The sequence below is a fragment of the Oncorhynchus nerka genome, linkage group LG15, assembly GCF_034236695.1.
Source record: "Oncorhynchus nerka isolate Pitt River linkage group LG15, Oner_Uvic_2.0, whole genome shotgun sequence".
Classification (NCBI taxonomy): Eukaryota; Metazoa; Chordata; class Actinopteri; order Salmoniformes; family Salmonidae; genus Oncorhynchus; species Oncorhynchus nerka.
The window spans coordinates 69,608,688-69,669,635 of NC_088410.1; the positions used below are offsets into that span (position 1 = coordinate 69,608,688).

General features: G+C 44.3%; 1 protein-coding gene across 1 annotated transcript; it reads left to right on the forward strand.

The window, feature by feature from the left end:
* Nucleotides 1-23,434: 23,434 nt before the first annotated feature.
* On the forward strand, nt 23,435-57,724 carry LOC115143238 (solute carrier family 41 member 1-like). The gene is given in 12 exon segments (XM_029683407.2): nt 23,435-23,653; nt 24,831-26,038; nt 43,642-43,749; nt 50,917-50,988; nt 51,327-51,471; nt 53,362-53,508; nt 55,888-56,035; nt 56,669-56,748; nt 56,868-57,002; nt 57,121-57,269; nt 57,451-57,579; nt 57,581-57,724. Coding segments are annotated over 11 exon segments (1,641 nt in total). The 5' UTR covers nt 23,435-23,653; nt 24,831-25,567; the 3' UTR covers nt 57,638-57,724.
* Nucleotides 57,725-60,948: the final 3,224 nt, after the last annotated feature.

Consider the following 60,948-nt stretch of genomic DNA (forward strand, 5'->3'; position numbering starts at 1 on the left):
GCAGCTCCAGTGGGCACACAATCACCAACACTGGACAATTGAGGAGTGGAAAAAGCCCACAGGGCAACCAAATTTATGACATGAGACAGACACTTCTTTACATCATGTGTGTTTCCAATCAAATAGCCTAAATGGCGCCATAGCAAATACACATTTGCATCGTTGTGAAAATGAATTAACATGTTAACAAACACACCATATCCTAAAAGCAGGACAATAGCCTATGGAATGAAATTAGGCTACTCATGACTGCTGTCCCGGAGTTTCACTCATTGGGCTAAACTGTCATGATAATTAGACTTAATCATCCTTTTCTTAGCTGATCATGTGGCGAAGAAGAAAATACGAACCGCATTTTCCAAGACAAAGTGATGCCTGATAAACTTGGGTATAGCTGACATACAGTAGGTGGCGTGACACGTGAGTTCCATGTTTGGGGAAGCTAAGAATTTATTCTACCATTTCTACCATCTGTGTGACAGTTATGATTTTAATATTTGCATTTTCGTGGAAGTTTCATTTCAAATATAAGGTTTTTCTTTCTCAAAATCGTTGTGACGTGGTTAATAAAACAAATCTGAATTAAAATGATAAAAAATCTAAAAGTTCAAATTCAACTAATGCGAGAGCACCAGCCTCTGCCTTATGGACACATTGATAGGTCTAAACCACGAGCCATTGGAAATGAGCGCACGGGACTCAGAGATAGCCTATTGGCCAAATTGGCCAATTCAGCAGTAGGCTGAAAACTTCCATTGTCAACTAAGTAAAAATACATAAAACGGACAAATAAAAACAGTAGAAAATATCCTGATGAAAATTCAGGTTCTTTCAATCACATTCATCTGTCTACTCCGCCTGTCTGCCTCCCTTTCTATTGGTCTTGACTTGAGCTAGTGAAGTGCAACATTGTATCAAATCAATCAACTGGCTAGCGACCTTGCAACATTGTATCAACTATTCTGGACCCTCAGAGTTTCCACACCAGTGAGCTCAGGACAGAGCTGTTTTTACACAAGGGAAAAGTGTTCAGGCATTTTATGATGTTTTAACTGGGTACATGACATTTTGCTCTTTCACAATGAGGCTTGGTGATTATTGAGGGGGAATGTGTTGGAAAGATTTTTCAAATACTGTGAGGAACTATTAGCTTATCATTCACAGTGGATGTAAAAAAAAAAAAAAAAAGAAGAGGAATTTGTTGACTTACTGTATGAGGTGAAGAAAACAATGACTGACAAGCTCAGCTTATTATTAGTGGTGGTCAGATATCAGACAACCCCAAATGGGCTCTTTCTAACATTTGCGCACAGCAGCCCAGGTAGCCTACTTTATGCTTGCTCAGGCATGCACACTGTTGACATTAACAGGACAGAGAATCAAACCAGACACAAAACCCATAGGGCCTAAATAATGCTATGAAATAAACCAAAACGCATTTCTCACAAGTGTAGCAGGTTGTGAGCTCTGCAAACAACATTTCCACTCTGAGAATGAGAATGGTAAATGACTGTGATTAATACATTCATTTACAGAAATACATGCATTTTTTAAAAGAAGCTAATGATCCTCTGAGGCTAAGTCATGCTCTCTGGTGAAGTATTTTAATGATCTTCTGGGGCTAAGTCATGCTCTCTGGGGAAGTATTTTAATGATCCTCTGGGGTTAAGTCATGCTCTCTGGTGAAGTATTTTAATGATCTTCTGGGGCTAAGTCATGCTCTCTGGGGAAGTATTTTAATGATCCTCTGGGGCTAAGTCATGCTCCCTGGGGAAGTATTTTAATGATCCCCTGGGGTTAAGTCATGCTCCCTGGTGAAGTATTTTAATGATCCTCTGGGGCTAAGTCATGCTCTCTGGGGAAGTATTTTAATGATCCTCTGGGGCTAAGTCATGCTCCCTGGGGAAGTATTTTAATGATCCTCTGGGGTCAAGTCATGCTCCCTGGGGAAGTATTTTAATGATCCTCTGGGGCTAAGTCATGCTCCCTGGTGAAGTATTTTAATGATCCTCTGGGGCTAAGTCATTCTCCCTGGGGGAGTATTTTAATGATCCCCTGGGGTTAAGTCATGCTCCCTGGTGAAGTATTTTAATGATCCTCTGGGGTTAAGTCATGCTCCCTGGGGAAGTATTTTAATGATCCTCTGGGGCTAAGTCATGCTCCCTGGGGAAGTATTTTAATGATCCTCTGGGGTCAAGTCATGCTCACTGGGGAAGTATTTTAATGATCCTCTGGGACTAAGTCATGCTCCCTGGGGGAGTATTTTAATTATCCTCTGGGGTTAAGTCATGCTCCCTGGAGAAGTATTTGAATGATCCTCTGGGGCTAAGTTATGCTCCCTGGGGGAGTATTTTAATGATCCTCTGGGGCTAAGTCATGCTCCCTGGGGGAGTATTTTAAATGATCCTCTGGGGCTAAGTCATGCTCCCTGGGGAAGTATTTTAATGATCCTCTGGGGCTAAGTCATTCTCCCTGGGGGAGTATTTTAATGATCCTCTGGGGCTAAGTCATGCTCCCTGGGGGAGTATTTTAAATGATCCTCTGGGGCTAAGTCATGCTCCCTGGTGAAGTATTTTAATGATCCTCTGGGGCTAAGTCATTCTCCCTGGGGGAGTATTTTAATGATCCCCTGGGGTTAAGTCATGCTCCCTGGTGAAGTATTTTAATGATCCTCTGGGGTTAAGTCATGCTCCCTGGGGAAGTATTTTAATGATCCTCGGGGACTATGTCATGCTCCCTGGGGGTGTATTTTAATGATCCTCTGGGGCTAAGTCATGCTCTCTGGGGAAGTATTTTAATGATCCTCTGGGGCTAAGTCATTCTCCCTGGGGGAGTATTTTAATGATCCCCTGGGGTTAAGTCATGCTCCCTGGTGAAGTATTTTAATGATCCTCTGGGGTTAAGTCATGCTCCCTGGGGAAGTATTTTAATGATCCTCTGGGGCTAAGTCATGCTCCCTGGGGAAGTATTTTAATGATCCTCTGGGGTCAAGTCATGCTCACTGGGGAAGTATTTTAATGATCCTCTGGGACTAAGTCATGCTCCCTGGGGGAGTATTTTAATTATCCTCTGGGGTTAAGTCATGCTCCCTGGAGAAGTATTTGAATGATCCTCTGGGGCTAAGTTATGCTCCCTGGGGGAGTATTTTAATGATCCTCTGGGGCTAAGTCATGCTCCCTGGGGGAGTATTTTAAATGATCCTCTGGGGCTAAGTCATGCTCCCTGGGGAAGTATTTTAATGATCCTCTGGGGCTAAGTCATGCTCCCTGGTGAAGTATTTTAATGATCCTCTGGGGCTAAGTCATGCTCCCTGTATTTTAATGGAAGTGAAGTATGTTAATGATCCTCTGGGGTTAAGTCATGCTCCCTGGGGAAGTATTTTAATGATCCTCGGGGACTATGTCATGCTCCCTGGGGGTGTATTTTAATGATCCTCTGGGGCTAAGTCATGCTCTCTGGGGAAGTATTTTAATGATCTTCTGGGGCTAAGTCATGCTCTCTGGGGAAGTATTTTAATGATCCTCTGGGGCTAAGTCATGCTCTCTGGTGAAGTATTTTAATGATCTTCTGGGGCTAAGTCATGCTCTCTGGGGAAGTATTTTAATGATCCTCTGGGGTTAAGTCATGCTCTCTGGTGAAGTATTTTAATGATCTTCTGGGGCTAAGTCATGCTCTCTGGGGAAGTATTTTAATGATCCTCTGGGGCTAAGTCATGCTCCCTGGGGAAGTATTTTAATGATCCTCTGGGGTCAAGTCATGCTCCCTGGGGAAGTATTTTAATGATCCTCTGGGACTAAGTCATGCTCCCTGGGGGAGTATTTTAATTATCCTCTGGGGTTAAGTCATGCTCCCTGGAGAAGTATTTGAATGATCCTCTGGGGCTAAGTTATGCTCCCTGGGGGAGTATTTTAATGATCCTCTGGGGCTAAGTCATGCTCCCTGGGGAGTATTTTAATGATCCTCTGGGGCTAAGTCATGCTCCCTGGGGAAGTATTTTAATGATCCTCTGGGGCTAAGTCATGCTCCTGGTGAAGTATTTTAATGATCCTCTGGGGCTAAGTCATTCTCCCTGGGGAGTATTTTAATGATCCCTGGGGTTAAGTCATGCTCCCTGGTGAAGTATTTTAATGATCCTCTGGGGTTAAGTCATGCTCCCTGGGGAAGTATTTTAATGATCCTCTGGGGCTAAGTCATGCTCCCTGGGGAAGTATTTTAATGATCCTCTGGGGTCAAGTCATGCTCACTGGGGAAGTATTTTAATGATCCTCTGGGACTAAGTCATGCTCCCTGGGGGAGTATTTTAATTATCCTCTGGGGTTAAGTCATGCTCCCTGGAGAAGTATTTGAATGATCCTCTGGGGCTAAGTTATGCTCCCTGGGGGAGTATTTTAATGATCCTCTGGGGCTAAGTCATGCTCCCTGGGGGAGTATTTTAAATGATCCTCTGGGGCTAAGTCATGCTCCCTGGGGAAGTATTTTAATGATCCTCTGGGGCTAAGTCATGCTCCCTGGGGGAGTATTTTAAATGATCCTCTGGGGCTAAGTCATGCTCCCTGGTGAAGTATTTTAATGATCCTCTGGGGTTAAGTCATGCTCCCTGGGGAAGTATTTTAATGATCCTCGGGGACTATGTCATGCTCCCTGGGGGTGTATTTTAATGATCCTCTGGGGCTAAGTCATGCTCTCTGGGGAAGTATTTTAATGATCCTCTGGGGCTAAGTCATGCTCCCTGGGGAAGTATTTTAATGATCCTCTGGGGTTAAGTCATGCTCTCTGGGGAAGTATTTTAATGATCCTCTGGGGTTAAGTCATGCTCTCTGGGGAAGTATTTTAATGATCCTCTGGGGCTAAGTCATGCTCTCTGGGGAAGTATTTTAATGATCCTCTGGGGCTAAGTCATGCTCTCTGGGGAAGTATTTTAATGATTTCATTTTTTTCTGTAAAGACAGGAGAAATTACATAATTTTGCCAAATATATTTCAATTTACTTTAGGACACACTGCCTATGGTAGGCAGCTGATATTCAGAGTTTGAATAGCCAACATGATTAGTCTTAAATCTGAAGCCAATGCAACTGCCTGTTTTACAAACCACATGGATAGGCATTCATAAAAATGGATTGCGGCCGACACTGTATAGCCCAGGCTACTTTTCTACTTTGCAGGAATAGGAGGAGGGAAGCATTGTTTTTGTCTCACCTAGGGCGGCATATAGACCAGGACCGGGATTGTGTTGGTGCCCATTCCAGATCTTACATTTACATTACATTTAAGTCATTTAGCAGACGCTCTTATCCAGAGCGACTTACAAATTGGTGCGTTCACCTTAAGACATCCAGTGGAACAGCCACTTTACAATAGTGCATCTAAATCTTTTTAGATGGGAGGTGAGATGGATTACTTTATCCTATCCTAGGTATTCCTGAAAGAGGTGGGGTTTCAGGTGTCTCCGGAAGGTGGTGATTGACTCCGCTGTCCTGGCGTCGTGAGGGAGTTTGTTCCACCATTGGGGGGCCAGAGCAGCGAACAGTTTTGACTGGGCTGCGCGGGAACTGTACTTCCTCAGTGGTAGGGAGGCGAGCAGGCCAGAGGTGGATGAACGCAGTGCCCTTGTTTGGGTGTAGGGCCTGATCAGAGCCTGGAGGTACTGAGGTGCCGTTCCCCTCACAGCTCCGTAGGCAAGCACCATGGTCTTGTAGCGGATGCGAGCTTCAACTGGAAGCCAGTGGAGAGAGCGGAGGAGCGGGGTGACGTGAGAGAACTTGGGAAGGTTGAACACCAGACGGGCTGCGGCGTTCTGGATGAGTTGTAGGGGTTTAATGGCACAGGCAGGGAGCCCAGCCAACAGCGAGTTGCAGTAATCCAGACGGGAGATGACAAGTGCCTGGATTAGGACCTGCGCTGCTTCCTGTGTGAGGCAGGGTTACTCTGCGGATGTTGTAGAGCATGAACCTACAAGAACGGGCCACCGCCTTGATGTTAGTTGAGAACGACAGGGTGTTGTCCAGGATCACGCCAAGGTTCTTAGCGCTCTGGGAGGAGGACACAATGGAGTTGTCAACCGTGATGGCGAGATCATGGAACGGGCAGTCCTTCCCCGGGAGGAAGAGCAGCTCCGTCTTGCCGAGGTTCAGCTTGAGGTGGTGATCCGTCATCCACACTGATATGTCTGCCAGACATGCAGAGATGCGATTCGCCACCTGGTCATCAGAAGGGGGAAAGGAGAAGATTAATTGTGTGTCGTCTGCATAGCAATGATAGGAGAGACCATGTGAGGTTATGACAGAGCCAAGTGACTTGGTGTATAGCGAGAATAGGAGAGGGCCTAGAACAGAGCCCTGGGGGACGCCAGTGGTGAGAGCGCGTGGTGAGGAGACAGATTCTCGCCACGCCACCTGGTAGGAGCGACCTGTCAGGTAGGACGCAATCCAAGCGTGGGCAGCGCCGGAGATGCCCAACTCGGAGAGGGTGGAGAGGAGGATCTGATGGTTCACAGTATCGAAGGCAGCCGATAGGTCTAGAAGGATGAGAGCAGAGAGAGAGAGTTAGCTTTAGCAGTGCGGAGCGCCTCCGTGATACAGAGAAGAGCAGTCTCAGTTGAATGACTAGTCTTGAAACCTGACTGATTTGGATCAAGAAGGTCATTCTGAGAGAGATAGCGGGAGAGCTGGCCAAGGACGGCACGTTCAAGAGTTTTGGAGAGAAAAGAAAGAAGGGATACTGGTCTGTAGTTGTTGACATCGGAGGGATCGAGTGTAGGTTTTTTCAGAAGGGGGTGCAACTCTCGCTCTCTTGAAGACAGAAGGGACGTAGCCAGCGGTCAGGGATGAGTTGATGAGCGAGGTGAGGTAAGGGAGAAGGTCTCCGGAAATGGTCTGGAGAAGAGAGGAGGGAATAGGGTCAAGCGGGCAGGTTGTTGGGCGGCCGGCCGTCACAAGATTGAGATTTCATCTGGAGAGAGAGGGGAGAAAGAGGTCAGAGCACAGGGTAGGGCAGTGTGAGCAGAACCAGCGGTGTCGTTTGACTTAGCAAACGAGGATCGGATGTTGTCGACCTTCTTTTCAAAATGGTTGACGAAGTCATCTGCAGAGAGGGAGGAGGGGGGGGGAGGGGGAGGAGGATTCAGGAGGGAGGAGAAGGTGGCAAAGAGCTTCCTAGGGTTAGAGGCAGATGCTTGGACTTTAGAGTGGTAGAAAGTGGCTTTAGCAGCAGAGACAGAATAGGAAAATGTAGAGAGGATCTTCAGTGAAGTGTGAAGAATTACTTTGTTTAAACTGTTTGTTGTTTTTCATTAAATCAAATTTTATTTGTCACATGCGCCGAATACAACGTGAAATGTTTACTTTCTGTGCTGTCGGTGGATATCTGAATATTTTGTTCTCGTCTGTTCCTGGGTCTTTAAACTTTCATCTTAACTTTGTCTTCTGCCTGACAAAGGATTTCTGACTGAAATGCATTGGTCTTTAGTAATACTGCATTTAGTAGAACTGTCTACAGTACATGCACTTGTATTGAATTCCCATTGTCCTCCGGGGGTGGTTGAACATTTTTAGTAGTCAGTTTGCTCCTGGCTCTTTGAAAAGATCAGAATTGACCAGAATGTCAAATAGACATGTTGCATCATTATTTTAAAAGTGAGATTATAAACCCATCTCTGGGGCATTTCCTGATAGAATTCTGAGACAGAGGGAGCTGTGTATGTGTGTCTCACTTCCAACACACCGACAGCGTCATTGCGCAAAATAGTCGCAGCATCATCTGGATATGTATGCAACAAAAGTTCAACAATCAGCTTTTGCTACTGTTTCTGTCAAGCCGTCTACGCACACAGTTTGGCTGCATACATTCGATAAATCCAACGTATGCACCTCACCGACCTCACTGCAACTGTCTCTGCAACGCAACGCTGCAAGGCAAACCCAGCGTTTCATTGGAAATGAATGTCATTCTGGTGTACCAACATGCAATGACGCTGTCGGTGTGATCTAAGCATCTGAGTACAGGACAGACTACTGTCTATAGACCTCAGAGACAAACAATCCCCTTCACAAACATACTATCATAAACTCAGCAAAAAAAGAAACGTCCTCTCACTGTCAACTGCATTTATTTTCAGCAAACTTAACATGTGTAAATATTTGTATGAACATAACAAGATTCAACAACTGAGACCAAAGGAAGAAGTTCCACAGACATGTGACTAACAGAAATTGAATAATGAGTCACTGAACAAAGGGGGGGGGTTCAAAATCAAAAGTAACAGTCAGTATCTGGTGTGGCCACCAACTGCATTAAGTACTGCAGTGCATCTCCTCCTCATGGATGGCACCAGATTTGCCATTTCTTGCTGTGAGATGTTACCCCAGTCTTCCATCAAGGCACCTGCAAGTTCCCGGACATTTCTGGGGGGGATTGCCCTCGCCCTCACACTCCGATCTAACAGGTCACAGACTTGCTCAATGGGATTGAGATCCGGGCTCTTCGCTGGCCATGGCAGAACACTGACATTCCTGTCTTGCAGGAAATCACGCACAAAACGAGCAGAATGGCTGGTGTCATTGTCATGCTAGAGGGTCATGTCAGGATGAGGATGAGCCTGCAGAAAGGGTACCACATGAGGGAGGAGGATGTCTTCCCTGTAACGCACAGTGTTGAGATTGCCTGCAATGACAACAAGCTCAGTCCGATGATGCTGTGACACACCGCCCCAGACCATGACGGACCCTCCACCGCTCCAGAGTACAGGCCTCGGTGTAACGCTCATTCCTTCGACGATAAAAGCGAATCCGACCATCACCCCTGGTGAGACAAAACCGTGACTCGTCAGTGAAGAGCACTTTTTGCCAGTTTTTCAGAGTGAGTAGAAAGGTCTCTTTAGTGCCCTAAGTTTTCATAACTGTGACCTTAATTGCCTACCGTCTGATAGCAAGTTCATTAATAGTTAATAGTTTAGCATGGGAAACAGTGTTTAAACCCTTTACAATGAAGATCTGTGAAGTTATTTGGATTTTTACTAATCATCTTTGAAAGACAGGATCCTGAAAAGGGACGTTTCTTTTTTGCTGAGTTTATATACTGTATATGCATAACTATTTAATCACAATTTGCACCGTACAACATCCCACCTTAGCTGGCTATGGAACATACAGTATGAGATCTTCTTGATCAGATCAACCTTTACCGTAGGTTCCATCTCTGTGGTCTCAACTGTCTAAAAGCAAAAGCTAAAGCACCATCTCCCCTCCTCCGTCTGTGTACTGTACCTGCCCTGGGTTTACATCTGCCAGGTACATGGCAGCCCACACCTGACCCTGAAACATGGGTCAGATACAGAAATACGGGCCAGTCAACGCTCATCCTATACTTATGCAACAAAACGTGTTCTATATATTCCCTGAGGTTATACAGAAGAGAGGACATTCATGCTTGAGTGAGGGCAGAGAGTGCCCTCATCCACTAAGGTTAAGGATCACACCCCTCCACCCCCTAGGACCAACCCCCTAACGGTCATCTATGATTCTGCTTCCTTGATGGTAAGAAGATGAATGGTTATGAGATGCATAAATTAAGTTATTCACTCACTCACACACACACACACACACACGCACACACACAGAGAGAGAGAGAGGTGTGGTGGTTAATGGGTGAGGTTCCTTGTTAATCTCTAACATGATGCAGGTTGACAAACTGCATCATTTCTTGTCAGTGAGTTTGGTGTGAATGAGTGATGTTGTCCACTGTAAATGTTTATCGCTGACCTAACTCTAAAGTACATTATAGACATAACCACTTTCCAAGTTTCCATCTTGACTAACTGACTGGCTGACTGATTTATAGATCCATCAGTTACAGTACTGCGCTCTGTATGTGGTTGGTGATGAAGTGGCCTGGGTTGCTTGAAATTGTGATGTTTTATGCTAGCTAGTTTTTAAGTCGTGTTCAGATTTGAATGACTGTACATTTTTACCAGGAAAATAAAATAAATCTATCGTATTAAGTGATTCCTTTTAACAAAGTTACAGTGAAGCGGCAGGTAACCTAGTGGTTAGAGTGTTAGACGGTTAGAGCAGGTAGCCTAGTGGTTAGAATGTTAGACGGTTAGAGCAGGTAGCCTAGTGGTTAGAGTGTTAGACGGTTAGAGCAGGTAGCCTAGTGGTTAGAGTGTTAGACGGTTAGAGCAGGTAGCCTAGTGGTTAGAGTGTTAGACAGTTAGAGCAGGTAACCTAGTGGTTAGAATGTTAGACGGTTAGAGCAGGTAGCCTAGTGGTTAGAATGTTAGACGGTTAGAGCAGGTAGCCTAGTGGTTAGAATGTTAGACGGTTAGAGCAGGTAACCTAGTGGTTAGAATGTTAGACGGTTAGAGCAGGTAGCCTAGTGGTTAGAATGTTAGACGGTTAGAGCAGGTAGCCTAGTGGTTAGAGTGTTAGACGGTTAGAGCAGGTAACCTAGTGGTTAGAGTGTTAGACGGTTAGAGCAGGTAGCCTAGTGGTTAGAGTGTTAGACGGTTAGAGCAGGTAACCTAGTGGTTAGAATGTTAGACGGTTAGAGCAGGTAGCCTAGCAGTTAGAATGTAGACGGTTAGAGCAGGTAGCCTAGTGGTTAGCATGTTAGACGGTTAGAGCAGGTAGCCTAGTGGTTAGAGTGTTAGACGGTTAGAGCAGGTAGCCTAGTGGTTAGAGTGTTAGACGGTTAGAGCAGGTAGCCTAGTGGTTAGAATGTTAGACGGTAAGAGCAGGTAGCCTAGTGGTTAGAGTGTTAGACGGTTAGAGCAGGTAGCCTAGTGGTTAGAGTGTTAGACGGTTAGAGCAGGTAGCCTAGTGGTTAGAGTGTTAGACGGTTAGAGCAGGTAACCTAGCGGTTAGAGTGTTAGACGGTTAGAGCAGGTAGCCTAGTGGTTAGAGTGTTAGACGGTTAGAGCAGGTAGCCTAGCGGTTAGAGTGTTAGACGGTTAGAGCAGGTAACCTAGTGGTTAGAGTGTTAGACGGTTAGAGCAGGTAGCCTAGTGGTTAGAGTGTTAGACGGTTAGAGCAGGTAACCTAGTGGTTAGAGTGTTAGACGGTTAGAGCAGGTAACCTAGTGGTTAGAATGTTAGACGGTTAGAGCAGGTAGCCTAGTGGTTAGAATGTTAGACGGTTAGAGCAGGTAGCCTAGTGGTTAGAGTGTTAGACGGTTAGAGCAGGTAACCTAGTGGTTAGAGTGTTAGACGGTTAGAGCAGGTAGCCTAGTGGTTAGAGTGTTAGACGGTTAGAGCAGGTAGCCTAGTGGTTAGAATGTTAGACGGTTAGAGCAGGTAGCCTAGTGGTTAGAGTGTTAGACGGTTAGAGCAGGTAACCTAGTGGTTAGAGTGTTAGACGGTTAGAGCAGGTAGCCTAGTGGTTAGAGTGTTAGACGGTTAGAGCAGGTAGCCTAGTGGTTAGAGTGTTAGACGGTTAGAGCAGGTAGCCTAGTGGTTAGAGTGTTAGACGGTTAGAGCAGGTAACCTAGTGGTTAGAGTGTTAGACGGTTAGAGCAGGTAGCTTAGTGGTTAGAGTGTTAGACGGTTAGAGCAGGTAGCCTAGTGGTTAGAGTGTTAGACGGTTAGAGCAGGTAACCTAGTGGTTAGAGTGTTAGACGGTTAGAGCAGGTAGCCTAGTGGTTAGAGTGTTAGACGGTTAGAGCAGGTAACCTAGTGGTTAGAGTGTTAGACGGTTAGAGCAGGTAACCTAGTGGTTAGAATGTTAGACGGTTAGAGCAGGTAGCCTAGTGGTTAGACGGTTAGAGCAGGTAGCCTAGTGGTTAGAGTGTTAGACAGTTAGAGCAGGTAACCTAGTGGTTAGAGTGTTAGACGGTTAGAGCAGGTAGCCTAGTGGTTAGAGTGTTAGACGGTTAGAGCAGGTAGCCTAGTGGTTACAGTGTTAGACAGTTAGAGCGTTGGGCGGTTAGAGTGTTGGACTAGCAACCGAAAGGTTACTATCTAGTGATTCAATTTCTATGGGGCCTCGAAAAGTTGCAAGATCGAATCCCCGAGCTGACAAGGTAAAAATCTGCCGTTCTGCCCCTGAACAAGGCAGTTAACCCACTGTTCCTAGGCCGTCATTGAAAATAATAATTTGTTCCTAACTGGCTTGCCTAGTTAAATAAAGGTTCAAAAAAATTGAAAGCACATCTTAACTTTGAAAGAGCACAAGCAAGTATGTTCAGCCAGATTGTGCAGTGTGAGACAAAAAAGATCCATAAACCTGATGGTTGAATTTGCTTATTTGGGCCTCTCAACTTTTAAAGGAGGTAGTGAAGGGGGGGGGTGGTGGCAGATCAGCGGACAGCTATTCACCAAGGCCCAAGGGAAGGTTCCAAATCTCCCCTGACATTCTTCTGGGCTCAAAGAAACACAGGGACAGAACTGGCACAGAACTGGCACAGACTGCCCCCCGGTTGCTACGGAGAAGCGCTTTCCTGAAGCTTTGCCAGGGTGAATGCTGTTTTTTGTCCCTTTGCCACCTCACTTCCTGTTGGAGAATATGGAGGAGACAAAAGAAGGAGGAGAATCATTAACCCTCTGAGTGCCCCTACTGTCCAACCAGAACCCCCCAGCAGTGCCAACACCATCTCTACAGTCTCACCACCCACTTTGGTTACCTATTTCTGTCCTCCGGCAGCAAATGTCATTATTTTTAGCTGTACTAAAACAAACATTCATACACCAGTGTAACCGGGCAGACAGAGGGATGGCGCAGGTTTTTGAGTAATGGAGGCTTTCAAGAAAGGAAAAACTCCTGCATACCTCCAGTAGTTTTATTGACTGGTTAACAGACTGACCCGGGCCAGATCTTTCCATAGAGCTTACACTCTCTAACCATGACCCTGTGGTGTCAAGATATGTCCTCAATCCACCGGGCCTGTGGCTGATAGGCCAGGGAGCAACAGCGATGCAATTACAGGAGGCCCCATAGAAATTGAATCACTAGATAGTAATTAATAGAACAGTAATTATTTTATATTAGCGGCCCACGACTTCACATGCTGGAACACCAGACAGAGACAAATGTCTCATTTGTTAACATGGTGTTTCATGTACATTTCAGTGGCCTATAATGGCCTATATTTGCCAACACAGTCAGATCTACTCTACACCCAACCTCCCAATTCCTTTAACACTCAGAATTTCAAGAAAGGTGTCTGATGAAAGCTCAGAAGTGGGAGAATGTGACCATAATTGTAGTATGAAAGAAATGTCATGCTCTAAATCCAAAGCTGAATCCTTTTAAATCATTAAGGGAAACCCTGTGAGTTTCCATATTCTCTGAAATCCTGCAAGGACTCAAATGTGTGTCAAGTAGGTTTATCAGGCCCCCCCATATGCCTGAATACATTCCAAATGGAAATCTACTTGACTGAAGGAAGTCTACAGACGCACATTCACCCCGGATACACCCACACCATTGATTGACCCACACGTTGAAGTTTAATTTCTGTATGAGAGACACCCCACTGGGCACACACTGGTTGAATCAACATTGTTTCCACATCATTTCAACAAAATTACGTTCAACCAAATCAAATCAAATGTTATTTGTCACATACACAGCAGATGTTAATGCGAGTGTAGCGAAATGCTTGTGCTTCTAGTTCCGACAATGCAGTGATAACCAACGAGTAATCTAACCTAACAATTCCAAAACTACTACCTTATACACACAAGTGTAAAGGGATAAAGAATATGTACATAAAGATATACGAATGAGTGATGGTACAGAATGGCATAGGCAAGATGCAGTAGATGGTATCGAGTACAGTATATACATATGAGATGAGTAATGTAGGGTATGTAAACAAAGTGGCTAGTGATACATGTATTACATAAAGATGCAGTAGATGATATAGAGTACAGTATATACATATATATATATGAGATGAGTAATGTAGGGTATGTAAACATTATATTAAGTGGCATTGTTTAAAGTGGCTAGTGATACATTCTTTCCATCAATTTCCATTATTAAAGTGGCTGGAGTTGAGTCAGTATGTTGGCAGCAGCCACTCGATGTTAGTGGTGGCTGTTTAACAGTCTGGTGGCCTTGAGATAGAAGCTGTTTTTCAGTCTCTCGGTCCCTGCTTTGATGTACCTGTACTGACCTCGCCTTCTGGATGATAGCGGGGTAAACCGGCAGTGGCTCGGGTGGTTGTTGTCCTTGATGATCTTTATGGCCTTCCTGTGACATCAGGTGGTGTAGGTGTCCTGGAGGGCAGGTAGTTTGCCCCCGGTGATGCGTTGTGCAGACCTCACTACCCTCTGGAGAGCCTTATGGTTGTGGGCGGAGCAGTTGCCGTACCAGGCGGTTATACAGCCCGACAGGATGCTCTCGATTGTTCATCTGTAGAAGTTTGTGAGTGCTTCTGGTGACAAGCCGAATTTCTTCAGCCTCCTGAGGTTGAAGAGGTGCTGCTGCGCCTTCTTCACAACCCTGTCTGTGTGGGTGGACCAATTCCGTTCGTCCGTGATGTGTACGCAGAGGAACTTAAAACTTACTACCCTCTCCACTACTGTCCCGTCGATGTGGATAGGGGGTGCTCCCTCTGCTGTTTCCTGAAGACCACAATCATCTCCTTCGTTTTGTTGACGTTGATTGTGAGGTTATTTTCCTGACACCACACTCCGAGGGCCTTCACCTCCTCCCTGTAGGCCGTCTCGTCGTTGTTGGTAATCAAGCCTACCACTGTAGTGTCGTCCACAAACTTGATGATTGAGTTGGAGGCGTGCATAGCCACGCAGTCGTGGGTGAACAGGGAGTACAGGAGAGGGCTCAGAACACACCCTTGTGGGGCCCCAGTGTTGAGGATCAGTGGGGTGGAGATGTTGTTACCTACCGTCACCACCTGGGGGCGGCCCGTCAGGAAGTCCAGTACCCAGTTGCACAGGGCGGTTGTCGAGACCCAGGGTCTCGAGCTTGATGACGAGCTTGGAGGGTACTATGGTGTTAAATGCTGAGCTGTAGTCGATGAACAGCATTCTCACATAGGTATTCCTCTTGTCCAGATGGGTTAGGGCAGTGTGCAGTGTGGTTGCGATTGCGTCGTCTGTGGACCTATTGGGGCGGTAAGCAAATTGGAGTGGGTCTAGGGTGTCAGGTAGGGTGGAGGTGATATGGTCCTTGACTAGTCTCTCAAAGCACTTCATGATGACGGAAGTGAGTGCTACGGGGCGGTAGTCGTTTAGCTCAGTTACCTTAGCTTTCTTGGGAACAGGAACAATGGTGGCCCAATGGTGGAATAGACGTTGACTTGACGTATGTGCCCAGTGGGACACCAATTTTATAATAATGTTACAACTCAGAACTCCCTCGTAGTGTGTGTGTGTGTGTGTGTGTGTGTGTGTGTGTGTGTGTGTGTGTGTGTGTGTCTTGCCGGTCGGGCCAGTCTCTGCTTCCTGTCCCACTGCTCTCTGCTCAGTTCAGCATGTCTAGACTCACTGACCCCCTCCTCTGCCCCTCTGCCTCTGTCCTCCTCTCACCTCAGACGCACTACAGATTCTGATTAACCATTGTGGTTTTTCTGGTTTTACAGATATGGGCACGGCTGGTCTTTTTGACAGGGTTGTCTCGTACAGCACTATCATTATGAGAGAGGTCACACAACCCCCCTTCACAGAGTCATTCATTCAGCCCCGGCTAGCACTTGCACACCACAATAGAACAGGCTCCGTCCAGAGCACATCACACATACAACAGACTCACTATGGACAACAGGATCAGCCATCTTCTGAGGACACACTGTGTGACGTGGAGCAAGTGAGCACTCAACATCTCTGCACAAGTATAATATCATCTCTCTCTCTCTCTCTCTCAAACACACAATGCACAGAGAGCATAACTAGCCTGGCAGATTTGGCAGAGGTAATTGACATGTGACATGATGACATCGCATCAATGTGTCCCCAAGCAGCCACCATCCAAACCACAGAGACACCCTGCTCCTGTTTCTCTAGTCCAGGGATGGCAACTTTGATTTGGGTGGGGCCACAAAAAATCTGAACTCATCATGAGGGGCTGCAGTTGCTCATGGGTCTGCGTACCCACATTTAGCAGCCCCCCTCTTGACAGCGGAGAGAACATTTTTACATTTTAGAATACATTTTGTGCAATTCTACACATTTTGCCATTAGGCGTAGAGACAATGTTGCAGCTTCAAAGCAAGCTTGATGCAATTCTACACATTTTGCCATGGGGCCGAGAGGAAAATGCGTTGTTTTCCAGCTAATTTCCTGCAATTCTAGGTTTTACACACCTCCAGTCTGTGTACGGGCAATTTGACCAAGAAGGAGAGTGATGGAGTGCTGCATCAGATGATGTGGCCTCCACGATCACCCGACCTCAACCCAATTGAGATGGTTGGTAATGAGTTGGACCACAGAATGAAGTAAAAGCAGCCAACAAGTGCTCAGCATATGTGGGAACTCCTTCAAGACTGTTGGAAAAGCATCCCAGGTGACGACCTCATGAAGCTGGTTGAGAGAACGCCAAGGGTGTGCCAAGCTGTCATCAAGGCAAAGAGTGGCTACTTTGAAGAATCTATCATCTAAAATACGGTTGAAGTCGAAAGTTTACATACAGCTTAGCCAAATATATTTAAACTCAGTTTTTCACAATTCCTGACATTTAATCCTAGTAAATATTCCCTGTCTTAGGTCAGTGAGGATCACCACTTTATTTTAAGAATGTGAAATGTCAGAATAATAGCAGAGAGAATGATTTAAATAAGCTTTTATTTATTTCATCACATTCCCAGTGGGTCAGAAGTTTACATATACTCAATTAGTATTTGGTAGCATTGCCTTTAAATTGCCATTCCTCCTGACAGAGCTGGTGTAACTGAGTCAGGTTTGTAGGCCTCCTTGCTCGCACACACTTTTTCAGTTCTGCCCACAATTTTTCTATGGGATTGAGGTTAGGGCTTTGTGATGGCCACTCCAATACCTTGACTTTGTTGTCCTTAAGCCATTTTGCCACAACTTTGGAAGTATGCTTGGGGCCATTGTCCATTTGGAAGACCCATTTGTGACCAAACTTCCTGACTGATGTCTTGAGATGTTTATTCAATATTCCACATAATTTTTCTTCCTCATGATGCCATCTATTTTGTGAAGTACACCAGTCTCTCCTGCAGCAAAGCAACCCCACAACATGATGCTGCCACCCCCGTGTTCACGGTTGGGATGGTGTTCTTCAGCTTGCAAGCCTCCCCTTTTTCCTCCAAACATAACAATGGTCATTATGGCCAAACATTTATATTTTTGTTTCATCAGAGCAGAGGACATTTCTCCAAAAAGTACAATCTTTGTCCCCATGTGCAGTTGCAAACCGTAGTCTGGCATTTTGATGGAGGTTTTGGAGCAGTGGCTTCTATCTTGCTGAGCAGCCTTTCAGGTTATGGTGATATAGTGCTCGTTTTACTGTGGATATAGATACTTTTGTACCTGTTTCCTCCAGCATCTTCACAAGGTCCTTTGCTGTTGTTCTGGGATTGATTTGCACTTTTCGTACGTTCATCTCTAGGAGACAGAACATGTCTCTTTCCTGAGCGGAATGACGGCTGCGAGGTCCCATGGTGTTTATACTTGCTTACTATTGTTTGTATATATGAACGTGGTACCTTCAGGCGTTTGGAAATTGCTCCCAAGGATGAACCAGACTTGTGGAGGTCTACAATATTTTTCTGTCTTTGCTGATTTCTTTTGATTTCCACATTAAGGTAGGCCTTGAAATATATCCACAGGTACACCTCCAATTGACTCAAATTATGTCAACTAGCCTATCAGAAGTTGCTAAAGCCATGACATAATTTTCTGGAATTTTCCAAGCTGTTTAATTAAAAACGTCTTATCACTGGGGGGCAGTATTGAGTAGCTTAGATGAATAAGGTGCCCAGAGGTGCCCAGAGTAAACTGCCTGCTCCTCAGTCCCAGTTGCGAATGTATGCATATTATTAGTATTTCTGGATAGAAAACACTCTGAAGTTTCTAAAACTGTTTGAATGATGTCTGTGAGTATAACAGAACTCATACGGCAGGCAAAAACCTGAGAAAGAATCAAAAGAAGTGGGAAAGCTGAGGTTGGTCGATTTTCAACTCAGCCCCTATTGACGTTACAGTGGGATATTGTTCATGTTGCACTTCCTAAGGCTTCCACTGGATGTCAACCGTCTTTAGAAACTTGTTTGATGCTTCTCCTATGAAGGGGGGCTGAATGAGAGGGGAATGAGTCAGAGGTCTGCCAGCAGTCACGTGCATTTCACATGAGAGGTATCTCCCGTTCCTTTGCTTTTCTGAAGACAAAGGAATTCTCCGGTTGGAATATTATTGAAGATTTATGTTAACTACATTCTAAAGATTGATTCCATACATAGTTTGACAAATTTCTACACTCTGTAACGGAACTTTTTGACATTTCGTCTGTGATAGAGGAAAATATGGTTGAAATGACTAATTATGTATACATTCCAATCAGAAACTGACTAGTCCAAATGCTATAATGTACTGTACATGTGAGTTTTCTCTCTTGCTCCCTTTCCCAATTGTATATAATGTAGTCAGGAGTTAGTAACAATGAAGGTATGTTCCTTAGTTCATTCAGTTGTACAAATCTCCAGGTGGTGGGAACGGGCCATCTCCAAATGGTCGGGAATGTTGATTTATGCTGACTGGCCTTGACTTCGTGCTGATAACGCGAAGGCTTGAGAGCTAGAGGGGCCCTCTGTTTGTGAAACGGAACGTTTGGAAAACGCTGACGTCATTTTCAGTTTATAACCTGTGGAAATGTGTGTAAGCATTCAGTACTCTCTGGAATTAAACGCTCTTACCTGGCTTTTGAGACTGGTCTCGATCTACTTCATGCATAATTAATGAACTTACACATCATTAATGAATTAGAAACGAGTGCGAAATTGGTTTTGGCAATTAAAGCATAAAGGAATTTAGAATTCCTCTATCAGTCTGCAACTAGTGAACGCTCTTCGTGGGTTTTGATTTGTTTACCAAACGCGATAACAAAAGTAGCTATTTTGACATAAATGATGGACATTATCGAACAAATCAAACATTTATTGTGGAACTGGGATTCCTGGGAGTGCATTCTGATGAAGATCATCAAAGGTAAGTTAATATTTATAACGTTATTTCTGACTTCTGTTGACTCCAACATGGCGGATATATGTATTTGTTCTCTGAGCGCCGTACTCAGATTATTGCATGGTTTGCTTTTTCCGTAAAGCTTTTATGAAATCTAACACAGCGGTTGCATTAAGGAGAAGTGTATCTAAAGTCCATGCATAACACTTGTATTTTCATCAACATTTATAATGAGTATTTCTGTAAATTGATGTGGCTCTCTGCAAAATCACTGGATGTTTTTGGAACTACTGAACAAAACACGCCAATGTATACTGAGATTTTTTTTATATAAATATGACCTTTATCAAACAAAACATACATGTATTGTGTAACATGAAGTCCTATGAGTGTCATCTGATGAAGATCATCAAAGGTTAGTGATTAATTTAATCTCTATTTTTCTTTTTGTGACTCCTCTCTTTGGCTGGAAAAATGCCTGTGTTTTTCTGTGGCTTGGCTCTGACCTAACATAATCATTTGATTAACAACATGATTACCTTTAAAATGGTATAAGATACTTGTATGTTTGAGGAATTTTAATTATGAGATTTCTGTTGTTTTGAATTTGGCGCCCTGCACTTTCACTGGCTGTTGTCATATCGATCCCGTTGATGGGATTTCAGCCCTGAGAAGTTTTAAAGGCACAGTCAACTTAGTGTATGTAAAGTTCTGACCCATTGGAATTGTGATACAGTGAATTATAAGTGAAATAATCTGTCTGTAACAATTGTTGAAAAAATTACTTGTCATTCCCAAAGTAGATGTCCTAACCAACTTGGCAAGTGATTGAAAATAAACTAGTTCTAATGACTCCAACCTAAATGTATGTAAACTTCCAACTTCTCCAACTGTATATTTTGATTTGTTTAACGTTTTTTGGTTACTATGTGTTATTTCATAGTTTTGATGTCTTCACTACTATTCTACAATGTAGAAAATAGTAAAACATTAAGAAAAACCCTGGGTTTCAATGGCCGAGCAGCTGCACACAAGCCTAAGATTACCATGCGCAATGCCAAGCGTCAGCTGGAGTGGTGTAAAGCTCGCCGCCATTGGACTCTGGAGCAGTGGAAACGCATTCTCTGGAGTGATGAATCACGCTTCACCATCTGGCAGTCTGACAGACGGATCTGGGTTTGGTCTATGCCAGGAGACCGCTAGCTGCCCCAATGCATAGTGTCAACTGTAAAGTTTGGTGGAGGAGGAATAATGGTCTTGAGCTGTTTTTCCTGGTTCGGGCCCCTTAATTCCAGTGAAGGGAAATGTTAATGCTACAGCATAAAATGACACTCTAGATGATTCTGTGCTTCCAACTTTGTGGCATTAGTTTGGGGAAGGCCCTTTCCTGTTGCAGCATGACAATGCACCCGTGCACAAAGCGAGGACCAACTCCATATTATGCTATATACTTTTTGGGGGGGAAATTGATCTGATGCTATATACTTTTTGGGGGGGAAATTGATCTGAGGGCCTTCAAAAGGGGCCTTATCTAGACTTTATAAACGCATGAACACAACTCAGAGGAGTGGTGGTTAATCCTGTGCATGCACGTGCACACACACACTCCCCAAACAGGCTCTCCATGTGAGCTAAACACCTCATTAGCCTTGTTGTCCTTATGTTATTTGGTGCCAGTCACCGCCATTCCAGGAGATGGTTTGAGGTGGTGTGTGTACACTGAGGCATACAGGCTGCCAGGCAGCACCATTCCAGGAGATGGTTTGAGGTGGTGTGTGTACACTGAGGCATACAGGCTGCCAGGCAGCACCATTCCAGGAGATGGTTTGAGGTGGTGTGTGTACACTGAGGCATACAGGCTGCCAGGCAGCACCATTCCAGGAGATGGTTTGAGGTGGTGTGTGTACACTGAGGCATACAGGCTGCCAGGCAGCACCATTCCGGGAGATGGTTTGAGGTGGTGTGTGTACACTGAGGCATACAGGCTGCCAGCAGCACCAGCAGCACCAGAGGCCTGAGATGTGGTGATAAACAGTAAGCCGTCCTCCATCATTCCTGCTGCTGCTAAGCCCCCTGATCCCTGTGGTGCTACTAGTTTGGGGAACTCATTAGCTGGGCTCCCCTAGGGAGGGCGAGAGGGAGGAAGAAGGGGGAAAGGTGGGAAGGGGAGGCAGGTACAGTATGTCTGCCTCTATGCCCACTCTATTTCCTCTCTCTCTCTCTCTCTCTCTCTCTCTCTCTCTCTCTCTCTCTCTCTCTCTCTCTCTCACTCTCTTTTCCCCTCCTCAACTTGTTTATACAGCACTCAAACCCTCCCATGGGATTACACACTGTCTACTACACAGATTAATTACTTAAAAATCATACAATGTGATTTTCTGGATTTTTGTTTTAGATTCCGTCTCTCACAGTTGAAGTGTATCTATGATAAAGATGATGATACAGACCTCTACATGCTTTGTAAGTAGGAAAACCTGCAAAATCATCAGTGTATCAAATACTTGTTCTCCCCACTGTACAATACTGCAAACATGAAGGCTGCTTGGTCTAAAGTGGAGGAGTCATACCCTCACATCACACCTATTGGCTGTGCTGCTCATGCATTGAATCTGCTCCTCAAGGACATCATGACACTGAAGTGCTTTGGGATGGAGATGCAAAATATGGCAGTCGTGCCTTATCTAATCAGCAACCTGGTGGAAGGGAATTTGTAGATCTGAGGCTCTTTCCCCTGTTGCCTTCATCATCCTCCAAATCCCACCAACATCAGCCACCTCAGAGCACAACTCGTCCTTGTTTGGGAACACACACACCAAAGCACGCAACAGGCTGACCAATACAAGGGTTGAAAAATTGGTGACTATCCAGGCAAATTTGATGCTTTTTGAGCCTGATAACGAGCCATCCTCAACAAGGTTGGAAAGTGACAGTGAAGATGAGGTCTCAGAGTCAGATGTTCAAGAGGTGGACATTGAGGAGGTCCAGGGAGAAGACATGGAATCCTGAGAGAAAGTCAACCAAAGCTTTAGTTTCTAGACTATAATTTTATAGATGTATGTTGAAAACCTTTTTGGGAGATGCAATGGATCATTGGGGATCATTCAATATTCCCTTTCTTTTGATGTTTAGTGAAATCACCCCGTGTGAAGAGTCAACTCATTTAATTAGTTCAATCTGTAACTAAATTGTTTTATTTATTTATATTGGAAGGAAATCATTTGCAATTATGTCTACTTATGATAAGGTAAAATGTTTAAGTTTCTGTCTCCATATGACATGGTAAATATATACAACGCAAAAAACATCTACATTTAAATGGTATTCATATTCATTTGCATATATTTTCATTAATTCTCATATATTCCCGTTAATTCCCATCTATTCCCGTTAATTCCCACGGAAAGTTTCCACCTCTGAATATTCCCCAAAATGTGCAACCCTAACTGTAGCTAACACTTGATGTATCTCCAACCTGGTACAACCCCAACTTCAATAGGAAAACCAGTCAGTTAGCAAACAACAGGAAACAGCATTTGGCCCCTGCCTGTCATTGTGAAAACCCTGAGTGTAATCCAGCACTAACACCTATATGGGCTTTAGCGTTGTTTTTTAGCGTTGTATATATTTACCATGTCATATGAGACAGAAACATAAACATTTTGGGTAAATGTCATCTTGAGTGAAACAGATGACCCAAGATCAAAAGATCAAGTCAGTCCACTTGACATTGGTGAAAACAGGTCACATTGGTGCCTTGACCTGAGTCACATAGTTGATATCTAGCCTATCAGTTGCTGAGGTCAAATTATAGTTGATGTAATTCTGTGAATGCCTAACTTTTAGCTCACTTTCAAGGTGTTGGAAAGTACAGATGACCTGGGCTCAATACCATTTCCCCTGTGCTATTGTCTATGATCTCTACTAGTGTACTATAAGGATATTAGAATATCATCCTAATCCTGCGTTGTTTATGTGTACTTCTGAATGAGCATGTCGATGACCAATCCAGTTATATAAGGATGTGTTGGTGAAAGGATTGTCTGAAAGTCCACTTCAGATGCAATGAAGAATCCAGTCTATAACCATCCCAACTCTTTGCTCCATGGGTGTTATTGGCAGGGATAGATCAAATCACTTCCGTGCTTATCGGACAGAGACCGTTCATGGAGAAAATATAAACATTAATTTATAAACAGGGAGAAGCAGGAGGGGGCTCTCACGCACACGTGCTCACGTCATCTCTGGTGGACCCGCCTTTCCTATTCCAGGATGTGGTTTATACAGTAGATGCGCATGTAGCGGCTCGCATGGTTCTTCTGAATGGAACAATGTGACGGTCGGAAAGTGACAGCCTTAACCACTCGGGGTTAACGATTAAGCCTGGTACGGGCCGTTACCGTACATAAGGCATGCACACCTGCGCCCACACAGGCTGCAGCACACATTATAACCGAGTGCAGGATATGAGACAACCGTTGTGTGGCGTTCAGCAGTGCCCTCTGTTCTGCTTCTGTTTTGAGTTCTCTCGTCTCCTCCGTGGATCTACGCGGTTTAGGTAAAGAACTGTCTGTTATACCTGATGTGCTGGTACCGATCCAGACCTATTGGATGCTGACCATAGACTATTTTCATGTTTTATTACTCACTGCACCCCTCTCTCCCCTCTCTCCCCCCTCTCTCTCTCTCTCTCTCTCTCTCTCTCTCTCTCTCTCTCTCTCTCTCTGTGTATGTGAATAAATGTTTATTATCGGTAAGGGAATATCTTTTGTTGTTGTCATGGCCACTTCAGAGAATATTTCCTGCCTCATGTTAGTTTATCTGTCAAGCCAGTTGCTTGAACTATTTCATTAGACACTTTGAGAGAAAAAATCCACATGATCTGTCATTTAATACAGCGATCGTGTTGGAATTATTACTAAAACAGGAGGGTTCCCCCTATTCAGCTACGACCAAGCTTGTACTAATTTACGCCTTTGCCATGTTGGGCTGCGAGGTATTGGTCTTGACTACTAAACAGAGCAAAGGATTGTTCCCGGACCAGGGGGGAAACCAAATGCGCACTGACGTTTCAGCGTATCCTCTACGGATGTCATAAGATGCTGGGAGAGAATCAGCGTTAGAGGATGTACACCTTGATTGAAGGCAGATTATTTATAGCCGGTCAGAGGAAATTACATGTTTGGCGCTATATCCTGTATATATATATCCATTTGTAAACGTTCCTATAGGCAACCCCTCTTCACAACGCCAAACAAGAGTGTAAAGCGTGGAGAGGTGTTGGCACAAAACACCGCTTTTAACGGTTAGCCAAACCTTAGTAAACTCATCTTGAAGTAGACAGCTGAAAGTAAATGCTGATTTAGGTGGGCTAGAGCCTAAGTGTTTAAGGGTTCTGTTCATCCATAGATCATGATCATGTCAAGAAATGATGCCGCTGTGGAATTAGGTAACAATGTAGGCCTATTGATATGGATATCACCCGTTTGAGGATAACATCGGCAAACAGCCTAAAATTCTATTTTTAAATATCTCACCAGTGCCCACCAAATACATTCTGTATTGCCATGTCCATTCCATTGGACATTTGTGCGCAATAATGCTATTTAAAGGCAAATGGCTACAAAAGCCAATAAAACTAGTTTGAATAAATTTTGTAAAGCTAATATTTCATGTGAAAGAGACAGAACATGTAGCCTATGCATAAACGTTATTCATAATCTCTTCTCTTTCAGGAGAACCGTGGCCAGAGCGCTGGAGGATAAGTACTTTTCCGCAGTTCAGTAACCCAATCCGTGCTGCAGATCTTTAAATACTCTTCATAAAATAACCACGTGGTGTAAGGTGAGACCTTCCCAGCCCCGGACACCGACTGGCGCGAGCTAGTCTTGAGAGAACTGTCAGAGTGCGTGCAGGACTGGACTGCGCTCTTGGATGACTTTCTGAAAATAACAACTGGACCTAGGCTACTTCATTTACCTTTTAAGACCAACTTTTCAATACCCTTTGGCTACCAGACGTTATTGACCAGATTATGCTATCAGATAACATTGACCAGATAACAATTTGTTTGTTTCTTTGTTTTTGATATCTTTTCGGAAAATATATGTTTCATTCTTTTATCCATCTGCCTACCTTGAGCACGCAGTGAATGGAGAACATACTCGAGCTTCTCCCGAAGCACCGGCAAGAGGGTACGCACGCCTGGGGGAGAGCGGCGACTCACACCTGCCTTTGCAGACGCAAGAGTAGCCTAGTTGCGCCCTTGAATCGTTTTTTTATTACCACATAATTTCGCGTTCGTGACCACACCTGAGTGCCACTCACCAGCATTTTTTAATGGGATAAATTATGTTGTGAGATCAGGTTATTAAAAACCGATCAAGGGAAATCTAAACTCAATTAAACGTCCCACACCTTTTGGCCATAGCCTATATTTCTCATTCAGTCTACTGTCCCCAAAAGCTTCCGCATGGTACTTTGGTCGAAAGATCAAGACAAACCGTTGGACACTGACATGTCATCGGGGGCGATAGAGATGAAGAAGGAAGTGGTGCCACCAGCATACCTCCACTCCAACGGCTCCGTTCACCCGGCCATCCTCACCGAGGACCCCGAGGAGATGAGACCGGAGGAGAGGGGCGAGTACGAGCTCACGGAGGTGACATCCGTCGTGGAGAGGTCTGGTGAACCAGGAGATGAGGACCGGGAGATAGTGGTGATAGACTGTAGGGCGAATGCCAAGGGCCAGCGCGAGGAGGACGCTCTCCTGGAGAACGCCAGCCAGAGCAATGAGAGTGACGACATAAGCACTGACCAGAGCCCAGAGCCACCGGCGCCATTGAAGGAGACTTCCTTCTCTATTGGCCTCCAGGTGGTCTTACCGTTCCTGCTGGCCGGGTTCGGGACAGTGGCGGCGGGTATGGTGCTGGACATCGTTCAGGTGAGGAGAGACTATTTTGATGTTTATTGCTAATCGGGATGCTTGGGACAACCTAATTCCGACGTCACCCCATTGAAGAAGACATTTTAAACGGTGAAGGTAATGGTTAGGGTTTAGGGTAGGGTTAGGGTTTAGGGTAGGGTTAGGGTTTAGGGTAGGGTTAGGGTTTAGGGTAGGGTTTGGGTTTAGGGTTAGGGTTAGGGTAGGGTTAGGGTTAGGGTTAGGGTTAGGGTTAGGGTAGAGTTAGGGTTAGGGTTTAGGGTTTAGGGTTAGGGTTTAGGGTTAGGGTTTAGGGTTAGGGTTAGGGTTGGGGTTAGGGTTTAGGGTCAGGGTTAGGGTAGGGTTTGGGTTAGGGTAGGGTTGTCCCTAGAATTCTGATTAGTGTCTACCCTGTTTTGATTCACACCAATTTATTTCTGATGTGACAGGTCACATGGTCAGATAAAAACTCCTACTGATTCAATCTGCAGTATGGACTAAGAAACAGAATGTTGAGACATAGTTCTTTTCCACCTGTAGGCTATAGACAACACTATTCCCTGTGTCAGGAACTGTACTGTGATGTGCTTATGCTACCTCATCCACAATCTAGTAGTCACTACAGTCCCAGTCCTATTAAGACAATAAGGGCCCAGTGTTCAGCCTATTGCTACAGTCGTGTTGTTAGTCATGCTTGTCACTGACACAAAGGGAGGGAGGAAGTGGAATAGACACTGTTGCCTGTCTGATTGATTTAGCCACATATATTATTATATTAGTATGCATAACTAAACCTAAACTAAATAGCATTGCAATGTTCGGCCTAAGCTGCTGTCATTGTGTGATGATGAGCGATGACTACTAAGGGGCTGGTCTTGGGCATGTTTCAATGAACTGCTTGGTTCGAGTCAGATTGGCCCAGCGCCCGTCAATCCCTTTCCTGCCAGCCAATGTGACAGCTCAGCTCTGATGATGGACAGAATGGGAGGTTATCGGAGACCATGGGAGTATCTACGTAACATATGACCCCTTCACCCCCCCCCCCCCCACCTGGCACATGTTGGAACACAGTCTGTTCTTGGAAGGGGGAGGGGAGGTTGAGGAGGTAGAGAGGACAGCTGGGCCGTTTAATAAAGACTTGTCTGTTGATTTATCTGACATATCTGTGAAGGCTGCTGAGACAGAGACTTAAACACATAGGTTTATCCTCATGGTTCTGATAAAAAATAATATAGCAGAACAGAATAGAATAACACATAGAGTGGAACAGAGGAGAGTATGTGCATGCATCTGTAAATATAGTGGTTATTTCAGCCACTGTAGCTGACTGTAACCCGAAGGAGACCAACAACAGAGCCACAGGGAAAACAATTCAACTAACTTATAATTACTCTCCTTCCCACTTTCCTGTTGACTTGCCTGGTGTAAACTGGGTGTGGGTGTTATTGTTGGTATGTGTGTGTGTGTGTGTGAACACATGGTGTGGGTGTTATTGTTGGTACATGTGTGTGTGAACACTTGCGTACAAGTGTGTACAGTGTAAAAATACGGTCCTGGGCGCCTGGCAGGTCATATATTTCTTTAAGGTCAGCCTCTGCTACAGATAAAGCTGGAGGTGCCTGGTTGCTGGGAGACCAAGCGCTGGCTCCGACTACTCATTTTGATGCCAACATGGTGTACCCCAGGAACTCTGGACAGAGAGAGAGAGAGGGAAGGCGGAGGGGGGGAGAAGGAGAGGAGAGGGGTAAGTAGGGAGTGAAATGAACACAGAGCGAGAGAGAGAGAGAGAGAGAGAGAGAGAGAGAGAGAGAGGGAAGGCGGAGAGGGGGGGGGAGGGAGGGAGAAGGAGAGGAGAGGGGTAAGTAGGGAGTGGGGAGCGGAGGGAGTGGAGGGAAGGCAGAGAGGGGGGCAGGAGGGAGGAGAGAGAGGAGAGGGGAAGGGGCAGAGCGAGAGAGAGAGGGGGCAGGAGGGGGGAGGGAGAAGGAGAGGAGAGGGGTAAGTAGGGAGTGGAATGAACACACAGAGAGAGAGAGAGAGAGAGAGAGGGAAGGTGGGAAGGGGGAGGGAGAAGGAGAGGGTAAGTAGGGAGTGGAATGAACACAGAGAGAGAGGGGGGGGGGGGGGGGAGAAGGAGAGGAGAGGGGTAAGTAGGGAGTGGAAGGAACACAGAGAGAGAGAGAGAGAGAGAGAGAGGGAAGGCAGAGAGGGGGAAGGAGGGAGGGAGAAGGGGAGGAGAGGGGTAAGTAGGGAGTGGAATGAACACACAGAGAGAGAGAGAGGGAAGGCGGAGAGGGGGAAGGAGGGAGGGAGAAGGAGAGGAAAGGGGTAAGTAGAGAGTGGAATGAACAGAGAGAGAGAGAGAGAGAGAGAGAGAGAGAGAGAGAGGGTGAAGAGAAAGAGGTGGGAGTGGTTCTAGTGTTATAACTGTTGTTATAAGGACAGATTACTGCCTTGCTGTGGTTTAAAGCATGCACTCTCATGCCGTTAACCATGTCATGCCCTCTAATCAGGATTGTTCACTCAGGAATTGTTCAACCAGCGCTCAGGAATTGTTCACTTCAGAATTTCTCTCTCTCCTTGTCTGTCTACCTCTCTCATTTTCTAATTCGTTCATATCATGCTGATTCATCTAAGCAATTGTTGATCTCAGAGTCAATAACAACAGCTGTGATGATAAAGATAAGAGAAAGTTATATCATTCCCTATGTGAAGAGACATAATAATGACAATGTTGTCAGTATAGTGAATGGTTCTAGAAGCTTGTCTAGTAGATTCTATCACATTCTAATTCCCCTCCCTTGACACTGCTAACTGCTAACTCAGCTAATCCCCTTCTGCCCTTGCAGGAGGCATCTCTCTCTCTCTCTCTCTCTCTCTCTCTCTCTCTCTCTCTCTCTCTCTCTCATTAATTAAGCAAGCTAGTTCTGACTCAGATGTATGGTAGATGCAAAATATCTCATCCCCCTCAGTGTGTGTGTGTGTTGCCCCTTGTCTCAGCTTCTGGAAAGGTAATGGTTGCCCAGGGTGATGCATGTTCATGTTCTCAACAGCGTTCTCTACAATGTCTGTGTAAAATGTGACCCACCTCTTTAACTTCACTTAGTTTCCCCCTTTACACACAAACACACAAACATATGCACACACACCCTCTAGCCCAAATCCGCCAGAGTTGCCCAGGATAGACAACACAGGACAGTATGGAAAAGGAAGGGACTGATTTATAAATACACTAGATGATTGGTAATGGGTGCTGTGTTGAAGTCGAAAATGACTCCATCTTGGCACTCCCCCACCATGGCAAAAAATATTTTAGAAGCTATAGAAATATATTTATTAATATCTACATTAGTTTTTGCCACATTTACAGTGGGAAGAAAAAGTATGTGAACCCTTTAGAATTACCTGGTTTTCTGCATAAATTTGTCATCAAATTTAATCTGATCTTCATCTAAGTCACAACAATAGACACACATTCTGCTTAAACTAATAACAAATCAAATCAAATCAAATTTATTTATATAGCCCTTCGTACATCAGCTGATATCTCAAAGTGCTGTACAGAAACCCAGCCTAAAACCCCAAACAGCAAACAATGCAGGTGTAAAAGCACGGTGGCTAGGAAAAACTCCCTAGAAAGGCCAAAACCTAGGAAGAAACCTAGAGAGGAACCAGGCTATGTGGGGTGGCCAGTCCTCTTCTGGCTGTGCCGGGTAGAGATTATAACAGAACATGACCAAGATGTTCAAATGTTCATAAATGACCAGCATGGTCGAATAATAATAAGGCAGAACAGTTTAAACTGGAGCAGCAGCACAGTCAGGTGGACTGGGGACAGCAAGGAGTCATCATGTCAGGTAGTCCTGGGGCACGGTCCTAGGGCTCAGGTCCTCCGAGAGAGAGAGAAAGAAAGAGAGAATTAGAGAGAGCATATGTGGGGTTGCCAGTCCTCTTCTGGCTGTGCCGGGTGGAGATTATAACAGAACGTGGCCAAGATGTTCAAATGTTCATAAATGACCAGCATGGTTGAATAATAGTAAGGCAGAACAGTTGAAACTGGAGCAGCAGCATGGCCAGGTGGACTGGGGACAGCAAGGAGTCATCATGTCAGGTAGTCCTGGGACATGGTCCTACAGCCCAGGCCAGTTGAAACTGGAGCAGCAGCATGGCCAGGTGGACTGGGGACAGCAAGGAGTCATCATGTCAGGTAGTCCTGGGGCATGGTCCTAGGGCTCAGGTCCTCCGAGAGAGAGAAAGAAAGAGAGAAGGAGAGAATTAGAGAACGCACACTTAGATTCACACAGGACACCGAATAGGACAGGAGAAGTACTCCAGATATAACAAACTGACCCTAGCCCCCCGACACATAAACTAATGCAGCATAAATACTGGAGGCTGAGACAGGAGGGGTCAGGAGACACTGTGGCCCCATCCGAGGACACCCCCGGACAGGGCCAAACAGGAAGGATATAACCCCACCCACTTTGCCAAAGCACAGCCCCCACACCACTAGAGGGATATCTTCAACCACCAACTTACCATCCTGAGACAAGGCCAGTATAGCCCACAAAGATCTCCGCCACGGCACAACCCAAGGGGGGCGCCACCCAGACAGGCCGACCACAACAGTGAATCAACCCACCCAGGTGACGCACCCCCCCCAGGGACGGCATGAGAGAGCCCCAGTAAGCCAGTGACTCAGCCCCCGTAACAGGGTAGAGGCAGAGAATCCCAGTGGAAAGAGGGGAATCGGCCAGGCAGAGACAGCAAGGGCGGTTCGTTGCTCCAGAGCCTTTCCGTTCACCTTCCCACTCCTGGGCCAGACTACACTCAATCATATGACCCACTGAAGAGATGAGTCTTCAGTAAAGACTTAAAGGTTGAGACCGAGTTTGCGTCTCTGACATGGGTAGGCAGACCGTTCCATAAAAATGGAGCTCTATAGGAGAAAGCCCTGCCTCCAGCTGTTTGCTTAGAAATTCTAGGGACAATTAGGAGGCCTGCGTCTTGTGACCGTAGCGTACGTGTAGGTATGTACGGCAGGACCAAATCAGAGAGATAGGTAGGAGCAAGCCCATGTAATGCTTTGTAGGTTAGCAGTAAAACCTTGAAATCAGCCCTTGCTTTGACAGGAAGCCAGTGTAGAGAGGCTAGCACTGGAGTAATATGATCAAATTTTTGGTTCTAGTCAGGATTCTAGCAGCCGTATTCAGCACTAACTGAAGTTTATTTAGTGCTTTATCTGGGTAGCCGGAAAATAGAGCATTGCAGTAGTCTAACCTAGAAGTGACAAAAGCATGGATTAATTTTTCTGCATCATTTTTGGACAGAAAGTTTCTGATTTTTGCAATGTTACGTAGATGGAAAAAGCTGTCCTCGAAATGGTCTTGATATGTTCTTCAAAGAGAGATCAGGGTCCAGAGTAACGCCGAGGTCCTTCACAGTTTTATTTGAGACGACTGTACAACCATTAAGATTAATTGTCAGATTCAACAGAAGATCTCTTTGTTTCTTGGGACCTAGAACAAGCATCTCTGTTTTGTCCGAGTTTAATAGTAGAAAGTTTGCAGCCATCCACTTCCTTATGTCTGAAACACATGCTTCTAGCGAGGGCAATTTTGGGGCTTCACCATGTTTCATTGAAATGTACAGCTGTGTGTCATCCGCATAGCAGTGAAAGTTTACATTATGTTTTCGAATAACATCCCCAAGAGGTAAAATATATAGTGAAAACAATAGTGGTCCTAAAACAGAACCTTGAGGAACACCGAAATTTACAGTTGATTTGTCAGAGGACAAACCATTCACAGAGACAAACTGATATCTTTCCGACAGATAAGATCTAAACCAGGCCAGAACATGTCCGTGTAGACCAATTTGGGTTTCCAATCTCTCCAAAAGAATGTGGTGATCGATGGTATCAAAAGCAGCACTAAGGTCTAGGAGCACGAGGACAGATGCAGAGCCTCGGTCCGTTGCCATTAAAATGTCATTTACCACCTTCACAAGTGCCGTCTCAGTGCTATGATGGGGTCTAAAACCAGACTGAAGCATTTCGTATACATTGTTTGTCTTCAGGAAGGCAGTGAGTTGCTGCGCAACAGCCTTCTCTAAAATTTTGAGAGGAATGGAAGATTCGATATAGGCCGATAGTTTTTATATTTTCTGGGTCAAGGTTTGGCTTTTTCAAGAGGCTTTATTACTGCCACTTTTAGTGAGTTTGGTACACATCCAGTGGATAGAGAGCCGTTTATTATGTTCAACATAGGAGGGCCAAGCACAGGAAGCAGCTCTTTCAGTAGTTTAGTTGGAATAGGGTCCAGTATGCAGCTTGAAGGTTTAGAGGCCATGATTATTTTCATCATTGTGTCAAGAGATATAGTACTAAAAGACTTGAGCGTCTCTCTTGATCCTAGGTCCTGGCAGAGTTGTGCAGACTCAGGACAACTGAGGTTTGGAGGAATACGCAGGTTTAAAGAGGAGTCCGTAATTTGCTTTCTAATAATCATAATCTTTTCCTCAAAGAAGTTCATGAATTTATCACTGCTAAAGTGAAAGTCATCCTCTCTTGGGGAATGCTGCTTTTTAGTTAGCTTTGCGACAGTATCAAAAAGGAATTTCGGATTGTTCTTATTTTCCTCAATTAAGTTAGAAAAATAGGATGATCGAGCAGCAGTAAGGGCTCTTCGGTACTGCACGGTACCGTCATTCCAAGCTAGTCGGAAGACTTCCAGTTTGGTGTGGCGCCATTTCCGTTCCAATTTTCTGGAAGCTTGCTTCAGAGCTCGGGTATTTTCTGTGTACCAGGGAGCTAGTTTCTTATGAGACATTTTTTTAGTTTTTAGGGGTGCAACTGCATCTAGGGTATTGCGCAAGGTTAAATTGAGATACTCAGTTAGGTGGTTAACGGATTTTTGTCCTCTGGCGTCCTTGGGTAGGCAGAGGGAGTCTGGAAGGGCATCAAGGAATCTTTGTGTTGTCTGTGAATTTATAGCACGACTTTTGATGTTCCTTGGTTGGGGTCTGAGAAGATTATTTGTTGTGATTGCAAACGTAATAAAATGGTGGTCCGATAGTCCAGGATTATGAGGAAAAACATTAAGATCCACAACATTTATTCCATGGGACAAAACTAGGTCCAGCGTATGACTGTGACAGTGAGTGGGTCCAGAGACATGTTGGACAAAACCCACTGAGTCGATGATGGCTCCGAAAGCCTTTTGGAGTGGGTCTGTGGACTTTTCCATGTGAATATTAAAGTCACCAAAGATTAGAATATTATCTGCAATGACTACAAGGTCCGATAGGAATTCAGGGAACTCAGTGAGAAACGCTGTATATGGCCCAGGAGGCCTGTAAACAGTAGCTATAAAAAGTGATTGAGTAGGCTGCATAGATTTCATGACTAGAAGCTCAAAAGGCGAAAACGTCATTTTTTTTTTTTTTTGTAAATTGAAATTTGCTATCGTAAATGTTAGCAACACCTCCGCCTTTGCGGGATGCACGGGGATATGGTCACTAGTGTAGCCAGGAGGTGAGGCCTCATTTAACACAGTAAATTCATCAGGCTTAAGCCATGTTTCAGTCAGGCCAATCACATCAAGATTATGATCAGTGATTAGTTCATTGACTATAATTGCCTTTGAAGTAAGGGATCTAACATTAAGTAGCCCTATTTTGAGAAGTGAGGTATCATGATCTCTTTCAGTAATGACAGGAATGGAGGTGGTCTTTATCCTAGTGAGATTGCTAAGGCGAACACCGCCATGTTTAGTTTTGCCCAACCTAGGTCGAGGCACAGACACGGTCTCAATGGTGATAGCTGAGCTGACTACACTGACTATGCTAGTGGCAGACTCCACTATGCTGGCAGGCTGGCTAATAGCCTGCTGCCTGGCCTGCACCCTATTTCATTGTGGAGCTAGAGGAGTTAGAGCCCTGTCTATGTTGGTAGATAAGATGAGAGCACCCCTCCAGCTAGGATGGAGTCCGTCACTCCTCAGCAGGTCAGGCTTGGTCCTGTTTGTGGGTGAGTCCCAGAAAGAGGGCCAATTATCTACAAATTCTATCTTTTGGGAGGGGCAGAAAACAGTTTTCAACCAGCGATTGAGTTGTGAGACTCTGCTGTAGAGCTCATCACTCCCCTAACTGGGAGGGCCAGAGACAATTACTCGATGCCGACACATCTTTCTAGCTGATATGCACGCAGAAGCTATGTTGCGCTTGGTGATCTCTGACTGTTTCATCCTAACATCGTTGGTGCCGACGTGGATAACAATATCTCTATACTCTCTACACTCGCCAGTTTTAGCTTTAGCCAGCACCATCTTCAGATTAGCCTTAACGTCGGTAGCCCTGCCCCGGGTAAACAGTGTATGATCGCTGGATGATTCGCTTTAAGTCTAATACTGCGGGTAATGGAGTCGCCAATGACTAGAGTTTTCAATTTGTCAGAGCTAATGGTGGGAAGCTTTGGCGTCTCAGACCCCGTAACGGGAGGAGTAGAGACCAGAGAAGACTCGGCCTCTGACACCGACCCGCTGCTTAATGGGGAAAACCGGTTGAAAGTTTCTGTCGGCTGAATGAGCGACACCGGTTGAGCGTTCCTACAGCATTTCCTTCCAGAAACCGTGAGAAAATTGTCCGGCTGCGGGGACTGTGCCAGGGGATTTATACTACTATCTGTACTTACTGGTGGCACAGACGCTGTTTCATCCTTTCCTACACTAAAATTACCCTTGCCTAACGATTGCGTCTGAAGCTGGGCTTGCAGTACAGCTATCCTCGCCGTAAGGCGAGCACAGCGGCTGCAATTAGAAGGCATCATGTTAATGTTACTACTTAGCTTCGGCTGTTGGAGGTCCTGACGAATCGTGTCCAGATAAAGCGTCCGGAGTGAAAAAGTTGAGGAAAAAATAAATAAATATATGAACGGTAATTAAAAAGTGAAAACCGTAAAGTTGTCAGGTAGCAAAATAGGCAAAATAGGTTGGCAACAAAACGCACCAATAACAATAACAACAATAACACACAAACAATTATAATTTTTCATGTCTTTATTGAACACACTGTGTAAACATTCACAGTGCAGGTTGGAAAAAGTATTTGAACCATTGGATTTAATAACAGGTTCACCCTCCTTTGGCATTAATAACCTCAAACAAATGTTTTCTGTAGTTGCGGATCTTGTGAATAGCAAACTCAAATGTTGTGAGTGTTTTTTATGGGGCAGGTCAGCTCTAACCAAAATCTCCAATCACATCTCATTGATTGGACTGCAGGTTAGTTGACTCCTGACTCCAATTAGTTTTTGGAGAAGTCATTATCCTAGGGGTTCACATACTTTTTACAACCTGAATGTTTAAATTATGTATTCAATATAGACACGAAAAATACAATAATTTGTGTTATTAGTTTAAGCACACTGTGTTTGTCTATTGCTGTGACTTAGATGAAGTTCAGAACAAATTTTATGTCAAATTTATGCAGTAATCCAGGAAATTCCAAATGGTTCACATACTTTCTCTTGCCATTGTATTTTCTTACAGACACCTTAATGCATACATTTCAATTATATTATGTCTGCAAAACATTAAAAAAGAACATAAAAAACATAAAACATGAAAAAAACATTACAAATATAAAATCATTTTCCTTAAAGTATAATTTTGAGAGATTAGTAATTTTACTGTCCCCACTACAACAACAACAATACTTAAATACTTGAATAATTTAATTGAAATACTATAGAATTCCATGAATTACTATGGAGGACAGCTCCTACTGGGGAGTGCCAATATGGTCGGCTCGTGGCTTTAAAGCCTTTCAATGGGCCAAAATGTTGCATCAACAAACCATGGTTTATAAACGTCATTGGTTCAGTACTGTCTTTCAACCCCATACCTCAAGACACAGTGTCCCAAGACTGTCTGTCAATGCCAATCCATGAGCAGTGGGCTTGCTGAAATGGCCCTAGCTGAACTGGTCCTCTGAAATGGACACTTACTGTCAGTGGTAAAAATATTTGGAAGTACTTCTTAAGTACGGTAGTTTTTTGGGCTATTTGTACTTTATTTATTCATATTTTTTACCATTTTTACGTTTACTCCACTACATTCCTAAATACAATATCTACTTTTTACTCCCATACATTTTGCCTGACACTCAAAAGTACTCGTTACAATTTACACCATTTAGAACGTTTTCCACCACTGGTTACTGTAGGTCATTGAGAGGACAGGTCACAGATTTGTTCTTCGTTGGATGTGATTTTTGTGTTTACATTCCTAGGTATGTCAAAGGTCAAGACTGGTGCAATGGTTGTTTTCATGTTTGTCTGGAAGGAGGGTGATGCTTCCAGTAGAAAGGGAGAACACCCCACCCCAGATAGTGTTAGACACAGTTTATTGACATTCACAGATTAAATAGTGTAAATATGTGTGGTAACTTGTTTGTCTGTTGGTTTGTGGAATTTATCCTAGCTATCTGTCTCTCATCCGTCTTTCTGTCTGCCTTACACTGTGGCATCGGATGACGTGCAGATGACCAATATAAAACAGCAAGGCGAGACGTGGGTTCAGCCTCAGTGCCTCAAAAACAGACAAACAATCAAAAAATATAGGAAACCGTAAACAGGAAAACACAATCAACACAAAGGCCTCACAACAGCCAAGCCCTTTCTGCCCAAGGGAGGCCATTTTCGGTCAACCACATACACAGGAGCCAGTGTGAAACCAGAGTGTGGGCTTGGTCGCCTGTGGGAAACCAGAGTGTGGGCTTGGTCGCCTGTGGGAAACCAGAGTGTGGGCTTGGTCGCCTGTGGGAAACCAGAGTGTGGGCTTGGTCGCCTGTGGGAAACCAGAGTGTGGGCTTGGTCGCCTGTGGGAAACCAGAGTGTGGGCTTGGTCGCCTGTGGGAAACCAGAGTGTGGGCTTGGTCGCCTGTGGATCTGATTTAGCCTCATAATCTGGTAAATCCAGCTGTCTCTCTCATTTTAATCTGGAATGTTATCCACAGAAGATAATAAAGATATAATCTCTATGGTGCTAACAGTCATTTAATTGATCTGCTAAGCTCTTGTCACACACACTATCATGAATGACAAAATGGATGTCTCTCATCACCTCCCTCCCTTCACGTGCTTTCCTTATTTCCACTAAATATTTGCTTTAAACTTACATTTTCTGCCAGATCAGAGATCATTGAGGAATGGGCACAAGGAAAGGAAGCTTGTTTAGTTTATTGAGACCGAGCCAGGTTAGAGTGCAGTGCAGCACCGTCCCACAACTCCCTGCTCCTCTCCAGAATGGATCATCTGAAACATACAGTGGGTTCTGACATAATTGACTGTATAAAATCAATAATTCAAACACTGAGCTATATCGTGTGTTCAAAGATATTGGTAAATGATGTTATTTTATATTAATACAGTTGCTCAGAGAAAGATATCTTATTTAACAAGAAATACTTATTTTTAAAGCTAGGGGTCAAAATGATAGATTGTAGATTGTTTGTCTGTTTTTGAGGCACTGAGGCTGAACCCACGTCTCACCTTGCTGTTTTATATTGGTCATCTGCACATCATCCGATGCCACAGTGTAAGGCAGACAGAAAGACGGATGAGAGACATATTCCTTAATCAATTGTTTTTTCTGTTTTTTCTGAAAATTGCATTGTTGGTTAAGGGCTTTATAAGTAAGCATTTCACTGTAAGATCTACACCTGTTGTATTCGGCGCATGTGGCAAATAAAAGACTTGAAACCAGCAGTTAATGCTTGAAAAGCCACACGTGTTGTTGAGGTAAAGCATTTCTGCGTGGAAGAGTGGGCCAAAATCCCTCCACAGCGTCGTGAGAGACTGATCAACAACTACAGGAAGCGTTTGGTTGCAGTCATTGCAGCTAAAGGTGGCACAACCAGTTATTGAGTGTAAGGGGGCAATTACTTTTTCACACAGGGGAATTGGCTGTTGCATAACTTTGTTTATTCAATAAATGTTGAATAAGTGTTTATTTGGTAACTTAGGTTCATTTGATCTAATATTAGGTTTTGGTTGAAGATCTGATAACATTCAGTATCAAAAATATGCAAAAATAGATACAATCAGAAAGGGGGGGGGGAGTACTTTTTCACAGCCCTCTATATGCACAGCGGTTTCATTTCAGCAACAGTGGGCAAACGGGGCTGCATTACCTAACTCTGCAACCTGACCCCTTGGACGGCATACCACAGCCTGTATGCCTCTGATACATCATGATACTGACTGTCCATAGAGTTCGCAGAACTGGGGCTGGTCATTGGGGAGTGAGGGGGTTGTTGGCTGGGCTCCACTGTTCCATTGGAGATAACAACATATATCACAGCTGGAGAAGAGAGTAGAGAGAGGAGGAGAGGGTGAAAGGTGGGTCAGGAAAGGAAAAGGGGGTTTATGGAAGAGAGGCAGAGAGAGAGAGAAGTGGGTTGGGGAAGATAGAGAGATTGGGGAAAAGATTGTGGGTAGATAGGAAGGGAACGAGAGAGTGAATTGGGTTAAAGGGTAGAAATGACATGGGGGGGGGGGGGGTCTAGGGGCACTAAGGGAATCAGAGCTGGGGTGGCAGAGTGCCAGGAGGTAGGGTGGTGGGGTCCCTGTGGAGTCGGCTGCTTTAAAGAGCTCAGGCTGCTGACAGACAGAGAGCAGCAGTGTTAACCTCCCACTGGGCACAGACAGTTCAACATCTATTTTGGATTTACAAAATAGATGTTCAACTAACATGAATTCAATGTGAAATCAACCAAAAATGGCACCGTGTCATTGGATTTAGGTTAAAAGTTGGTTGAAAAACAGATGAAATTCCCTTAGGTTGATGACTTATTTATGACTTATTGAATTATTTTGTTAATAAATACGTGGAAACGACATTGATTCAACCAGTTTTTGCCCAGTAGGCAGGACAACATCATCTAGGTATTATTCCTCTCCTCTTTTCTCCTCTCCATTCTCTCTTCTCTTCTTCTCTCCTCCCCTCCTCTCCATTCTCTCTTCTCTTCTTCTCTCCTCTCCTCTTTTCTCCTCTCCATTCTCTCTTCTCTTCTTCTCTCCTCTCCTCTTTTCTCCTCTCCATTCTCTCTTTCTTCTTCTCTCCTCTCCTCTTTTCTCCTCTCCTTTCTCTCTTCTCTTCTTCTCTCCTCTTTTCTTTTCTCCTCTCCATTCGCTCTTCTTCTCTCCTCTCCTCCTCTCCATTCTCTCTTCTTCTCTCCTCTCCTCTCCTTTCTCTCTTCTCTTCTCTTCTTCTCTCCTCTTTTCTTTTCTCCTCTCCATTCTCTCTTCTTCTCTCCTCTCCTCTTTTCTCCTCTCCATTCTCTCTTCTCTCCTCTCCTCCTCTCCATTCCCTCTTCTCTTCATCTCTCCTCTCCTCCTTTCCATTCTCTCTTCTCTCCTCCTCTCCTTTCTCTGACAGCCTCTCAGTATTGATTAAGCTGTGGGCTGGCTGGGCTGAGCTGTAAGTGCTGGGGGCCAGTGGGACTGGCTCTAAATATCAGCACTTTCTCTGTTGATGGATCAATGTTCAGCCCCAACCTTATACTCCAGGCTTATACCCCCGTCCCAGCCTTCTAGGCTAACTCAGCCCATCCCTAGCTATTTACCCCAAACTCATCCTCATACCCCAGCCCCACTCTGCTTCTCCTCCCATTGCACTGGGCTAATGGAGAAACACCAGAGATGTACTTCACCCCAGTCTTTTGAAAAAAATATATATATTTAACTAGGTAAGTCAGTTAAGAACAAATTCTTATTTACAATGACGGCCTACATCGGCCAAACCCAGACGACGATGGGCCAATTGTGCGCTGCCCTATGGGACTCCCAAACACAGCCGGTTGTGATGCAGCCTGGATACAAACCAGGGTGTCTGCGCCACTCAGGAGCCCAAACTCATTAGTTCAGGGACTCATAGAGACCATCTCAAGGGCTGGAAAACAGCCAAAGTGGGGGCCAAAGTGGGCCAGTAATCAACTCCAGTACCACAGAGTCATCCACTGAATTTCTATTTGATTCTAGAACACCTTAGCTGCGTGAGCACATGCATTTGTGTGTATGATTTATTTATTTCCACAAGCCTAAATTACCTTTCAGATTGACACTGAACAAAAATATAATGCAACATGGGACAAGTGTTGGTCCCATGTTTCAGGGTGCTGAGGAGTATTTCTGCCCTTTTGTGGGGGGAAAACTCATTCTGATTGGTAGGGCCTGGCTCCCCAGTCGGTGGGCCTGGCTGCCAAGTGGGTGGGCCTATGCCCTCCAAGGCCCACCCATAGCTGCACCACTGCCCAGTCATTTGAAATCCATAGTTTAGGGCCTCATTTATTTATTTCAATTGACTGAGTTCCTTATATGAACTGTAACTCACTAAAGTCTTTGAAATTGTTGCATGTTGTGTTTATATTTATATAGCTGTATAGCTGCTCTTGCTCCTGGCTGACTTTGCCTCAAGTTGTTCACTGTGGAAAGGAAGGGTAATTGTGCTGAGGCAGTGAGGTAGCAGGCAGATGGAGGGTTACATTAAAACACTGTGGGTTGCAAGTACTGTACGAAAGGTGATAATAAAATGTCCTCTTGTCCACTGTTGTTCCACGGAGAGAGAGAGGCTGGTGGAGAGAGAGAGCAAGAGAGAGAGAAGGCGCGGGTGGAGGTTGAGAGAAGAGAGAAGTGGCAGAAAGAGGGTGGTGAATTGATGCAGTGTGAGGTCAAAATGACCTTGCTCCTCTCCAGAGTGAATAAGATCATATAATCCCAACACAGTCTCGACAAATAGAATATTACTAATATGAGACAGAGATCAGGTTTCAGATTGAATCAATATCAAACTCAATATCAGCAAGACATTGTCGACCTCAGCAGTGCCCAGTGTGATACGCTGTTAGGTTTGTAATATAATGAGATATTGTAGCATGAAAACTCAGTGATAACTGCATCACGATAACTGTTTTATCACAATCGAAATCAGACTTTATACTAATTTGTAGGTCAGTAAAGGTTATTTTGTTGTGTAGGTGGCGTGTTGTACTGTGCAGTAGTGGTGCGTTGGTAAATTCACTGAGGAAGACAAGCCAGGAAAAAAGCCATATTGCAACCTGTTGTGATAACTGCATTTTTTGTGCAATTAACCTTTCTAGGACTGGGGAACCCCTCGCCAACAGCCAATGAAATTGCAGGGCGCCAAATACAAATCAACAGAAATCTCATAAATCAAATTTCTCAAACATGCAAGTATTAGGCACCATTTTAAAGATACAATTCTCATTAATCCAGCCACAGTGTCTGATTTAAAAAATGCTTTACAGTGAAAGCTCCAAAAACGATTATGTTAGGTCACCACCAACTCACAGAAAAACACAGGCATTTTTCCAGCCAAAGAGAGGAGTCACAAAAAGCACAAATAGAGATAAAATTAACCACTAACCTTTGATGATCTTCATCAGATGACACTCATAGGACTTCATGTTACACAATACATGTATATTTTCTTCGGTAAAGTTCATAATTATATCCAAAACTCTAATTTTACATTGGCATGTTATGTTCAGTAGTTCCAAAACATGCAGTGACTTTGCAGAGAGCCACATTAATTTACACAAATACTCATTATAAATGTTGATGAAAATACATGTGTTATACATGGAAATATACATAAACTTCTCCTTAATGCAACCGCTGTGTCAGATTTCAAAAAAACTTTACGGAAAAAGCATAATCTGAGTACGGCGCTCAGAGCCAAAAACAGCCAAAATATCCGCCATGTCAACATTAGTCATAAATAGCATTATAAATATTCACTTACCTTTGATGATCTTCATCAGAATGCACTCCCAGGAATCCCAGTTCAACAATAAATGTTTGATTTGTTCGATAATGTCCATCATTTATGTCCAAATAGCTTCTTTTGTTAGGGCAAATCCAAACGCGTGTTCAGGTCCAGTCGGACGAAAAGTTCAAATAGTTAAGTTACAGGCCGAAGAAACTTGTCAAACTAAGTATAGAATCAATCTTTAGGATGTTTTTAAATGTTCAATAATGTTCCAACTGGAGAATTCCATTGTCTGTAGAAAAGCAATGGGAATGAGAGATACCTCTCATGTGAACACGCATGACTGAGAACGAGGCTGCTGCCAGACCCCTTAGTCAAACAGCTCTCACAGTAGAAGCCTGAAACAACGTTCTAAAGACGGTTGACATCTAGTGGAAGCCTTAGGAAGTGCAAAATAACCAATATCCCACTGTGAATTCGATAGGGGCTGAGTTCAAAAACTAAAACCTCAGATTTCCCACTTCCTGTTTGGATTTTTTCAGGTTTTTGCCTGCCATAATAGTTCTGTAATACTCACAGACATCATTCAAACAGTTTTAGAAACTTCAAATTGGTTTCTATCCAATACTAATAATATGCATATATTAGCATCTGGGACTGAGTAGGAGGCAGTTCATTCAAAAGTGAAAATGCTGCCTCCTATCCCAAAGAAGTTAACCCATTTGTTCATACGCCACTGTCATATACAGTACAATAAGGCAGAGACAACAAAAAAACAACAGTCACACAGTGGCGGAATAAATTCAACCACACATACATTTGTTCCATCACAAAACCGGAGAGCAACATCCGTCTGCTGAAGTTCACAATAGCAAGTATTCCACCTAACAAAGAGTGGTCAAGCAAGTTCATATTTCCGACAGTTTACTAAACAATTACTGATTTAGAACCACGGGGAGTTACAGCAAGTCAGCACAAAGACAACTGGTACACTTCCTCTGTCATTCCAGAACCATTCCCACTGGGCAAAAACTGTTTAAATGTTTCCAATTCATTTAAATAACAAAACATCTATATGATGACGTTGAATCAATGTGGAAAACTGATTGGATTTGCAAAAAGTCAACATCAGGGAATTGCTTATTTTTATCACCCAACTTTTAAATCCAATTACATTTGTGCCCAGTGGGTTTCAACTTAAACGTAATCAAATCAACTAGGCTTACTTATCCTAATACAGTGAAAACAAACTTAAACACACCAAAGACAATTTAGTCCTATCAACTAGACTGGATAAACTCCAAAGCAATTGTCCTCTCTTTTATGTTGCCAAAATGGTCTATGACTGTCAAACAGTAGTACACACTTTTAGTTTTAGCCAGCTAGACTAGGCTAGCTGGCTAAAACACTTGCCAGGCCCCTAACTTCCTTGGTTTAGCATGAACCAGTTAAGTTAGCTGCGCCAGGACCACCCACAGTTGAGCTCAGCTCAACACTGATTGGATAATTATTTTATATATTTTTTTATGAATGAAGGTCAAATGCCGGAATCAATTAATGAAATGCTACGGTGGCAACATGTCATACTATTTTTGTCGAGACAGCATCATATACTTGGGCTACACATACTGAGATAGCGGGGCGCTGTTTCCCTCGCTCGGATTATTTCTCCGGTGAGAATTGAAGGACAATTATGAAAAGACAGAGAGACGAAAAAGAAGTTGTTATATAATAAAAATGATTTTAATTATCACATTTTTGGGTGTTGGCATCCATGAATACACACCTGGTATTGTGTTGTGTTTAGTTGTGTAATTGTGTGTTGTTGTGTTGCAGCACTGGACGGTGTTTACGGAGGTGACAGAAGTCTTCATCCTGGTCCCGGCGCTGCTGGGGTTAAAGGGCAACCTGGAGATGACATTGGCCTCCAGACTATCAACAGCGGTGAGTGTGTTTTGTTGTGGTCTCTACATTTGGCAACCATTGTGTTGCTATACTGTTTGGATTAATCAGGCGCAGCAGAGTGTAACACTAGAAACCATAACATTATCATAATGTTCTTGTCAGATTAGTCAGGCGCAGCAGAGTGTAACACTAGAAACCATAACATTATCATAATGTTCTTGTCAGATTAATCAGACCCACTGGTTTTAACAATACAGTTGTGGCAAAAAGTTTTGAGAATGACACAAATATTAATTTCCACAAAGTTTTCAGCGTCTTTAGATATTTTTGTCAGATGTTACTATGGAATACTGAAGTATAATTACAAGCATTTCATAAGTGTCTAAGGCTTTTATTGACAATTACATGAAGTTGATGCAAAGAGCCAATATCTGCAGTGTTGACCCTTCTTTTTCAAGACCTCTGCAATCTGCCCTGGCATGCTGTCAATTAACATCTGGGCCACATCCTGACTGATGGCAGCCCATTCTTGCATAACCAATGCTTGGAGTTTGTCAAAATTTGTGGGTTTTTGTTTTTCAACCTGCCTCTTGAGGATTGACCACAAGTTCTCAATGAGATTAAGGTCTGGGGAGTTTCCTGGCCATGGACCCAAAATATCGATGTTTTGTTCCCTGAGCCACTTAGTTATCACTTTTGCCTTATGGCAAGGTGCTCCATCATGCTGGAAAAGGCATTGTTCGTCACCAAACTGTTCCTGGATGGTTGGGAGAAGTTGCTCTCGGAGGATGTGTTGGTACCATTCTTTTTAGTCATGGCTGTGTTAGGCAAAATTGTGAGTGAACCACTCCCTTGGCTGAGAAGCAACCCCACACATGAATGGTCTCAGGATGCTTTACTGTTGGCATGACACAGGACTGATGGTAGTGCTCACCTTGTCTTCTCCGGACAAGCTTTTTTCCGGATGCCCCAAACAATCGGAAAGGGGATTCATCAGAGAAACTGACTTTACCCCAGTCCTCAGCAGTCCAATCCCTGTAACTTTTGCAGAATATCAGTCTGTCCCTGATGTTTTTCCTGGAGAGAAGTGGCTTCTTTGCTGCCCTTCTTGACACCAGGCCATCCTCCAAAAGTCTTCGCCTCACTGTGCGTGCAGATGCACTCACACCTTCCTGCTGCCATTCCTGAGCAAGCTCTGTACTGGTGGTGCCCCGATCCCGCAGCTGAATCAACTTCTGGAGACAGTCCTGGCGCTTGCTGGACCTACTTGGGCGCCCTGAAGCCTTCTTCATAACAATTGAACCACTCTCCTTGAAGTTCTTCATGATCCGATAAATGGTTGATTTAGGTGCAATCTTACTGGCAGCAATATCCTTGCCTATGAAGCCCTTTTTGTACAAAACAATGATGATGGCACGTGTTTCCTTGCAGGTAAACATGGTTGACAGAGAAAGAATAATGATTCCAAGCACCACCCTCCTTTTGAAGCTTCCAGTCTGTTATTCAAACTCAATCTGCATGACAGAGTGATCTCCAGCCTTGTCCTCATCAACACTCACACCTGTGTTAACGAGAGAATCACTGACATGATGTCAGCTAGTCCTTTTGTGGCAGGGCTGAAATGCAGTGGAATTTTTTTGGGGGGGGATCAGTTCATTTGCATGGCAAAGAGGGACTTTGCAATTAATTTCAATTCATCTGATCACTCTCCATAACATTCTGGAGTATATGCAAATTGCCATCATACAAACTGAGGCAGCAGACTTTGTGAAAATTAATATTTGTGTCATTCTCAACTTTTGGCCACGAGTGTAGAGTGTTTGACTAACAGGGGCCTGCAGGTGGGCTACAGGTGAACAAGCACTAATCACGTGTCTTAACGAGACAGGGGTTCACGCTCATCTCAGTGTCTGAAAGAGCTTTGTCAGTGTTGTCATGGAAACGTAATGAATTGTTCCATTCTGTTTGATGTATCTAGAACCCCATGGAAAACAAAATAATGGTCAGTGGTGACTAGATTCCAAAAGGGTTTTTACTCATTCAGGGAAAAGTTTGTTATTTTAATCACTCACTTGGAACCTCTCAAGTGATTGGTCAACAGTCAAAAGTCAGAGGTCATGATTGCTAAATGTTATTTATCTTGGGTTGTGACCTGACCTCAAGCCAACATTCCACTCCCCTGCTCTACTGATCCAACACAGCTATCTGATCCAGCGTCAACCTGCCCTAGGTGTATGGGAGTGTGTAATCAGTTTGGACACTTGTTGACCGGTCTCCTCTCCAGACGTAACAATGTCTGAAGGATTGTGTCAATGGGAAAATATTTTCAGAAAGGCTGAATATCTCACACATACACTTTATCAACAACAACACTTACCAACCTGACAACCAAGTGTTGTTTGCATTTTCTCGCTAGACTTTAGTCAGTTGAGTTTTGTACTGTATATTTCTGGTTTCGTAAGACATTTGACAGGCTAACTAACCGTAACAGATCCCAGCTTTCCTGTTATTTCTCTGGTTTAAACTGATTTCTCTGATTTTGCTCCAAGTTTAACACCATGGGTCTGTTGTACCTGCCACCAGGCAAGTGTTTAAATCTCTAGTAGGCTCTTAGATCATGAGCTAACACTCAGCTAACCACACCATTAGAACAACACAACACTATTGTCCATTGTAGGCAGCAGGCAGAGGGGTCATTGGGACACTGGTGTTGTTAACAGGAGGCGCTAGCTAGCCTAGCCTCCTATCCCTGGAGCTATGTGGTGCTAAATGCGAATTAGTCCACTGCTGCTCTTAAGTACACCAATCCACACATTCCTTCCATTGGCTTGGGGGAAAACAGGCTGACAAACACAGCAGAATGTGATAAGCTTTTCCAGTTCTTTCCTGTCCTGATTATTAAAGACGTGCACCGGAACTTTGGCAACTAGTGAGTCATTTTTAAACCTCCCGCTTTGGACAGGATGTGTCTATGAGCAGAATTACTGTTTTATGTCAATTAGCAACACAATCCCTAGTTTGAAAGCAACTGTTTACTGGAAGCTGTACAGTGCCATTTTACACCACATGGGCCCTTAGCAATTGAAGTTCCAGTGAATGAGGTTCAGCCCATCTGCATTTGAGTGACAGCTAGCAAGATGCACAAACAGTTGAGTGAGAGAGAGAGAGCAATGATGTGGTGCACATATCTGCACATATACAGTATGACGTAGTACGCAATTCATTATAGGGTTTCTTAAGAAATCATGGCCCACGCATGTGTTTATTGATATTACTGTGGTGGGTATACGTACCCCGTTCCAGGATGAGAAGCTTCTTCATTGCGTTTCCTGGCTGTTTCCTTGTCGAGGCTGTTTCTTTGCTGAGGCTTGATGACAAGGGAGCTTAGTGTGTATTGTGTGGCAGGTGACCTGAGTATGTAATGTGTATGGTATGATAGACTCCCCGTATATCCCCGAGTTATTATTTGTCTTTGAGGATCTTGGCTGGCCCCGGTCGGCCACGTTTCTTTCCATGGCATTACTAATTATCAGCAGATTAAGCCCACTGTAAGTTTCCTAATGCACTTATCAAATAAAAAAGAACCGCCAGGGGCCAAGGCAGAATGCCATACACATGACCACGGTTCTCCTTGAATTGCTTATATTTTGGTCTGCTGTAACTTGTCATCTTTGTTTAAAGAATAGGAGAGGAAATGAGGCTAGTATAATTCTTTCTTTCTTTCTTTCTTTCTTTCTCTCTCTCTCTCTCTCTCTCTTTCTGTCTCTCTTTCTGCCCCTCTATCTCTCTCCCTCCCTCTTTTTCCTTCTTACAAACATTTGTTTTTGTAACTCTCTATGATCCTTGTTTGTGACCCTAATTGACTATAAGTATTGGAATAATCATATTTAGTGAATGACTGCAGGCAGGCATAATCGCATTAGCTACCACATAGTGTTGAGAGCCAGCTTACTGCATTATGTCATCTGTTTGTCTTTTTTTACATAGCTGGGTAATCAATGCAAGGATTAGTGGAAGAGATGAAGGAAGGAGAGATGGGTTTCAAAAACAGCTGCTGACTCAGTCTTCCTCTTATTAACTCTCTGCCACACACACACTCGGATACTCACAGGCACACACAAATAAAAATACTGCTGATACTGAGGCAGAGTTGCTGTAACTGAATCAGGATCACTTGAGTGGCAGTAGTGTTTAGTACTACCCCCATATGTGTGTTCACATTGGGAACAGAGGCTCAAGTAGAGACCTAGATGCCAATGTGGTCTGGCTCTGAGCCAACCTCTCCATTCAAACCCTCCCTCTCCCTCTCCCTCTCTCTCTCTCTCTCTATATATATACTCACTCTCACTCTTGCTCTCTGCTCTCTCCTTCAAACATGTTCTTTTCTCTCCTTCCAAAGCATTCTCTCTGTTTTTGGCAGTCATGTGGCTAGTCACTAGAGCTTGATGTAGTGTTGGGGGTGGAGGGAGAAGATACTCAGCATTTCACCCTGTTTGAATACTTAGAAAAAGCATCCTTCCTTCTGCCTTTCAGAGAAGTAGCCTAATCACAGATCTAATATGATATTAATTCATTTGCATAGCTCATCCAGTTGTATGTATAGTTGTGTAACACATCTGTAAAGAGCATCTACAGTAACGATCACTTTTACATCATGTCATCTTGTTTCCTACATAACTGGGTAATCAATGGAAGGATTCGTGAATGAGAGGAAGTAAAGAGAGATGGGTTTCAAACACAGCCACTGACTCAGTCTTCCTCTATCAGCTCTCTGCTACACACACACACATACACACCTGTCCTGCTACAGCTCTAAGGGCCTTTTCCCCCACACATTAAGCCTAGTCTTGGACGGGGAAGTATTTTCATTTGAGATCCTCCATTGATAATGCTTCTTAGTCCAATCTTAGGAGCGAGGGTTAAGGTTAGGTTTTTGGGTTAAGGTTAGGGTAAGAGTATGGGTTAGGTTTAGGGTTAGGGGTTAGGGAAAATAGGATTTTGAATGGGACTGAATTGTGTGTCCCCACAAGGTTAGCTGTGTGTGTGTGTGTGTGTGTGTGTGTGTGTGTGTGTGTGTGTGTGTGTGTGTGTGTGTGTGTGTGTGTGTGTGTGTGTGTGTGTGTGTGTGTGTGTGTGTGTAGAGATGAGATAATTGGAGTCGGCCACAGGGTGAAGGGGTCAGAACTCCAGAGCTCCTTTGTCCAGAGAACTGACCCCTGATTGTTCTGACAGAAGCCAGGGCCAATGGCACAGCGCACACACACACACTCACACACACATTGACACACACACATACTCAAACACACACGTGTTCATGTACACTTTCACACTCAGGCGAACACATTCTATGTTTTTGAAACATCATGATTCTGGTTATCTTTTCTGGATTCAAACCATGGCCAGTCAGATGGTAGTGTGTTCGTGGACTCATGGTCTCCTGTGTTATAGCTGTGTTATTGTTGTGTTGTGGTCATGGTCTCATGGTCTCCTGTTGTGTTATCATGGTCTCCTGTGTTATAGTTGTGTTATGGTTGTGTTGTGGTCGTGGTCGTGGACTCATGGTCTCCTGTGTTATAGTTGTGTTACTCATGGTCTCCTGTGTTATGGTTGTGTTGTGGTCATGGTCTGTGGTCATGATCTCATGGTCTCCTGTGTTATAGTTGTGTTATGGTTGTGTTGTTGTGGTCGTGGACTCATGGTCTCCTGTGTTATGGTTGTGTTGTGGGATCTCATGGTCTCCTGTGTTATAGTTGTGTTATGGTTGTGTTGTGGTCGTGGTCGTGGACTCATGGTCTCCTGTGTTATAGTTGTGTTATGGTTGTGTTGTGGTCATGGTCTCATGGTTTCCTGTGTTATAGCTGTGTTATTGTTGTGTTGTGGTCATGGTCTCATGGTCTCCTGTGTTATAGTTGTGTTATGGTTGTGTTGTGGTCGTGGACTCATGGTCTCCTGTGTTATGGTTGTGTTGTGGTCATGATCTCATGGTCTCCTGTGTTATAGTTGTGTTATGGTTGTGTTGTGGTCGTGGTCGTGGACTCATGGTCTCCTGTGTTATAGTTGTGTTATGGTTGTGTTGTGGTCGTGGTCGTGGACTCATGGTCTCCTGTGTTATAGTTGTGTTATGGTTGTGTTGTGGTCATGGTCTCATGGTTTCCTGTGTTATAGTTGTGTTATGGTTGTGTTGTGGTCGTGGACTCATGGTCTCATGGTTTCCTGTGTTATAGTTGTGTTATGGTTGTGTTGTGGTCGTGGACTCATGGTCTCCTGTGTTATAGTTGTGTTATGGTAGTGTGTCGTGGTCGTGGACTCATGGTCTCCTGTGTTATGGTTGTGTTGTGGTCATGGTCTCATGGTCTCCTGTGTTATAGTTGTGTTATGGTTGTGTTGTGGTCATGGTCTCCTGTGTTATAGTTGTGTTATGGTTGTGTTGTGGTCGTGGTCGTGGACTCATGGTCTCCTGTGTTATAGTTGTGTTATGGTTGTGTTGTGGTCATGGTGTCATGGTCTCCTGTGTTATAGTTGTTTTACGGTTGTGTTGTGGTTGTGTTATGGTTGTGTTGTGGTCGTGGACTCATGGTCTCATGATCTCCTGTGTTATAGTTGTGTTATGGTTGTGTTGTGGTCATGGTATCATGGTCTCCTGTGTTATAGTTGTGTTATGGTTGTGTTGTGGTTGTGTTATGGTTGTGTTGTGGTCGGGGTCTCTTATGGTCTCCTGTGTTATAGTTGTGTTATGGTTGTGTTGTGGTTGTGTTATGGTTGTGGTTGTGGACTCATGGTCTCCTGTTTTCTAGTTGTGTAATGGTTGTGTTGTGGTCGTGGACTCATGGTCTCATGGTCTCCTGTGTTATAGTTGTGTTATGGTTGTGTTGTGGTCGGGGTCTCTTATGGTCTCCTGTGTTATAGTTGTGTTATGGTTGTGTTATTGTTGTGTTATGGTTGTATTATAGTTGTGTTATAGTTGTGTTCTGGTCGTGGTCTCTTATGGTCTCCTGTGTTATAGTTGTGTTATGGTTGTGTTATGGTTGTGTTATAGTTGTGTTGTGGTTGTGTTATAGTTGTGTTCTGGTCGTGGTCTCTTATGGTCTCCTGTGTTATAGTTGTGTTATGGTTGTGTTATGGTTGTGTTATAGTTGTGTTGTGGTTGTGTTATAGTTGTGTTCTGGTCGTGGTCTCTTATGGTCTTCTGTGTGTCTCTCTGTGCAGGCTAATGTTGGTCAGATGGACTCAGCCAAGGACATGTGGAAGATGATCGTTGGAAACCTCGCCCTCATCCAGGTACGAAACACTATGGAACATCCCATAACACCTGGATGGAACACTGGGGAACACAGAACAACATTCAACATATTCCCAAACAAAACAGGGCACAGATATAAAACAAAATATGCCCAATCATTGTGTTACCATACATGAACAGTGTCAGATGTAAAAGTGCTGAATCTGTGGTTCATGGAACCCCTCAACCCCAGACTTTGGATCCCCAACAGTCACGTAACCTGCTAGATGGATCCCTGCATGCTGGGTCAGCTCACCAGGGGGTTACAGGAAACTGACACACACACACACACACTACAGTTTACAGTAACCCTTCCCTCCCTTTCTCTGCCTCCTAGGTCCAGGCCACAGTAGTAGGGTTCCTGGCATCCATCGCAGCAGTGATCTTTGGCTGGATCCCAGAGGGGAACTTTAGACTGGGACATGCTATCTTGCTGTGTGCCTCCAGTGTGGCTACCGCATTCATCGCCTCTCTGATACTAGGTACCACTAGGAGGATAGGAGACAATAATCTTTAATACAGATTCACGTTTTTCAGACTGTAATTATTCATAGGCACATGGTAACCCTAGATACGGTTTGACAGCGGAAAATGGATAATATCAACTCAGCAAAAAAAGAAACGTCCTCTCACTGTCAACTGCATTTAATTTCAGCATACTTAACATGTGTAAATATTTGTATGAACATAACAAGATTCAACCACTGAGACAAACTAAAGAAGTTCCACAGACATGTGACGAACAAAAAATTGAATAATGAGTCACTGAACAAAGGGGGGGGCTCAAAATCAAAAGTAACAGTCAGTATCTGGTGTGGCCACCAGCTGCATTAAGTACTGCAGTGCATCTCTTCCTCATGGACTGCACCAGATTTGCCAGTTCTTGCTGTGAGATGTTACCCCACTCTTCCACCAAGGCACCTGCAAGTTCCCGGACATTTCTGGGGGGAATGGCCCTAGCCCTCACCCTCCGATCCAACTGGTCACAGACGTGCTCAATGGGATTGAGATTCGGGCTCTTCGCTGGCCATGGCAGAACACTGACATTCCTGTCTTGCAGGAAATCAGGCTCAGAACGAGCAGTATGGCTGGTGTCATTGTCATGCTGGAGTGTCATGTCAGGATGAGCCTGCAGGGAGGGTACCACATGAGGGAGGAGGATGTCTTCCCTGTAACGCACAGGGTTGAGATTGCCAGCAATGACAACAAGCTCAGTCCGATGACACACCACCCCAGACCATGACGGACCCTCCACCTCCAAATCGATCCCGCTCCAAAGTACAGGGCTCGGTGTGGTGCTCATTCCTTCGACGATAATCATGAATCCGACCATCACCCCTGGTGAGACAAAACTGTGACTCGTCAGTGAAGAGCACTTTTTGCCAGTCCTGTCTGGTCCAGCGACGGTGGGTTTGTGCCAATAGGCGACATTGTTGCCGGTAATGTCTGGTGAGGACCTGCCTTACAACAGGCCTACAAGCCTTCAGTCCAGCCTCTCTCAGCATGTGTTTGTGCGTTCCTGGTGTAACTTGGGCAGTTGTTATTGCCATCCTGTACCTGTCCCGCAGATGTGATGTTCGGAGGTACCGATCCTGTGCAGGTGTTGTTACACGTGGTCTGCCACTGCGAGGACAATCAGCTGTCCGTCCTGTCTCCCTGTAGCACTGTCTTAGGCGTCTCACAGTACGGACATTGCAATTTATTGCCCTGACCACATCTGCAGTCCTCATGCCTCCTTACAGCATGCCTAAGGCACGTTCACGCAGATGAGCAGGGACCCTGGGCATATTTCTTTTGCTGTTTTTCAGAGTCCGTAGAAAGACCTCTTTAGTGTCCTAAGTTTTCATAACTGTGACCTTATTTGCCCACCGTCTGTAAGCTGTTAGTGTCTTAACACCGGAAACAACCTGAACAACGGAACTGTACAGTATCTCCCTTTAGACATCTGAACCACAGAATAGCTGAATGAATTTCAGACCCAGACCTAACCCCTGACCCTTTGACCCCAACCTCCTCCCCCCTCCCCTCACTGGGTCTCAGACTACTCAACTCTTTCTTTATTTGACTAAATAAGAGAGTTCTACTTGTCCACAGGTGCATGTTTATTAATTGTTTATGGTTCATTGAACAAGCATGGGAAACAGAGTTTAAACCCTTTACAAAGAAGATCTGTGAAGTTATTTGGATTTTTACGAATTATCTTTGAAAGACAGGGTCCTGAAAAAGAGACATTTCTTTTTTTGCTGAGTTTATGTTACAAATTCCATAAAACTGATTATGATTGGTGGGTTTAACATTACGCCCCTATTTCTGTCTGCAGGGATCATTATGCTTGGTGGGTTTAACATTACGAACCCTCTTTCTGTCTGCAGGGATCATTATGATCGGTGTGATCATTGCAGCCAGGAAGGTGGGCATCAACCCTGACAACGTGGCCACGCCCATCGCTGCCAGTCTGGGAGACCTGATCACCCTCTCTCTGCTGGCTGGCATCAGCACAGGATTGTACAAGGAGCTAGGTACGACACACACACACACACATACACACACAAAAGATACAGAAACACACACACACACACACTTGTGATACAGAGACAAACACAGACACACAAACACACACTTGTGATCTCAGAATTAAATAGAACATGTATATATAGTGCATAGTATCGCTATGCTTGAGATACAGATACACACACACTCAAACACACTCATCACAAACACCCACTTTACGTTACACCAGGGGTGGGCAACTCCAGTCGTCGAGGGCCTGATTGGTGTAACAGTTTTGCCCCAGCTAACACACCTGACTCCAATAATCACCTAATCATGATCTTCAGTTTAGAATGCAGTTTGATTAATCGGCTGTGTTTGCTAGGGATGGAGAAAAAGTGTGACACCAATCAGGCCCTCAAGGACTGGAGTTCCCCACCCTGGCTTTACACCTATCTGTCTCACCCCAGGGTGTGAGTGTGGCAGTAAAAGTCCCATTAGAAACACTTTAACTCACCCCTTAATAACGGCTAGACTCTTAAAGTAAGGATCTTATTTTAACATAAGGCCTACTTGAGGTTTGGCTCCACCACTGGAGTGGTAGGGGATGTATGTATGTCTGACTGTGTGATCCCATAGCTACATTGCTGCTGATTTTGTATGTTTGCCCACTGACAAAGAAATTATCAGTCTATAATTTTAATGGTAGATTTATTTGAACAGTGAGAGACAGAATAACAACAACAAAAATCCAGAAAAACACATGTCAAAAATGTTATGAATTGATTTGCATTTTAATGAGGGAAATAAGTATTTGACCCCCTCTCAATCAGAAAGATTTCTGGCTCCCAGGTGTCTTTTATACAGGTAACAAGCTGAGATTCGGAGCACACACTTAAAGGGAGTGCTCCTAATCTCAGTTTTTTACCTGTATAAAAGACACCTGTCCACAGTAGCAATCAATCAGATTCCAAACTCTCCACCATGGCCAAGACCAAAGAGCTCTCCAAGGATGTCAGGGACAAGATTGTAGACCTACACAAGGCTGGAATGGGCTACAAGACCATTGCCAAGCAGCTTGGTGAGAAGGTGACAACAGTTGGTGCGATTATTCGCAAATGGAAGAAACACAAAAGAACTGTCAATCTCCCTCGGCCCGGGGCTCCATGCAAGATCTCACCTCGTGGAGTTGCAATGATCATGAGAACAGTGAGGAATCAGCCCAGAGCTACACGGGAGGATATTGTCAATAATCTCAAGGCAGCTGGGACCATAGTCACCAACAAAACAATTGGTAACACACTACGCCGTGAAGGACTGAAATCCTGCAGCGCCCGCAAGATCCCCCTGCTCAAGACAGCACATATACATGCCCGTCTGAAGTTTGCCAATGAACATCTGAATGATTCAGAGGACAACTGGGTGAAAGTGTTATGGTCAGATGAGACCAAAATTGAGCTCTTTGGCATCAACTCAACTCGCCGTGTTTGGAGGAGGAGGAGGAATGCTGCGCATGACCCCAAGAACACCATCCCCATAGTCAAACATGGAGGTGGAAACATTATGCTTTGGGGGTGTTTTTCTGCTAAGTGAACAGCACAACTTCATCGCATTAAAGGGACGATGGATGGGGCTATGTACCGTCAAATCTTTGGTGAGAACCTCCTTCCTTCAGCCAGGGCATTGGAAATGGGTCGTGGATGGATATTCCAGCAAGACAATGACCCAAAACACACGGCCAAGGAAACAAAGGAGTGGCTCATGAAGAACCACATTAAGGTCCTGGAGTGGCCTAGCCAGTCTCCAGACCTTAATCCCATAGAAAATCTGTGGAGGGAGCTGAAGGTTTGAGTTGCCAAACATCAGCCTCAACCTTAATGACTTGGAGAAGATCTGCAAAGAGGAGTGGGACAAAATCCCTCCTGAGATGTGTGCAAACCTGGTGGCCAAATATAAGAAACGTCTGACCTCTGTGATTGCCAACAAGTCATGTTTTGCAGAGGGGTCAAATACTTATTTCCCTCATTAAAATGCAAATCTATTTATAACATTTTTGACATGCGTTTTTCTGGATTTTTTTTGTCTCTCACTGTTCAAATAAACCTACCATTAAAATTATAGACTGATCATTTCTTTGTCAGTGGGCAAACGTACAAAATCAGCAGGGGATCAAATACTTTTTTCCCTCACTGTATGCCGTCTAGTGTTTGCTCATCACCACACTCTGCGGCATGTGATTCAGAATAAGGTGTTTTTTATTGCCCCCACGACCACACATAAATACATGGAAACACTCACGATTTCCCATTCACACCCAGTCTGAGTTTCTATATTGAGCTGATGAAGTGTGTGTTATATAGCATAGCGATGATGTTAACCCCTGTGTGTGTGTGCGTGTTCTCTTATAGAGTTTAACGACTATGCCAACCCGTTGGTGTGTGCTGTGTTTGTGGCAATGACCCCTCTGTGGGTGCTGATCGCTCGGAGGATCCCGTCCACCAGAGAGGTGCTCTACTCAGGCTGGGAACCTGTCATCATCGCCATGGCAATCAGCAGGTACAAGACCTATGTTGAGCCACTCTCTCACCTGTGTCTCTTGTGTCTCGCCCCTTCTCTCCTCTCTCTGTGCCTAACTTTCCTCTTATCTGTCTCACTGTTCTCTAACCTGCCTCACCCACCTCACATCTGTGTCTCTGTTCTCTAACTTGTCTCACCTACCTCTCATCTGTGTCTCTGTTCTCTAACCTGTCTCACCTACCTCTCATCTGTTTCTCTGTTCTCTAACCTGTCTCACCTACCTCATCTGTGTCTGTTCTCCAACTTGTCTCACCTACCTCTCATCTGTGTCTCTGTTCTCTAACCTGTCTCACCTCTCATCTGTGTCTGTTCTCCAACTTGTCTCACCTACCTCTTATCTATGTCACTGTTCTCTAACCTGTCTCTCCTACCTCTCATCTCTTCTGTCTCACCCGTGTCTGTTCTGTGTCTCTGCTCTGTTCTCTAACCTGTCTCACCTACCTCATCTGTGTCTGTTCTCCAACTTGTCTGACCTACCTCTCATCTGTGTCTCTGTTCTCTAACCTGTCATCTGTGTCTCTGTTCTCTAACCTGTCTCACCCACCTCTCATCTCTTCTGTCTCACCCGTGTCTGTCCTGTGTCTCACCTCCCCTCCTCTGTGCTCTCCTTAGTGTTGGGGGTCTGATCCTAGATAAGACTGTGTCCAACCCCAACTTTGCTGGTATGGCTGTCTTCACTCCTGTTATCAACGGTGAGACTCCTGGCATTGAAATACCCAGCACATAACCACTCATACACAACCACTGATACGAGACCCCTCATAGACTATGCCTGTCTGTCTCATACGTGTACTGTGATGTGCTCTACCAGGTGTGGGAGGTAACCTGGTTGCAGTGCAGGCCAGTAGAATCTCCACCTATCTGCACATGAACGGTATCCCAATGGGAGAGCCTGACCCCAACCCCAGAAAATGCCCCACTCCCTGCACCTCCTTCTTTGGCTCACGTGAGTATTGATTGGTTTTATGTTAAGGGTAAATGTTTACTGATGCAAGATTGCAATCAAAATGTTGGTTTGTTGAGTGTTATTATGTAAACACGTCTTTCTTTCCCCTCTCTCTCAGATGTGAACTCTCGTTCGGCGCGGGTGCTCTTCCTCCTGGTCGCTCCAGGTCACCTGGTCTTCCTCTACACTATCAACTCCATGCAGGGAGGACACACCACTCTAACATCCACATTCATTGCCTTTTATATGGCAGCTGCTCTACTGCAGGTACACGCACCACTCACTCACACACACACACACACGCACCACTCACTCACACACACACACACACCACTCACTCACACACACACACACATGCACCACTCACTCACACACACGCACACACGCACCACTCACTCACGCGCACCCCTCTCCCCTCCTCCTCACAACTCTCCCTCTCTGTCTCTAGGTGTTGATCCTGTTGTACCTGGCTGACTGGATGGTCCACTGGATGTGGAGTAGGGGGATGAACCCTGATAACTTCTCTATTCCTTACCTGACGGCCCTGGGAGATCTGTTGGGGACCGGCTTCCTGGCCCCTCTGCTTCCATGTCCTCTGGCTCATTGGAGACAGAGACACCGACGTGGGAGACTGAACACACACACACCTGGACAGCATACATACACGGCATCAACGCCAGAACACCGGAAACAACCTGAACAACGGAACTGTACAGTATCTCCCTTTAGACATCTGAACCACAGAACAGCTGAATGAATTTCAGACCCAGACCTAACCCCTGACCCTTTGAGCCCAACCTCCTCCCCCCTCCCCTCACTGGGTCTCAGACTACTCAACTCTTTCTTTATTTGACTAAATAAGAGAGTTCTACTACTATTGTTTTTTATTATTATTACTACAATGATTATGATTATTATTGGTAATAGTGAATTTGATATGAATCTATATCTGTTTTATCTTTGGGCAGATGAATCCTCATTATTTTCAATGGGGACATTCTCCCTTGGGCCAGTCACGTTGGCCACATTTGTAAAGATGAGATATATTTTAAAGACTTGGGAAGACAGACAGCAAAAAAACTCACACAAGCCTAGAATGCTTTATCACCAAGTGCTATATATATATATATAAAGAGACAAATTAATGATGAGATAAGGGGCCGATTCCGATCCGAGTTAAGCGCCTGTAAATGGAAGTGAATTCCCCTTTTATGCACTTTTCTCTGTACGCGTATTCTGACCTTGAATTTAAGCATGAGAATAGCATGATATTCACCCGCTATTCATTCAGGGTGGAGATCTAAGAAATGAAGGTGTGGTGGAGGTGGAGGACACTGTTTTCTGACCTTGACTTAATTCCACCACTTTTACGCGCGAGGAAACCAGGAGTAAGATTGAGCGAACCTGCCGGTTCCAAGTGGAAAAAGCGTCTACTTTCTTTTTTCCAATAGAAATAACAGCTTTCTCCAATAACTATACATTGTAAATTGATAAGAGTGGTTGATAAGAGCTAGATAAATGAGTAATCCATTTGGAGAAGGGGATTGTAAATACACACAGCAATTGTTTTAGATGATTTTTCCTTATGATCCGTGGAGACGAATATGAAACCAAACTGAAAATCATATCAACATGACATGTATTGTGGCCCCTTTTCCACTGTGAAGTAGGCTATAAATAGATGTGCTGTTATTCCACAGTTGTATTGTGTGCCTGTAATGGTCTGGGTGTAGCTGGTGCAGAGGAGTCAGGCGCAGGACAGCAGAGATGAGTAACACAAGTAACTTTACTCAAATATTCCAATAACATGTCATAATACCGAGCCCACAATAACGGACCGAACATACATAAAACAATCACGCACAAAAACCATGGGGAAAACAGAGGGTTAAGTAATGAACATGTAATTGGGGAATTGAAACCAGGTGTGTAAAACAAAGACAAAACAAATGGAAAATGAAAAGTGGATTGGCGATGGCTAGAAGGCCCGGTGACGTCGACCGCTGAACGCCGCCCGAATAAGGAGAGGGACCGACTTCGGCGGAAGTCGTGACAGTGCCCTCGTAATTTGCGTAGATGAAATTTGGAGAGCCACGCTTTAGGCTTCTGTAGGGCTGAACCTGCCCAGTTGATATAGCGCTTTAAAAAAATTTAATTATATGCCCTGGCTTTTCTCCATTTTATTTTACAATTTGTATCATGTTAAATATTAGCCACTATCAGGAGCCACCATCAGTAATACTCACATACATTTATAACTGTCACTTTAGTGTTAGTTCTTCAATTTGTACCTTACCCTTTGCATCATTCCATTCCGTTTACCTTTCTTTCCTCTGTCACGTCCGTGAAGTTGTTCCTGAGGGTAGCATTACTGGATCATATTAGGTTAATGCTGTCCAATAATTAGGGACATGTAGCCTATTTGAATCATTATGGAACTCGGACCACACGTAGCAGTTTGACCATTGTCATACAGTTCCAATATTTGTTATTAAATTATTTATTTATTTTTATGTTACCCCTTTTTCTCCCCAACTTTGTGATATACAATTGATAGTTACAGTCTTGTCCCATTGCTGCAACTCCCGTACGGAGAGGCGAAGGTTGAAAGCTGTGCGTCCCCCGAAACACAAGCCAACCCTTGACACAATGCCCGCTTAAGCCAGAATCCAGCCGCACCAATGTGTCATAGGAAACACCGTACACCTGGCGACCGTGTCAGCGTACATTGCGCCCTGCCCGCCACAGGAGTCGCTAGAGTGCGATGGGACAAGAACATCCCTGCCGGCCAAACCCTCCCCTAGCCCGGACGATGCTGGGCCAATTGTCCCGGTCACGGCCGGCTGCGACAGAGCCTGGACTCGACCCAGGATCTCTAGTGGCACAGCTAGAATCGCGATGCACTGCCTTAGACCACTACGCCACTCGGGAGGCCACCTTCCAATATTTAATGGATTGTACTTGATTCAGGATAAATTAAACTACTGTATTTTTGATTCATCAATATGTTTAGTGTGTAAAGGCTCTCCAAACTATTTTTTTCCTTATGATTCATACATACTTTCCTAACCCTAAAATGTGCCCAAATAATCTACACAATCACAGTATTTCTAAATCTATCAGTTGGCGCTGAAAAGGAGACGAATATGCACATACACTTCCGGTCAAACGTTTTAGAAGACCTACTCGTTCAATGGTTTTTCTTTATTTTTACTATTTTCTACTTTGTAGAATAATAGTGAAGACATCACAACTAGGAAATAACACATATGGAATCATGTAGTTACCAAAAAAGTGTTAAACAAAACATATTTGAGATTTGAGATTCTTCAGATAGCCACCCTTTGCCTTGATGACAGCTTTCCACACTCTTGGCATTGTCTCAACCAGCTTCATGAGGTAGTCACCTGGAATACATTTCAATTAACAGGTGTGCCTTCTTCAGAGTTAATTTGTGGAATTGATTTCCTTCTTAATGCGTTTGAGCCAATCAATTGTGTTGTGACAAGGTGGGGGTGGTATACAGAAGATATCCCTATTTCGTAAAAGACCAAGTCCATATTATGGCAAGAACAACTCAAATAAGCAAAGAGAAACAACATTCCATCATTACTTTAAGACATGAATGTCAGTCAACAAGGAAAATGTAAGAATTTTAAACATTTCTTTAAATGCAGTCTCAAAAACCATCAAGAGCTATGATGAAACTGGCTCTCATGAGGACCGCCACAGGAATGGAAGACCCAAAGTTACCTCTGCTGCCGAAGATAAGTTCATTATAGTTACCAGCCTCAGAAATTGCAGCCCAAATAAATGCTTCACAGAGCTCAAGTAACAGACACATCTCAACATCAACTGTTCAGAGGAGTCTGTGTGAATCAGGCCTTCGTGGTTGAATTGCTGCAAAGAAGCCACTACTTAAGGACACCAATAAGAAGAAGAGACT